The following is a 72,089-nucleotide window of genomic DNA, read 5'->3' on the forward strand; positions in this document are numbered from 1 at the left end:
TAAGCCACAGTCATCCTAGGGTCCCCTCTGCTATATAGCCTCCCTGGTTCTGTGGGTTACAGTCTGATTGTTCTTTGCTTTATATCTAGAATCCACTAATGAGAGAGTATATACCATTTTTGTCCTTCTGGGTTTGGGTTACCTCACTTAGGATGATATTTTCTAGTTCCATCCATTTGCCTGCAAATTTCATGCTGTCATTGTTTTTCTCTGCTGAGTAGTACTCCATTGTGTATATGTACCACATTTTATTTATCCATTCTTCAGTTGATGGGCATCTAGGTTGTTTCCAGGTTCTGGCTATTACAAATAGTGCTGCTATGAACATAGTTGAGCATGTATCTTTGTGGTATGATTGAGCATTCCCTGGGTATATACCCAAGAGTGGTGTGGCTGGGTCTTGAGGTAGATTGATCCCCAATTTTCTGAGAAACCACCATACTGATTTCCATAGTGGCTGTACAAGCTTACATTCCCACCAACAGTGGAGGAGTGTTCCCTTTGCACCACATCCTCTCTAACATTCACTGTCATTAGTGTTTTTGATCATAGCCATTCTGATAGGTGTAAGGTGGTATCTCAGAGTCATTTTGATTTGCATTTCTCTGATGATTAAGGATGTTGTATATTTTTTTCATAGTGTGATGATTGTTTTAGGAAGGCATATGTTAAAATTGTAACAGAACTGGTAGTGGTCTTTTTTTTTTTTTTTTTTTTTTGTCTTAGTCTTTTTGCTAAGTTAAATGGCCAGTTAAAATTGCTTACAAGGAGAAGAATGTGGGGCTCAGATTTTATGTTACTCATTGTAACAAGACTCTTACCCAATAATAAGTTATAAAGGTCTTCATTAAGACAGGACTTGAAGGGCCTGGAGTGATGGCTCAGCAGTTCAGAGCACTGGCTGCTCAGGCCGAGGACCTGGGTTTGGGTTTCAGCATCCACATGGTTGCTCACAACCATCTGTAACTCCAGGTGCAGGCAGCCAACTCCTCTTTTGACCTTCACATTTCTCAGACTGTTCAAACGACAGGTGATCAAGATAGAAGGGGACAGCTTGGACTGGAGAGACCAGACATGGGGACCAAGCTGGAAGAAAGAACCACAAGCCCTTTTGTAGGCCCTGACTTCCAACTCGTTGACATTTCTCTTCTCTCTGAATGGGCCTGATTTCACAAAGACTAGCCCAAACCTGTTTTGTCACATTCAGGCAAAAGATGAATTTTAAGTGTTTTTTCAAAACGAAAAAGATCTATGTCATCGATGCTATTGTGTGCTGGTTTATTGGTTGATGCATAGAGTACATTTCTGAGCTCCATTTCTCATAATTTGCTGTCTATGGATACATATAAAGAAATTACTATGTCTTGAAGACATAAATAAAAAATGATCAAGAAAGGTAAGATTGTCCCATAGATGAAGAATGTCCCATGGGAGGCACATGGCATTGAGGAAGATTTATATTCTCCCCTGCCTTGCTAAAAACAAAGAGACCTATAAAATAAGATCTAAGAAATAGCATTACAGAGTAAATTCTTGATCATCTGATGTACAGATACATAGCTTTGCTTTTCTCCCTAAAACTTCTCACTTTGGTTCTGTCTCCTTTTTAGTGTTTATTTGTTGTATGTGCATGTATAGGTGTGTGAGTTTATGTGTGGGCACCACATGTGTACAGGAGCCAGTGGAGGTCAAAAGAGGAGCTGGACCTGAGCTTAGGTCCTTAGCAGCACCGTGCTGAAAGTTTCACGGCTTTGGTGCTGCCTGAGGCTTTGGAAGGGAGCATTGCTCTGTGATAAATGGTCATCCTAAAGAGTCAGGGCCCCATCTGCCACAGCCAGCCAGAAATCACCTCACCGATCCATTTGCAACGATCAAGGTCTTCCTCTCTTAATGGCAGTCAACGGGGTTGAGTGCTTTGTGCACACAATGCTAGAGAATGCACCACTGACTAAGATGAGAATAATCATGGAACAGGCGTTGTGACATGCATATTCTTAACAGCACTGTTGTGTAGATATTTACCCTGAATTGGAACATTCCCTCTCAGAGGGAGGCTCCTTAGGACTCAGGACGTAATTTTCAAGACTCAGGAAGTTAAAAACAACAACAAAAAAGAAAAACTAAAACAACCCCCTCCCCACCTTTCAAGTCTTAGCAAGTTCTTAAAATTTACAAGATTTACAAGGCCCCTCCTCCAGGTTGCATATGCAGCAACACTTGCCTGGGAGAGAAGACTCTGACCAGCTAATCTGTCTGCAAGTTATGCAGGAAGCTAAAGAGATAGAGCTTTGTGAGCCTTGAGTTGTCACTCATGCTGGGGCAGGCTTCTCAATGACAATGCTGACTCATTCATTCTCCTAGAAGCAACCTCTCATAGCCCGTACTTCAGTGCAGTAAGGTCACTGGCTCACCAAGCTGCACTTTGGTGGCATTGTTTCTCTGGTTTGTTATTGGCCCTCTATCGGTGATGAATAGACATTTGTTCACATCTTTCCAGAAAAGTCCCATAATAACAGGTACCGCGACAAATGCGTTCTTCATGCTCGCTGTTGCAGGCTGTCTGAGCAAACTGTGTAAAGATGTGTTGCTGTTTACCTTGCAGGCCTAAGGTGCCTGATTGGTGTAATAAAGAGCTGAGGGGCCAATAGCTAGGCAGAAGAGAAAAGGCAGGACTTCTGGGGACAGAGGATCTCAGGGGTTAGAATCTGCCATGGCAAGAGATGCCAGAGAGACACAAAGGATGCCGGACATACAGAATGGAGGACAGGTAAAAAGCCACTCGACAGAATGTAGATGAACAGAAACAGGTTAATTTAAGGTATAAGAACTAGTTGGGAACGAGCCTAAGTTAAAGGCTAATCTTTCATAATTAATAATGAATCTCCATGTCATTATTTTGGGGCTGGTGGTCCTAAAAGAAAGAAAGAAAGTCCAGCTACAGGTTACAGTCATACACACCATGTCCAGAAGCTCACAGAGGACACAGAATATGGCCCTGCAGCACAAACTCTGCCACTGACTTCTGATGGTGTCTGTTACTAGCCGGGTGATTTTCAGCAAGTCCCTGAGATATTCTGCTTTTTCATTCTTTAGTTCATTCATTCATTCATTCATTCACTAAATATTTGCGGAATGTTTGCAATGTGCATGATATTGGACTTAGAAACTGTGTATAACAAAAAAATATTACTACTTTAATAAAGAGAGTTATAATTAAGGTATTGTACAAGCATATACCATGTTTTAAAAGTCATGAAGATGATGATGGTAGTGATGGTGTCGTTATACTTATAAACACAAATTCTTACTGTTTCAGACAGCTGTGACACCCACGCTCTGACTATCCCTCTAAGCGTGGCAAATACACAGCATCAGCAATTTCCTTCCCTTGGAGCAGAAATCTCAGTTTCTCTGTCATTCTAGACAAGCCCAGTGCAGTTTTAGTATTCATAATTGTCTCTACACAGGTTCCCAGTCTCCAGGGCCAAGCATACCAAGGTCATTAAGATGCACCTCCCCCCACTCTCTGTCATGGGCAAATATATCACTGATGTATAATTAATGGCGAGGGAGTCAGGGGCCCGGCATTAACACACACCAGTCAAGGCCTTGGCAGCTTCGGAGGTGTCGATGGATTTCTGCGGTTTAAACAATATTTATTGTTACAAAATGCTGTGTAAGTAGTGGGGAAGGGAAGTGCTTCTGTGGCACTGGCCATGTGCCTGTTTACAGCCGGCCACAGGGGCAGCCACTGTTCGATCCCCTGACTAATTCAGAGCTCTGCAGGCTGAAGTAGATGAGGGAGCTGGAGGGAAGCTGCTCTGATTGACGTGTGTGTGGCATGCAGATGCTTTCTGGTTGTGAGTTAGTTAGCCCCAGTCCCGGCCAATCCAGAAGATTTAGAAGTTTTTGTTCACTTCAGTAGTACGATTTCATTGAGCATTTCCTGGGCATCTAGCACCAGGCTGAACCCGTAGGCAATCGAACATGATGTGACTTTTGAGTTCAGCAATTTCACCTTTAGTGGATGGAAAACACGAGATCTCACTGCAAGAATCTTTTCCATGGCATGCCTTCTAAGTGCTCATCTTTATTTTCCCACCCGTGGTTAGATCGATACAACAGAGGGTCACAGCATGTAATTCCAGCTCCTGACATTTGGAAGAAGACAGTGAAGAATGTGTAGAAGGCTCCCCGTCACTGCCTATCAACTTATCTTTGTCTAGGGAGACAGAACGCTCTCACATCCAAGTTAGCTCAAGTGGACTTGTTACTTACAGATAGGCAGCGAGGGGCCACCGAAGCCTGGAATGCACTGAGTCCATCTCCCAAGGCCCTGGAAGCCTAGCTTAGGGTGGTGGACTTGCCTCCAAGGCACTTGCATTGCAGCCAGAGGGGTGCAAAAAGCACCCTGCTCTGGGTGTTTCTCCTGGAGAACGACAGGACTCACTGGTTTCAAATCCTGTCAAGGCCAGCACACAGCCTTGTCAGGCATCAAAAGTCTGTTCAATGGTGACCTCCAGGCAGCGGGACACTGTCAGACAAGATGTATGGAGGTGGTATTTTTGACCTGCTTTTCCAGGGGTTATTTTAATCACTGTCATCTTTGTTGTTCTCTTCCACATCGTTATCTTCATCCTTCCAACAGCAAACAGAGAGATGAGCTCAGGAAGGAAGAAATGTAAGACGAAGCTGTAGTTTGTAAGTACATCACACGTACAAACAACACAGAAGGAAGGAAGAAGGGTTGAAAGGCATGACTTTAAAGTGCAAGAGCCAGGTTCCTCGTGGGGAATTATAGCGTCAATCAAAAACTTTTGACCTACACCCAAATAATTATAACCTAACACAACAAACCTAGAGTCCCTGGATAAATATTGTAGTGTGGAGAGAGGAAGCATGATAGGTCAGGGCCGGTTAGATCTCTACCCAGAGTTTCAGAGAGTTAGCTAGCTGGTGCAAAGGCTGACCCTCCAGAGAAACAGGTGGCAGTAGGCTGGGTTCAGCAGAGAAGTTATGACCTTCCCCGCCCCGCCCCCGACGTAGCCCTGACCCACAGACTGAAAGGACTCTGTGTTCCAACATTCTTTGTCTTTCATGGCACAGCCCTGAAGCGTGAGCTCGGCCATGGGGCCACAGAGAATTAAGCTACTATTACTTTCTGAGGAAGCCTGTTTGACACTACAGCTATCATTACGTTCCCGCCCTATCCACTTCTTATGAATAGTCCAGGGAATGGCCTCCCCCGACTCTTGAGTAATCTACACACAGTATAATCCTTTCTTCTTCTGAAATACTGTGGAAATGCCTTTTAAAAAGATACCTTGTGACCTGAGTCAATCCTTAACAGTTGGGAGAGAAATAATGGGTAAAGTGTGTGCCTAAGAGGCTCATTTGCTCTGTGGTAATCAGTATAACTGAGGTCCTCTCTGAGGAAACAATGTGAAGAGTGGGCAGAGTCAGAGCCGTGTAAGAACAGATGAGAAGACAAACTGGATGGAACCTCATAAGAGGACCTCAGAGCAGCGCGGAGAAGGAAGCTAAAGTTGGAAACCGCACCTGCGCAGTCGGTGTGTGTCTCCTCCCCTCAGCACACAGCCATCTGGGAGCAGGAGCTGAGAAGCACATGGCCCAATGGATCCCAAAAAGGGAGTGTGTAGAAAACTCAGCAGAAGGCCTAAGGGATGAAAACCCGGGCGTGATCATGACAAAAGAACGGCCAAGTGATACTCCGTAGCTCAGGAGACACAGAAAATCTATGACCGCAGTAATAGGGAAGGGAACAGGAGGTATGTTTTGTGATAGAAAACAAACAAACAAAAACAAGAAGGCTGGCGGGACAGCAGTTTTTGTTGGGCAATGGGTGAGGTTATGCATAGCATTTAAGATATGGGTCAGTTCTAGCCTGGAGATGTGACTTGGTTGGATCATGGCTTACTAACATTCACAGAGCCCCATTTGATCCTCCACACCTCATAAACTGGATAAAGGGGCACACGCCTATAATTCCAGCATTCAGGAGGATCGACTCAAGGTCATTATCAGCTATGTAGCAAGTCTGAGAATAGCCTGGGATACATAAACACCAGTATAAAACTTAAAAGACAAGTTTAAAGGCGGCAGATCAACTCCTATGGAGTTTACAGGGACCAAGACATAGCTATGACGGGGAACATTATCAATGTTCAGAAACTAATAACCTAACACACATGGTCGTGTTAAACTATACTGAAGTCGATTACAGATGGAGCATAGAGTTGCTTTGGTTTCTTGATTACTATCACACTTCAGATGCTCGTGGAGACTTCAGAGAAGTGGGGCGGGGGTAGCATTTATTCTTTTCCATCTTTGTGTCTGTCCCTGCAGAACCGTTCTCTGGGTGGCCTCGAGCCAACCCAATTCTTTCTTGTCCATCACTTGTAGGTCTCAAAACCAACTGTGGAATGTGTGGGGACTAGAACATCCTAGGATATGGAGGGATTGGCCATCAAAGCTTGGGTTTTGTTGTAGCCTCATTAGAAATGATGCTTAGAATTGAGGTCACTAAATTTTTATTTGTATTCATATGTATGGGTGTTTATCTGCATATATGTATATGTACATGTGTATACCTAGTATTGTAGGAGGCCAGAAGAGGGTGTCAGATCCTCTGGAAATGGAGTTACTGATAGTTGAGGGGGTGGGAGCAGAACCTGGTTCCTCTGTGAGAGTAGCAAGTGCTCTTGGTCAGTGAGTCATCTCTCCTTCCCCCAGAACTTAGGACATTATGTGCAGCTATGTCCTTTACCATGGAGCCCAAAGCTTCTCTTAGCCTTAGTTCTCTGACTCCCATATGACTGTATTAAAGAACAGTATTTTACTTTTCAGGGACAATTTTAAAAAAATAAGCATAGGACAGCAGTACTCAATCTGTGGGTTGTGACTCCTTTGAGGGGTTGAACGACCTTTTCACAGGGGTCTTCTAACACTATTGGAAAACACAGATACTTACATTACAATTCATAATGATAGCAAAATTTCAGTTATGAAGTAGCAATGAAATAGTTTCATGGTTGGGGGTCCCCTGTGTTAAAGGGTCACAGTGTTGGGAAGGTTGAGAACCACTGGCATAGTAAATACCATGTTTCTCTATGGCCTTTTCATATCTCATTTTGCCAGACCTGCCTCTGATGCTTCCTGAAAGAAGAAATCACAAATAGCCAATAAATACTTCAAAAAGTGTTTAGTGTCTTTAGTTATTAGAGAAATACAAATTAAGACTGCTTTTAAGATTTCAGCTCACATTGGTCAGAAAGATTACCATGAAGCATACAAATCGCAATGAATGCTGGGCAAGCACATAGGGAGAGGCACCATTTTTGGCTTCTGGTGTATGTGTAAAGGGTCACAGTCATTATGGAAATCATTGTGGACTTCCCAAAAAGACTAAGATTAGAACTGCCACATGAATCAGTTGTCTCACTCTTGGGCACATATACTGCAGAATTATGTGTACATCCATCTCATTCTTGCTCTGGTCACAATAGCGTGGGACTTCCATCAGCAGCTGATTGGATGTGGAAAATGTGGTACAGATAAACGATAGAATTTATTCATGTGTGAACAAAATTGAAATGCTAAAATTTGAAAAAAAATGGATGGATCTCTAGATTATTGTTTTAAGGGCTATAACCCAGACTTAGAATGACAAATACTACAAGTTCTTTCTCACATGCAGACCCTGGCTTCTAATCCTTGTATATGTTCATCAGTGCAGGTATGAGTGAGGGTGTTTGTAGGTCATAAAGATGCTTTACTTTTGTTCCTACTTTGTGTTTTCAGATTTTCCTCCCCTAAGAATTGAACATAAGTCCTTGTGCTCCACACGGGATCCAACTCAAGTGATACATGATGCATGGTGTGCTTCACACAAATGCCTTTCTTCCCGCTAGCCTCTTTTTACTGTCCAGGAGTTGTTCTGGAGGATGGATGGGTCTGCATCCAAGGGATGCCAGCATTTCCAGGCTTTCCCACTGCTCCCTCAGTGTGGGTCCTCGCATGTCTGACTCCTTACAGCCCCAGCTCTCCTACACACATAAAGCACTTCTCACTTCTCTAGGCTCTCAGCCTTCTCTCTCTCTCCTCCACTCCTCGAGACATTTCTCTGTCAAGTTTCTCCTCTCCTAGCTCTATTTTCAACTTCTCTGCTTACACACTGGGCATTTTCTTATGGTCAATAATCAGTCTCAGAAGTCCCATCTTAAAAAGCAATCCCCCTGTATCGTACTGTCACTTTTGATTTCCCCTCTTCCTTCATAGCCCATTCCTTGAAGGCACAATCTACACAGGCTGTCTCTACTTCCATAGCGTTTATTCACTCTTCATCCCTCGGCAACCTGGCTTCTGTCCTTCCACTCAGATGAAGCTGCTCTAACAGGATCATCCGTAACCTCCTCAAGTCAAACCTAATGGACTCTCCCCAGCCTTTAGCACGGCTGACCTCCCTGTCATTCACGACTGTCAGTCACATGGTTATTTGTGAAAGCCCTCTTCCGTCTTGATTTCCAGTATTTCCTTGGTCTTTCGTTGCTTGTCATCTTTCTGACCACCCCTTCAGGTCACCTTTGGTGACCTCTGCTCGTACTCTACAAAGTATTCATGGCTTTGTCCTTCAGGGCTTTGCTTGTCTCTTCTCATTCTGTGCAATTTTCCTGGACAGGTCTCATTTTCAACCAGGTTCTCCTCTGTCTCTCTCTCTCTCTCTCTCTCTCTCTCTCTCTCTCTCTCTCTCTCTCTCACCTTTAGCCTCATCATGTCCATTGAGGAACTTAGCTCGGTACTGATCGTCCAGTCTCCACTTGTGTAACCTACTGTGAAGATTATCTGCAGCCATAGATGGTGTTGGTATGCACATTTCCTGGTTCCTATAGCACAGGAATAGTGCCTTACCCAACCTGTGTCACCAGGACTCAATATTATATTGAATAGATGAAAAAAAATGAAGCCAACTGCTGCTACAAGCCAGCATTTACCTAGAGTGTTTTTTAGATCAAAATCACGCCACTATTTCGCTTAATGTTTAAACTTACTTTATACAGAACTAGACATTTTTAGAGTCAGGAAACTGGTGTAATGGTAATTATATGGCATTAGACATCTGTCAAAAACCACAGAACTGTACAATACTAAGAGTGACTGAGGAAAGTGAATTCCACTGTGAGCCGTGGGCTGCAGGTAACAGGATTGTGACCATGCTGGTTCATCAGTTGTAACTTATGAACCACACCAATGCAAGTTGGAAATCAGAGGAGAAGATGAGAGAGTGGACAGAGGGAGAGGGCAAATGGGAATTATTTGTTAATTCCATTTTTCCACTATAAATTCAAACTTGTTGTAGAAAATAAGCTCAATTAAGACAGACATGGCATGAAGGTGTTAGGAGTGTGTGTGCTGTTGTCTGTCAAGGGAAGATACAGTGGAGGTGGGAGGATGGCTGAACAGGTAAGAGCACATACTGCTCTTGGAGAGGAACTGAGTTCATCACCCAGTACCCACATCAGGTGGCTCACAACCTGCTGGACCAGGAGATCTAACACCCTTTCCTGAATTCACTAGCACTGGGACTCACGTGTACACATGCCTGCACATGGACACATACATATGCACATAATTAAAAATAAGTCTTTAAAGAGATGCAGTTTGGTTTGGCCCAAGGTTATACAATGAACACAAGGAATGATTATTTAAAAATTAAAAAAATATATATCATTAAAAATTTGTTTTTATGTATATGCGTATTTGGCCTGCAAGTACATCTGCGTACCACAATGCAGTGCTGGCAGAGGCCAGAAGGAGGCATCGGATATCCTGGAGCTGGAGCTGCAGGTTGTAAATGACCCGCTGTGGGTACTGGGAACTGAACTCAACGTGTCCTGATGGTCAGCCACTGAAGGCAGAATTCTGGTCTCTACTCTGTGTGTGTCCTGCATTTCAAAAGCCTCAAACTTTGTAAGGAATGACTTCTTAATCTCCATTCAACTTTTTGTGAGAGAGTCAACAATCTCATCATTGACATTCTCCTTTCGGCACTTTCGGAGAGGAAGTCTGAGGCAGAGTGGAGTTTATTAGGGACTGTATGTGGATACCCTTCACAAGACTAATTTAGAGTCTTTATGACTCAGTGGAGGCTGTCAATCCTAAGTTATTTGACGTTTAATTCCTGCTGATGTAAATTTTATATGACAAATAGTTTCATTTAATTGTGTCACCTCTGGCTTATGTACACTATAAAAGGTTTCAGTTTTAACAGCCAGCAACAAAAGAGCCCTGGCTGAGAAGGATAATGTCAAGGCTCTTTGCAAGGGCACAGCTGGGGAAGGGTGGGTGGCTCTGAGAGCCAAGAGCCCTGGAAGGAGGCTGGACGGACAGCCACACCCCACGCCTCTGCTGAGAGCAGCTGTACTCCCAAAGGCATTGGTTCTCCGGACCTCGACTGATGGTCTCATTCCCGGTGATGAGCACACCCCCACTCCCCACCCACACCCCACTCCACCCCCCTCCCACCGTGCCCCATGGCTCCTGTGTTCTTTCTTGAAGGATTTCCACAAAGAATAACATCATTTCATGGAAATTCCCTGACTCTATATCCAGGTTTCTTTACACGAAACATCCATGGTCAAGATGGATCCCTTTAAATACTGGGAAAACCCTCTCCTATCTGGGTCTTCTCCTTGTTCCTTCAAGCCCTAGAGACATCAACAGCTCTTTATAAAAAGACATGGAGCTAACTATGGGAAAGACTTGTCTGTAAGGAACCTCTTTCTTAAATTCTTATGACATTATTGTAATCCACAGGGACACCCTTTGTAACTCTGCTTCTGTAAGTCTAGGTGCTATGGTGTCCCTCTGCACTATCCATCCCCTGCTCAACCCTTGCTACTAACAGATGTTTCAAAGTGAAAATAAACAGAGTGCCCTAAGTAAGACAGTGGAGACTGACAAAAAAGTATGGGATATGAAAGATGGGGAGGGAGTGGCGGTGGGCGGAGCTGGAGGTAACAGGTAAGGTAGCCCTCTGAGAAGTACTCTTGTTTCTTGTCCTTGCCTGACTTACAGCAAATTGAGGCATTTTGAAATGCACATAAAGAATTGGCCCTGGGAGAAGGACTGTTTTTAAATACATATTTTAGGGAAATTGGTCAGTGCAGTGGGCAGAGACTGAGAATGCATTGGTGGCCTGCTCACCAGATGCATGTGCTGGCTTCTCAGTTTTAGTAGCTTCATCGATAAATTCCAGATAATATTATTACCACAGGCCCTGAACAAACGATAAGAACTTCTACTCTTATTTGATTTAATGGCTGTCTAGAAGTATATCTTTTTATAGAGGCACATAAAATAGGCATTCCTAGAAAGGTATTTTCCCTAGAAAATATTTGCCCCCAGTGAAGAAACTTCACTTTCATGTTAGATATAGGAGGAACTGCAGATTACTAATGTTCATCTTGAAATTAATTTTATCTTCAATTGTCTATCAGTTGAAGTTTACTATCCAAGGTTGGGATAATCTTAGTCGGTGCTAGCCTGTCGTGAGGTGACCTGAGGATCAGGGGTGTGGAGACTGCTGGCATGGTATTGTACCCCTGACTGGATGCCTCAGTGAAGTGTCTGTGAAGCAGTTTCATGTCCGATAAAATCTTGCAAGGTCCTGTATTCAAGCCTTCTCTTATAAAACCGAGCCTTGGCCAGTACCACCAGGAGTCCCTGGACCAGAGAGGGGGAAGGGTGGAATACATCAAGAGCGCAGCGGGGTCTACACTATTAACTATTGTTTCACACTATTAACATCGTCTCAGCCTGGTGTGTGTATAGTTTGATAGATTTTTGCCAGTCAACTGCCTGTAACACCAGGAACGAAATGCAAAGAGAGAGAAATTCTGGGATGGGGATGGGGGTGGCATAGGGGTCGCCTAATCTCAGCATTTGAGACACCAAGGCAGGAGAATGTAAGTTTTGATCAGCTTGGGCTCTATAGTAAAGAAAAAAAAAAAGAAGAAAGAAAGAAAAAAAAACAAGAAAAAGAAAAGAAAAAAAGGAAGGAAGAAACTCAGAAGAGAAAGTGTTATTTGTTATATGTGCGTTTTTAAAATTCATGGTGCTGGAGGTTGAAATGGGCCTTGATCAAAACATAACTGCAGGCATCTCTAGAGGGCAGCAAACACATTTCGGAAGATTAGTTATTTGCATAGCATTGACTCATTGAAAAGTATCCGGTAAAAAGCTATGAATCTTAATAGAAAATGACTTGCCAACATACAGGCTTGATTTTTAGGATTCAATTTACATGGCTGGTACAGAAAGTTGTATCATTTGTTTTTAAGGTCCCACTAGTGGTACGATACACGAGACGTGCCATTCCCCATACCGCCATAGTATCTTTTGAACAGGATGAATACCGTCCATCGTAAATAAGAGAGGTGACACCATATTTCAACTTAAGGAGAAACCTTTACAGTGATGATCGAAGATAGGGTTAGAAAGAAACGGACCGATTGAAGGGCAAAGTGTTGCGAAGGAGTGCAGGCTGGTCACGACAGGGGCAGGCTGTCTAGGGATGGATGTCTGTGGCGTTGACAGCCAGGCTTAGCTATATGGTGGGAAGCGAGAAGAGTCCGGTTTTCAGGAATCCCGATGAGAACGACATGTTCAGCAGATGCACAGGGGTTGCCAATGGAAACACGGTGTACCAGGCTGTTTACCGGTGGAGGAAAAGGAACGGCCTGTGGCTTGAAGCTGCCAGTAGGGGGCACTGCAGGCAAGGAGATCAGGGACTAGGCGCCCGTTCTCAGATGCAGTGACACTTTTCTGTTGTATCTGAAAGTGACAAGATATTCAGATGTCAATAAGGGTCAGTAAATGGTTGGGATGTTTTAGGACCTGTCCTGGAATATTGGGAGAATTGGGGTGTTTTAGGACCTTTCTTGGAATATCGGGAGACAAGCAAGGTTCTGGAGAAGAGGCGGCCTTGGAATCAGCTTGTGTATGCAGAAGGGAGCCAGGAGAGTTTGGGGGGTCCCAATAGGGCTTGTTCCTCTATGAGTGAGTCATTTGATTTTGGGTTAATTCTCCATGCCTCAGCTTTCTCAGTGAAGGGTTAGGACTGTAAAATTTTTAACGAGGTGTTGTTTTCAGGGAAACCAAACGGCTCCTGGTTTGCTGTGAGTCGGGACTGCTTTGTTCTTGGTCGTGTTGTGAGTTACTGTTTGACGAACTGTTTTTCGGTCTTTCCTCCTATGTTGTTGTTGGAAATGGTGCTCACATGCTGTTGCTGTCGTATCATGAGAGAGGGGGCTGGGGAGACGGCTCACGGGTCAAGAGCGCTTGCTTCTCCAGACGATCTGAGTTCAGTTTCCAGCACCCATGCCGGCTGGCTCACAACCACCGGAAACTCCAGATCCAGGGCATCTGACACCCTCTCTGGCCTCTGAGGCACCTCACGTACACGCAGCCCCCAGCAGGAATAAAAGATGCCACGAATCTTTAAAACATAAGAAAGACAGAGAGGAAGGGAGCAGAGGCGCGCAGAACCATTCTCTATTCCCTCCCCAAATCTTTCGGCAGCTCCAGGAGCTGCCAGGAGGATGCTTCAGTGACCTTTCCAGCAGGGCAGTGTTGTTTGAATAGCATCCTCCTAAACCTCTTAAGCCACTGGACACCGGGGCTGTGCTGTGACCAAGTCACTTTCCGACAAGAAAGGGTGCCAGGATCTGGGTGAGCCTTTAATGTCTGCTGCAGCCTGCCTTCCTGGGATGGAGAGAAAAGTCGGGTTGACTTTTTGAACTTAAAGCCAGCATATGACTCTTTCTGGAAGGCAGCTGGGACTGCCAGCCCCTCTTGTGCTTGTTCATGAGACCCAGGGGTCCCTGCTTGCCCATTTTCAGTCCTGCCTTAATCTTGGCTTTCCGCTCTTTATGTGGGGGTTTATGTGAGTGTCATCTGTGCTGATAGGCTTTGCTCCATACGGGGAGCTTTGCTCTTTGCAGAAGCCAAGCCTCAGCTTTTAGTGCCCGTTGCTTCCTCGGTTGGTCACTTATTGTTTATCTGTTTTAGTCATGTGGGGTTGCCTTCCTCGGCATGACTGGCTAAAAGTAAGTTCACATTTGCCGGCAAGTCTGAGCCCAGACTTTACAGCTCCTAATAGTTTGGGCAATAATTAAGGCATGGGGTGGGTGGGAAGCATTTCCTGTCTGCATATGCTGATGGAAAAAGCTGGAGCATTTGAGTCCAGGCCTGTGCTTTTGAAGGGTCATGGGATGGGGCTTCCTAGATTTGGGGTATTGGGAAATAACCCTTCCAATGTAGATAAAACTAAGTATCAGAGTCCATAGGGCCCCGTCTAGCTGTGGCCCTCTGATTTATTTATAGGTTACTTTCTAACACCATTTCCTTTGTAAGCTTCCTATTAGGACAGGCCTCTTCCAGTAAAGGGACAGAGCCGGGAAAGATCTCAGATCTGCTTAGGAAGAATGTTGTGCCACTACCAGGAGTCATGGAGAGCCAACAAGTGTGCAACCCACTGTGTGTGGGCTTCAGCGGGCGGTGGTCATTGGAGCGGGGAACACAAAAGAAAAGCAGGGGTTGGAAAAATCACTGTGTACTAACTGGCGAACTTGACCTTTCCGAGGGTCCTTTGTGTTAGTCTTAGTGTACCCAAACCCTTTCAGGCAGTTATGCCCTTGATCAGGAAGGAGCCCACTGAGGGAAGGATGTCTGGGATTGCCAGTGGGTCATTGTTTTCATTGCCAGTTCCTCTGAGGGCAGGGCTTCCACCTTACAGAACAACTGAAGAGGAGTTGCAAGATACAGTGAATATCCTTTTCACGGGAAAACGATTTCCTCCCTATGTCTTTCTCTGTGTGGTGTATGCTTGTGTATGTGTTCATGTATGTGGGTGTGTGCACCTGGAGGTCCGTGTTGGTGTCTTCCTCAACCACTTTCTTCCCTTCTTTCTTTTCTTTCCTTCTTTCTTTTCTTTCCTTCTTTCTTTTCTTCCCTTCTTTCTTTTCTTTCCTTCTTCCTTCCTTTCTTTCTTTCTTTTTTCCCCTCTCTCTCCTTCCTTCCTTCCTTCCTTCCTTCCTTCCTTCCTTCCTTCCTTCCTTCCTTCCTTCCTTCCTCCCTCCCTCCCTTCTTTCTTTCTTTCTTTCTTTCTTTCTTTCTTTCTTTCTTTCTTTCTTTCTTTCTTTCTTTCTTTCTTTTATTTTTTGGACAGGGTTTCTCTCTGTAGCCCTGGCTGTCCTGGAACTTGCTCTGTAGACAAGGCTGGCCTCCATCTCAGAGATCCACCTGCCTCTGTCCCCTGAGGGTTGGGAATAAAGGTGTGTGCCACGACTGCCCAGCTCCACCTTATTTTCTTGAGACAGGGTCTTTCATTAAACGAGCTGGTTGAGCTAAACTGACTGGGTCATGGTCAGGCTCTGTCCTCTTAGAGGGTCACTACTGCTTAAAGGCTGGTTTCTGGCTTTAATTTTTGAGGTACAAATTAGCCAGTACCATTGTTTTTTTTCCTTTTATTTTATTTTACAATACCATTTAGTTCTACATATCAGCCACAGATTCCCTTGTTCTCCCCCTTCCTGCCCCCAGCCCACCCCCTATTCCCACCTCCTCCAGGGCAAAGCCTCCCCTGAGGACTGAGATCAACCTGGTAGACTCAGTCCAGGCAGGTCCAGTCCCCTCCTCCCAGACTGAGCCAAGTGTCCCTGCATAAGCCCCAGTTCCATTGTTACTGGGATGTAAGCTGTAGGAAAAAAGGCTCAGGAGAGCACTGAAGGAAGGAAAGAAGAAAGGAAGGAAGGAAGGAAGGAAGGAAGGAACCAAGACAGGTAGCCTGCTAGGGGCTAGGCTCTCCTTTGGAACGTTTCTTTTTGGCTGGTGCTCAGCCATATTCTTATCACAGTCAACTATAAGCGGTCAATGCCAGTGGCCTCCTGTGAGTTCCAGCTCACCACTCTACTCTGTTTAGATACATTTAAAACTGAATCATAAAAAGACTCTTTCATTTTCAGTCTAATACCATCTGAATATTTGATGAGCATTATTCAGAACTTGTACAGTTTTTGCCAACATGTAACAGAAGAGCGGAGTGTGGTGAAGCATGCAGGCAATCTCAAATTTATAGGTTGAGGTGGACCCTGGCTTTGAGGTCAACCTGGATAGTGAGGTCCTGTCTCAAAACGGCAGCAACAATAGAAACATAATTAAATGGATAGTCCAGATCAGGGGGCCGTGCTGGTGCAGGGTACTTGAGTCCAGAGTCAGTCCATGCCCACAGCAGCCCAAGCAGCACTGAGCTCCAGTTTGCTCCAGATTACAGTTAGTGCACTCCCTATGAGACTCAGCCCAGCTCTTGTTCCCACCCTCCTCTGTCCCATGGGAGTCTCTGCCTGGCCATGTCTCCCACCCTCCTCTGTCCCATGGGAGTCTCTGCCTGGCCATCTTTCCCACCCTCCTCTGTACCATGGGAGTCTCTGTCTGGCCATGTCTCCCACCCTCCTCTGTACCATGGGAGTCTCTGCCTGGCCATGTCTCCCATCCTCCTCTGTACCATGGGAGTCTCTGCCTGGCCATGTCCCCCACCCTCCTCTGTATTATGTAAGCCTTGGCCTGGCATCTCTCCCAGTCTCCTCTGTTCCTGTAAAGGATGGGAATGACTTCTTTCTAAGATGTACTTTTCTCTTGTGAATGACCATGTGACTCAAACCTCACACTAATATCACACACCCCTGAGCTACTCCTTTCGGCTCTTTCCTTATTCTCAGGACTGAAACAGTGATTATATTGACAGCCTTTAATATTGTCTAGCCCTTTAATACATACATGGAGTGCAACAAATATATTAAACATGTAATTTCCCTTATCCCCATGGGAATTCTATGCATGACTGACTATATCTGCTCAGTTTTTATGAGAAATCCAAGACTTAAGCAGGGTGAAGTCACTGTCGGGCTGTGTGAGTGGGTCACATCTGGATGAAACCCGTGCTCTTCCCAAGTTTTGCCCTTTGGGGTGTGAAGCCAATGGCTAATTGATTGTGCAACTCAGAAGCTGGGCATAATGACTGAATTTGTTTCTCTCCTTAGTGGAGAGAAGACTGACCATGAGTGTACAGACGGCCTCGTTGAACTCGATGGGTCTGCCTGAATATTTGCAGCGAAGAGAGGAGGTAGCCATGGTAGTGGGGAGAAGTCAGCCTTCTGTTTGCGTGTATTTTTCTCATCAGATTGATGTTGTCTTTTCAATGAAGTAAAAGGAAATATTTCATATACTTACAGGTGTTTGTGCCTTTCCCTAAAAGTAAATCAATGAAACCGATAGGATGATTAGGGAGTCTATTTGGTGAAAAGGTTCTCGACCTGCCCTATTTTGGTTTTCTGTGCCTATTTTAAAGTGAATGTTTGACAGACTTGGTATCCACCCCATCGAAGAGTTATGTTGAGACAGGACACACTCAGATCTTTATTGTTCCTCCATTATTAGCCGCCCAGTTGTGCTTTTTCAGCTCCGTTACTTGCATGGAGACAAAGTTATCGTCAATTCCACTTACATATTCAGGGCTTGCCATTATTTCTGGCACCCAAGGGTTCCTGGGGAAATGATGGTTTCTCCTTTGCTCTTTGGTCCCAACTCCTTGGCTGAGTTTTGATCTCAATTAAAGCACAAGTTCTCTGGGAGGGGCACACTAAATGATGTGCATCTTAACTTTATTAAAAGCTCAGATATGGGGTTGGGGATTTAGCTCAGTGGTAGAGCGCTTGCCTAGCAAGCACAAGGCCCTGGGTTCGGTCCTCAGCTCTGAAAAAAAAAAAAAAAGAAAAAAGGAAAAAAAAAAAAAAAAGCTCTGACAATGGAAACAAACAAGGCAGTGTGCTTATCACCTAAACTGGGTGAGGGACTGAGAACTGGGACTGTTGGGGGCACAGAGGACACACTCTCCCCATCTGGAGTATTGACCAGGGTGACGTTTTGTTTTTTGTTTTTTGTTTTTAAGGCAAGGCCTTTCTATGTAGCCCTGGCTGTCCTGGAACTAGCTCTGTAGACCGGGCTGGTCTTGATCTAAGATATCCACTTATCTCTGCCTCCTGAATGCTGGGATTAAAGGTGTGCTCCACCACGCCCAGCTAATCTTTTAATAATAGCTGTGAAGGATGTTGAAGTAAGGTTTGTGGACCTGTACACCATGCTTCTCTTCCATGAGAACAACACCTCCTCAAATTACGTTCCTTAGTTTACTGCAAATCCAGCGGCTTAAAACTCTGATTATTTTGAAGTTCTGAGGTCAGAAGTCTTGATGGTTGTTTAAAGAGGATCTTATCATCTCAGGGTGCTGACATTAACTTGTTGGCTGGTTGTCATGTGCAAGCATTGGAAGAAATCTTCCAAGCTCTGTCAGTTCCTTTCAGCTGAAGTTCTATTTGTAAGGTCTGGTTTCCTTGTTGGCATTTATGTCTTGCAGCAGCTCTTGAGATGAAGCTAGTCCTCATTACTTCTTATGTGGCTTTTTTTTTTATCTTTAAACTTTTTTAAAAAATTCAGAATACTTGTTTTTTATACATCACAGTCTAATCACAGTTTCCCTTCCCTTGTTTCTTTCCAGAGGCCCCAACCACACACCCACCCATCCAACTCCACAGACCTTTTTTTCTCTCTTTCTGGGAAGTGAACATGAGTCCCCATCCCTAATCCGAAAGCTATTTCCAATTGACAACTTCCCTCAAAGAAGACATTAGTTTTCTCTGATGGAGTCTCACTGGGTACACAAAACACACTTAAGGGAGGTCCCCCATGCCCAGCACCAGCTGGCTAACACAGATAACCTTATTGCAGTTAGAGTCAATGACATGCCTGTCAGATATTTTCACAGCGCTGTTGGTACATGGAATCTTTCTCACATTTCTATCTCTCTTTCATCTCTCTGCCTTTCCTTCTGCCTTTCTGTCCTCTTAAAATATGGAGAAAGATTTATACTTTCATTTTTATTTTATATTTGCCTTTATTTGTCTGTATGTGCAGCACATACATGCAGTACCCATGGAGACAAAACAGGGCATTGGATCCTTGAAACTGGAGTTACAGATAGTTGTGAGAAACCAGGTGGGAACTGAATCCACCCCCTACAAGAGCATCAAGAGCTCTTAACTGCTGAGTCATCTCTCTATCCCCATAGCTGAGATTTTAAAGGTGAATGTGATCAGTTTGGATCCATCCAGAAAATTTCTAAATTTTAAGGTCAACTGTCTTGAGAATTTAATGACAACTGTAAAATGACTTTCCATTAGCTCCAGATTTTGCTTGCTCAATCACTAGGCAGGGATTTTACTCTGGAAGGGGCATCTTACCATTGTTAGTCACTTCTTGGCCCAGCAAATAGTATCCTAAACTCTATCTCTTGCCTGCATTCACCACACAAGGGAGGAATTAACCTTATGGCTGTATATGCTCAGTTATGTTTTTCTTGATTTCTTCACAGCTCATTTTGTGAACAATCAGCTGAGAGAACACTTAATTTTCTCCCTTAAGACAACAGTAAAACACTTGGATTCATCCTCTGTGACTGAGTGCCTTGGGATTCCTGTGGCAAGGACCAGATTCCTGCATGGATGTAGCTGGAGATGCTCTGTGGTGTGTTCAAGAGACTTGGGAGCTACAGACGTCTCTGATTTGTTTCTAGTATCCCGAAACCCTCCCTGGAGGATGTCTGACAAACGGCAATTCAGACTCCTCTTGATCTTCTGCTTCCCGAAACTTTATAAAAGAAGTGTTTTCGATGTTGTCGGCTGCAGCTTTTACAGCCAGCTTACTCTGACTGAGCCAAATGGGCTTTTTGTGGGTTCTAGTTCTGGCATTACAAGAATAAATCATCCTGTTAAAGTCTTTCCTCTTTTTTCCCCTTCCCTCTCTTCTTCCCCTTTCCTCCTCCTACCCATCTTTTCTTCCTTCTCCTACCCTTCTTCCTGTCTCTTATCTCTTCCTCCTCATCTTTTTTCTGTTTGTTCCCTTCCTCCTCTTCCATTTCCTGTCTTTCTTTTCTTTTCTTTTTTGCTGGAAAGGAGCATTTTTTCAGCTGAGTTAAATGATGAACTCTCTCTTGAACAAAAATACACGCCGGCCTGCTCTGACTTTTACCTCCTCCACATGTGTCCTTGAATTTCTTCTTAATGTGAGTTTCAGAAGGGAAACTGTGCAGCGCAGATGTAGTGGAAATAGTGGCCGATACAGGCTGTGCACACTCAGGGACCTGCTTGGCATGCTGGGAAAAATCCTCTCTGATGGGATGAATGAGTTGTCTACTTACCTGCTTCACAAGCGGAGCCCTGCGGATGGAGAGGAGAAATAAATGCATGTTATACCCCAGGTGGGCTAGAGGCAGAGCAGACATTAACCTTAGGGATGTGGAAAACCAGGGGTGTTTGTAACAGGCATTTACAGAATGGGGTGGGTGGTTAACTGAAAGCTTAACCAGAATACAAAGTGATGGGGAAAATTATGGCTGCCCATTTGCTTCACAAATAGGCCTTAAGGTGTATGTGCCTTCCCATGAACTTCCTACAGCTGTGATTACCCCCGTAAAATCTGCACAAGTTCAGTGCAACAAGACCAGTCATCATTTTAGCACGGAGCAGTAGTTGGATTCAGGGGGGTTACAAAAATGTGTTGGGGGTATGGGAAGTGGGGAGGGCGACATTTTGGGAGCTATCTAGGGAAAGTGGGAGGGTACAGTTGGGGGGTGGGTATGATCAGCATATATTGTATGTATGTATAAAATCGTCAAAGAATAAAAAGGAACTAGAAATATGTATATCTATTTATACGCCTATGGTGTTTGGTATACTCCAGATTTATTGTTGTTACAGTGAAAGGTGTATGTGTCAGAAAGTTTCGATATTACTTGAACATATTCTATGCTCAAAACGACCCTGATATTTGAGATGGGAATAAATCGCCCCCACCCATTGGACATCTCCTGAGAAACTCAGTACCCTAACAGGATATCTCCGAACCCATGGGGTTCTGATTCAGCGCCTGTCCCTGCATCCTTTCTATTCTCCAACTCATGTTTTAGGATCATTCTTTTCTCCTTCCACTCTGCTCCCTAGTTTCAGAACCCAGCACCCTGCCTTAAAAGGCTCCCTCCCAACACCATCCACACAGCGTTGAAAAATGCCACAGTTCAAGTGCAGCAAAGGGGGCGGAGAGCCGATGATCTATAGTCACGTGAATAATTTTAATTGGGATATTAGCCATTCTTGTTCTTAAATGTCCCCTGGAGACTTCTTATAGGCCACTTACCTTTGCAGCCACTTCATGTCACCCATTTTTGCCCTCTCCACACTTCTTGTCTCTTCCCTCTAGTTCCCAACTTCTCCAATTCTTGTTTATATGTTAGGTAGGACAGTGGAGTTGACAGACTGACCCCCCCCCCATCATCTTGTCAGTCATGGCCTCAATGGCTGTACTGGAAGAGGCTGTCCCAAGTCTAGTGGTGGCATCCTCTAGATAAACCTAAACACAGACATTTCCTTTTCCTGCTCCGCATTAAGTACCCAGAAGGAGTTTAAGCCAAATAACTTGTGGCTCTTGCGGCCGAAGCTGCGGACAGATTGCTCTTGCCCTAGGCTGTGGGCTCTTTTTTGTGTGAGCAGCTCCTTACAGAGCCAGTGCAGAAGAGATCTTTCACATGTGTTAGAATGATGTGGCCAGTGTTTCTTGGCTAACATGGTGGTTCTTTGTGTGTGTTCAGACTGTGGTAAGCAAGCTGTACACTAGATTTGTGTGCTCTCCTATGGCCTTCAACGTCACAGTTGACAGAAACAGTAAATGCATGGGACTAAGACTGAGCACTCCTGGGGAGCACCACTCTCTTTAACCATGACTTCTAATACTGGAGTAATGGGGGGCGGGCCTTAAGCTATGGGTTTCCTGTGACAGAATCAGAGGTTTTCTTTTCTTTTCTTTTTTTTTTTTTGTTTTTAAGTTTTATTTTTTAACCTTAAAAAAAAATAAATGGAAGGGTCTTATGTAGGGCAGTCTGCTTCAAAGTTGCTGTAGTGTACCCATATGATTAAAATTGTATACATTGTATATGTATATATATTCTCAAAGGATAAATTAGAATAATCTTGTTATAATGCTGTTGGTGATCTTGATTTATAATCCTCCTGCCACTATCTTCTGGGCACTGAGAGTCCAAGTATGAAGTATGCTTGGTTCATGCAGTATTAGGGATCAAGTCCAGAGTCCCCTGCAGGCTGGCAAGTGTGTGAGGCACTAAACTCAAGCTTTAGCCCTAGAGCCAGAGTTTGTACATCCCCCCCCCCCCACACCCACATACACACACATCTGTGTCTGGAGCAGAACCTTCCCTCACACACACATATACACACAAACACACACACATATCTGTGTCTGCTCTTCAGAGCCCCCCCCCATACATCTGTGTCTGCTCTTCAGAGCCCCCCTACACACACATCTGTGTCTGCTCTTCAGAGCCCCCCCCCACATCTGTGTCTGCTCTTCAGAGCCTCCCCCTGCCCTACATCTGTGTCTGCTCTTCAGAGTTCTCCCTCACACACACACCTATGTCTGCTCTTCAGAACCTTCCCTCACACACACATATCTGTGTCTGCTCTTCAGAGCACACACACACACACACACACACACACACACACACACACACACACACAATCTGTGTCTGCTTTTCAGAGCCCCCCATCTGTGTCTGCTCTTCAGAGCCCCCCCACTTGTACACACACATCTGTGTCTGCTCTTTGGAGCCCAGAACCTACCACATAGCTTTTGCCACAGCTCCAAGTCTCCCATAAGGACTGGTGTTCACTTGGTTTTGCTTTTTCTCAAAGGTGTTATTTTATATTATTGTTATCATAGCTGACACCATTAGTTGAGCAACCTCTAAGTGGGGAAGAAGAGTGCAGATGAAGCCCAGATTTGAACAGTGCTCAGGGCTGACACAGTTAACTCTTTGTTTCCACAAACAAACAAACCAAAGAAAAACCCTCATTATCCAGGACTGGGGAGATGGCTCAGTAAGGTGCCAGTCATATGAGCACAAGGGTCTGGGTCTGGATCCTCAGCACCCATGGGGGAAAAAATCTGAGCATGGTGGCACATGTCTGGAATCCCAGTGCTAGGGAGGCTGAGACAGGACAGTCACTGGGACTTGCTGGATAGCCAGCCTAATGGAATCAGCAAGGTCCAGGGCTAGTGAAAGGCTGTGTCTCAAAACAGAAGGTGAAGAGTAACTGAGGAAGACGCAGGACATTGCCCACTTACCTTCACACATACACGCACATACACCTGCATACACACATCTCTCTCTCTCTCTCTCTCTCTCTCTCTCTCTCTCTCTCTCTCTCTCTCTCTCTCTTTCTCTCTCTCTCTCCCTCCCCCCCCCCTCTCTCTCTCTCTCACACACACACACACACACACACACACACACACACACACACACACACATACACACATCACACAGTTAGCTAGCTAGAACTCATCTTGAAGTAAAGGTAAAGAAGACCAATAATCAGATATTTATTTATGGATTTATCTAATGATTCACTGAAAGCACTGCTCCTGCTGTCCACTTGCCAAGTGTGACTTGACTCGCTACCTGGAACAGAATGACCTGGAGACACAGCTGAAACATTGGGCTGTTGCCTTCAGCAGTCTGCTGACGGCCACGAAAGCTTCTGTGGCCTCTTGCTCACTTCCCTGCCCCACCTTGTGGTTTTAGAGTCTAAAATAAAATACAAACTGGAACTAGGATCGAAGCCTTCCAGGAGCAAGTGGCTTTCCTGTCACTTGACTTGGAGTTGGGACCCTTTTGTTAGCCATGCCCACCTCAGGTGTTAGAAACGCAATCCTCTGCTCACCACACACAAGGCAGATACCAACACTCACCAGTTACCGTCACTCCAGGGCGAACACTGAAAATCCACTGGGGAAGTCTGAGGTGTTTCTGAGTTTAGGGGTGAAGTGTTTAGGCTTATCCCTGACCTGCCTCCTGAAGCCTTCACTCAGCCCTGTCACCCATTCTGTTAACCCCATGGAACAAGAGTCAAGACCGTTACTCAAATTCTTTTGGTCGAATCAAGCATGCTTTACTGTTATGTGTACAATAGTTGGCCGCCTCTCCCTGAATGTGGGATCTGAGAGGGTAGCATTGAACACAGGAGAAAGTGGAGTTTATATAGTTCCTCCCCCCAAACTACAAGGCTTGGGGGTTCTCAAGGGTTTTTGGTTATGTAGGAACTTAGCAGAACATCTCAAAGTTCTGTGGCAGAATATCTTATTTTATCAGGGTGGAGGTCAGGGTATGGTCAGAGCAGGTGGTGTGGAATGTATCAAATTCCTGAAAATGGGGCAAGACATGGTCAAACTTAAGTTTTACAGAAAACAGGAATGAACTTATTTTGACCTTGTAATAAAATGGCTTCTACTCTGAGGATGGAGGCAGGCTGGTCCACCAATGCCTGAATGGAGACTGGAGGCCCATCCAGGCCTCTCTTCTTTCTCTTTTTCTACCCTCATGTTCCAGTCTGCATTCCTACCTAAGAGGAACCATTTCCTTCCAAGATGGATTTGTTCACACCTTTCCGAGAAGCATTCCATTTTCTCTCAGTAGGAATTCCTCTATTTGTGCTCATCCCAGCTCATACTGATTGTAACTTCATTGTATGTGGATTAAAAGCTGCCCTAAGGCCCACATTTAATAAGCATTGGTGATATTCCTTATGTAACTATTAGTATAATTAGCATTGCAGTGTAGCTTTTGTTAGTTACATTGTGCTAGGCTAGTCACATTTTTTTTTTTTCATTTCACTCAACAATTCTACCAAATGGATATTGTGATTAGCTCTATTTCGTACATGAGGAAAGTATGTTTTAGGGATTAAGGAGGTGCAAGCATGCTACATCAACCCTCTTTACTTGCTTCATTGGCCTGGGGGACACAGAGTACAGGAACATGCTTTTTATGTTTCATGAGCACCTTTGGACCCCACTTGAGTGCCGTGCATTGCTGTTCTTAAGCTGCGCTATGACCCCTTTTCTGAATATGCATGTCTATTGGATTGTCTTCATTGACTTCTGCTAACAGGAGTCATGCAGGCTTAGGAGAGTGCAGCAACAACGGCTGTAGTGATTTTCCCGTTCAAATGTGAAAGTACAGTTTTGATGAGTGCATGATTTATGTAGACCATACATTTTAGAGCTGCCTCTAGGGGGTGTGAAAGTGAGGGGGGAAATCATTGTACTTGTGGCACATTCCCCTCTTTCAGCAGTTTGAGTTCCTCTAGTCAGCATGTCAGCTCCAGCTGGCAGTCCAATCTCCTGCAATCCCAGCGAAGGAAAATCACCCCAGATAGTAAAAATGATTTGTTCTGGGCAAGAACAGGTACCTGCATGGTCAGGTTCAGGCTCCCCCAGCTTGTTGCCTTTATCATTTGCTTCTCACAGCAGGGGACTTAGAAAGTACACAGGATGATGTTTCAAAGCGTGGAAGTCCCCTGCAGCAAGAGCCAAGGCAGGATCCTCCTTGCTAGAGTCTAAAACGTGGCAAGGGCTGGAAATAGGCAGGTAAAATAAAATAACAGCAAAGACAGTTGCGGTATGTTTATAGGCACATATGAACCTATACTCAGTAGGTTTTGATAAACATCAAGATGTTTTAAGTAACATAAAAGTGATCTCTAAGTTTATAATCAGTTCTTTGCTTTCTCAAAGATCTCTGTCGAATAAGCAACATGTTTTCCCCATTCATACATTCCTCATTCTCTGCCAGTGTCACATGCAAAAAAGTACCATTAGTCCAGAATTGCATTTGTTGAATTCATAAGTTGTGACAGGCTCTGTCCCAAACGCATTATATGAATGATCTCATTGATATCTCATGATAACCCATGGAAATGGGCTCTCTTATTCTTTTACAGATGAGAACAAATTAGGCAGTCAGAGGCACTTGGATTTGTGAGTACAAAGCCAGGGTCATCATGCTGAGCTCCCTGGCTCAGCTCTTTTCAGCCTGGCTGCATAGTAGAATTACCAGAGAAGATTTTAAAGTTCCTAGTGGCCCGGCTTCACTCTTGAGAAATTCTGGTTTAATTGGCCAGAAGTGAAGCATAGCCATCGATCCTTTCTGCTGTTCCCCAGCTGATTCTCATGGCAGCCAAACTGAGTACTAATAGAGAGCAGGCATCCAGCAAACTTGGGTTGAATCTCAATCAGGGTGACCCAGCCTTGACAGCTGCAAATCAGTGCAGTGCTGAATGCATGCAGGACATAATTTGACCACTGGGTATTTGTTGAGCTGGCATGTATGCAGAATTCTCTCTGTTCACGTTGTTGGCCAGGGTAACAGATCTGTGCTGAGAGGGCATCTTTAGGGAAGGGAGAGGAGTTGGAGGGGTACGAAGAGATGATGGCAAAGTGCAAATGGTATGCTAAAGAGAAGAGAAGTAGTTTGTTGTTAAAGATGTTTAGAATTGCCAGGGCATGCCGGTGATACAACACAGTCTGATTCCCAGTTGGTTTTACTGTTGTGATTTTCTGTGCACATTTACACTCTGTTGCTATTGGCAGCCATGGAGGACCACTCTCATGCAACCCCATTGGTAGCTAACACTTGGTATACTGCTGCTGCTCCTCTTAAATACATTGTCAGAATGATCGATTGCACATATACCCACAAATGTAAAAATGAGACTGCTCATTCAAAATTATACATAAAAATACATACCATGTTGTTAAGTCATATTTACGTATAAATTATTTGTATATTTATAACTTTATTGTGCAGTTATAGTAAATAAATATATGAAGGAATTCTAGAAGCAAAAATATGACTCACAGCAGTCTCTTGAGAAAAGTGCCCATATGGTTTGAATGTGAACTCTTTCCCAGAGGCCCATGCATTGAACGCTGGGACTCTATCTAGTTTCTAGTTGTCTAGAAACTTTAGGAGGTGGCACCTACCTTGAGGAAGTGAATCACTTTGGAAGTTGCACTTGGTCCCTGCTCCCTTTTTTCCTGTCTCTTTCCTGTCCAATAAGATGGGAACAGCCTCTTCCTGATCCATACCATGAGACTCCACCTTACCAGAGAATCAAAGACATCATGGGTGAAATTGTGAGCCCAAATGGCCTTCTCTCCTTTAAGTTCACTCTGTTAGATATTTGGTAACGACAGTGAAAACGTCTCTTTAATATGGTACAGTGAGCTCCATTTTCTGTTTTCCAGGTAAGAACCAAAAGGAGAATTGAGCTTACTTCCTTAGTGCTAGAGGTTAGTAGCACAGAAAATATTTATGGCATGTTTTACCTTCATTATTTCTTTAGTCTTCTCAGTGATGCTATGAATAGCTTTCTTTTTAGTCTTTCTTTTCAAAGGCAAAGTCAAGGAACAAAGATAAAAGGGCTATTTTTCCCAGCCTCACCCTATTAGGAAATATTTGAGTTAGAAGATAATCCATTAATACAAAATCTCAAGAGGAAGCCAGGCATGGTGACACATACTGGAAGGGCAGGCAGGTAGATCTCTGTGAGTTCCAGGCCAGCCTGGGCTACCTAGTCAGCTCAAGGGCAACCAGAGTTTTTATATCTATATCTATAGTGAGAGAAGAAAGCCAAAAATTGATTTTCCTCTAGTCTTTATTCTCTTCTGTTGTTGTTTGTTTTTGCTCTTTTGGGGGTCTCACCACCCAGCTCCCAAATAAATCACACACACGGAGGCTTATTCTTAATTATAAATGCCCGGCCTTAGCTTGGCTTGTTTCTAGCCAGCTTTTCTTAACTTTAAATTATCCCTTCTACCTTTTGCCTCTGGACTTTTTCCTTTCCTTACTTCTATAATCTTACATTCACTCTCACTTTGTGGTTAGCTGTGTAGCTGGGTGGCTGGTTCCCTTTCCTCCTTCTCTGGCTACTTCTTCCTCTCTCATTCCTTCTACCTTCTTCTCACATATTTCTCCTTCTATATGTTCTCTCTGCCTGCCAGCCCCACCTATCCTTTCTTCCGCCTTGCTATTGACCATTCAGCTCTTTATTAGACTATCCAGTGTTTTAGGCAGGTACAGTAACACAGCTTCACAGAATTAAACAAATGCAACATAAACAAAAGTGACACGCCTTAAAATAATATTCCACAGTACTCTCCACTCTTCTAGTTCTCCTTACCCTGTCTTTACCTTCAGTTGTACATAGCTCCATAGACCTTTGCTTAAAACCAACTTCAACCTAAATACAACGTCCTGGTTCAACCCTGGGTGCTCCACTCAACATGTCAGACTCTTCTCTCCTTCCATCAGCAGGCCCTGTGTTTGAAGCTGGTGAGCTATGCTAGCAACCTAAACCCTCCCACACTGAGCTCTAACTTACCAATTAGGAGGTGTGTGTGTGTGTGTGTGTGTGTGTGTGTGTGTGTGTGTGTGTCTAGAAAGCAACCCCAGGAGTCATTCCTCAGCAGCATCACCCTCTTTGGTTTGGGAGACATGGGTTCTAACTGGCCTGGAAATCACTGAGAAGCCTATACTTGCTGGATAGTGAGCCCCAGGGAGCTGCTGTTTCTGTTTCTCCAGCAGTGGGGCAGCATATCACCCACCACAGCTGCCTTTTTTACATGGGTTCTGGTGGTCAAATTCAGGTCCTCATGCTTGTAAGGCAAGTACTTGTTACACTGCCTCCTCAGACAAGGATATGAATAGGGGGCCCACAGACCTAGCATCCAAAGTCATTCTCCTAATCCCCTCCCATCTTCAGAACAAGTCTTTGCTCATCACCATTTTAAGTCTGGGTCAAAAGACATAATAGCAGGAAGACGTTGGATCTAAAATTAGTGCCAATCCCTCCCTTAGAGCCTTTGGTCTGTGGAATGAGGCCACCTTAAAACTCCCAAATAGGGAACCGGTAGGAAAGTACAGTAGGAAAGCAGTGACTTCAGTAGGGAGTTGGGACAAGGCTTTTCTGTCTTTATTTCGAGGTTCTGGGTGAGACAGGAGCCTAGAGTTTGGAAATCTGTTTCATTTCCTCACAGGACTGACAGTGAAAAGGGGGGCTGGGTGATGACTCCTGATGGAAGTGCTTGCTGCACAGCCTGAGGGCCTGAGTTTAGATCCCCAGCCCCCATATAGAGCTGGGCATGGTGGCACACTCCTGGAACTCCAGTGCGAGGGCCTGGGGGAAGAGACAGGAGGATCCCAGAGACTTGGCCAGATGGAATCGCTGAATTTAGTGAGGCAGCCTGGCTCAAAAAAGGAAGGTGACAGAGGAAGACAAAGGAGACCCCCCCACACACACAGCAGGGTTGGGCTCTCCCATGGACTCTGGATTAGGCCCAAACCACACCCAAACACCTGTTTTCACAGAGATCCTTTATTAAGGGGGGAAGAAAAGTTAAAGGGGCTGCTTTCTGACTGAGTCAGGAAAACAGCAGCAAATGACCTTGCAGGTAGGTATAATTTTTAAGAAGAGAAAAAGGGGAGGTCTGTGTTTGAACGGGCTAGGATGCCGTGGTAATGGAGATAAGACAACAAGGGAGAAGTAGACGAGGTCAAGGGAAAGGAAGCAGGGGTATTTCGTCCAGGGGTGTGTGGCACAAAGAACTGCCTCTGGATAGAGAGGAGACAGACACAGCACCTAAGAAAATGGAGGTTTATAAAGGTAATGTTAGGATGAGTAAGGTGTTTAATTTTAATTGGGCATGTTACTTAGGTGAGCCAAAGGGGGCTTCTGATTGCTGGATTTCAATACTTTGATAGCTGAACCTTAGTAGTCAGCCTTGGGAAGAGGAAATGGCCAAATAAAGAGAATGAACCTTGGTGGCTTAGCTATAAGAATGTAATCTAATGGTATTTTAGTAAGGCAGAGGGTATTGGGGAGAAGGACAAGGCCTGCCACAGCCATGCTTGCCAAGCTTGAGCTGGCCAGAGTCCCTTAATAAGATACCTGGTGTCCACCTTTGGCCTCCTCATGCTTGTAGATACACATGCACACACACCTCATGCACATGTGTACACACAAAGAGACAGACAAACACACAAATAAATAAAAGCAAAATGATTCCCATTGAAGACTGAATTTCTCCCTTCCTTGATTTGTATGAAGTTCTACTTTTCTGTGTAATGGACCATATTAGAAGCAGGGCTACCAAAGAGATAATTGAAGATAGATGAGGTGACAACTGTGGGACCTTATCTATTCTGATCAGTGTCCATATGAGAAGGGAACAAGGAATGGAGATAAGACAACAAGGGAGGATGCTGGGCTTAGAGAAGGCCACAATGAGACAGCTGTCTGCAGGGAAAGGAGAGAGGTCTCAGGAGAAAAGAAACCTGCTGGCTATACCGCCTCAGATCCTAGTCACCAGAACTGTGAGAGAGTCACTTCCTGTTGTTCCAGCCTTCGGTCGGTTTCTTGAGGGCAGAAACAATCATCCCAGGTCTACAAATCCTCTTCAAAGCAGCTATCTTCCTGTTTGCTTGCTTCATCTTGGCTGGGGCAACAGTAGATGCTTTAGAAGACATCAAGGCTGTGCACATGGCTTCATGTCAGCTCATTTCATTGTTTAAAAAAATCACTTTAATATGCATGAAAACTTTTTCTCTAATGACCCAAAATATATCAATGCTTTCTGGACTTTCTCTTTGTACTGCACCTCTTTTTACTACACCCTTGTCTTCTGTATCTTTTAAGTGGTCTAACCTTTAACAGAGAAACCACTTTGATGTCTGCCCCAATTTTATTTTCGTTACAAAATCTCTGCCAGGCAGGGGGCCAAGATGGAAGTTTCTGCCATCTTCCGCCTGGTAATTGGACCCAGCATTGAGTGACAGATCAAATGGTCCTAAATTAATAACAATGACAAATTGCCTTCGGATGGCACTTGCACACAAAATGAAACACTTCCATTAAACAAATGTTATGTCATCAAGAAACCCATTAATAGTTCTGCTGTGATCATAGCAGTATAATTTTTCTCATCACTGTTAATAACCAGCAAAGTTATAATTGCATACGGGGCTTAATTAAAACTTTCTATCCTATTAATGAATGCCCATGCTTCAGATCTCCCATTAAATGGTTTTCAAAATTGAGATCATATTTTTTGAGGTGTCAGTTCCTGGAACACATGAGAAGATGTGGACGGAGACAAGGTTGGATTATAAAAATCTCAATATGCCACAATTATTAATCAATGGATAGTAAAGGCAGATAGAAATGATAAGAGAAAAGGTAGATTTTTTGGATCTACTAAAAAGAGTATCGATATGATAAGATAGAAAGGGAGATTATTGAATCTACTAATAAAAAAGGAACTACTTGTTTTAAATAGGATAAGTAATGAAACTTTTCTGTCTGAATTTGTCAAATGTTAATGGACTAGATATTGTTAATGTAATTCTTGACTGTAGATTTTGTATATACTTATTGGATATAGTTTTTCTTGTATTAGTTATAAGCTTTTTAAAATTTTAGACAAAAAGAGGAAATGTGGTGATATTGTGTCCCCCAATATATTGTGCACCTTAATAAACTTATCTGGGGTCAGAGAACAGAACAGCCACTAGATATAGAGGCCAGAAAATGGTGTCACACAGGCCTTTAATCCTAGCATTCTGGAGGTAGAGATCCATCCAGATCTCTGTGAGTTCAAGTCCACACTGGAAAGAGCCAAGCATGGTGACACACGCCTTTAATCCCAGGAAGTGAGGCAGGAAGCAGAAAGGTATATAAGGTGTGGGGACCAAGAATTAGAGCCTGGTTAAGCTTTTAGGCTTTTAGCAGCAGTTCAGCTGAGATCCATTTGGATGAGGACTCAGAGGCTTCCAGTTTGGGGAAACGAGATCAGCTGAGGAATTGGCGAGGTGAGGTTAGCTGTGGCTGGTTCTGTTTCTCTGATCTTTCAGTGTTCACCCCAATACCTGGCTCCGGGTTTGTTTTTATTAATAAGACCATTTAAGATTCCTGCTACAGGCAGAATTGGTCTTACACATTACTTAAACAAAGTATTCTAGGCTGGTTTTTAAAAATATTTTTGTATGTCTTATTTATAATCTGACATTAATAACAGAATAAAACTTTACATAGCAGGTAAACCTGCCTCCTAAGTAAATTTAATCCTTCCAAGTTGACAACTTCTTCCTGTCCATGCCTTTACACGTTGTGGCACAGACCAGCCCATGCTGACCACGGATATTCTTCCTTGACACTCACTCATATTGTACCTCCAGTATGCTTATCCAAATGGAACTGGAAGAGACATTACTGATATTTGTCCATGTCCCCAGGTAGAAGCTTTGGTTGTCATTCAAGTGACGGTATTCCTTTTCATTCTCCCAGAGGATGAGACACTGGAAAATGGCAGAAGAACTTCTTGATGGAATGGCCCCGAGTCCCTGTGATGACTGCATGGAGCAGAGACAGCCTAGCACTCTCTGATTACTCTAATCAGATTCAGATATAAGTGAGACATCAGCTTTGAGATCAGCCACTTACACTTCAGGATTATTTTATAACACAACAAACCCTGATAAACAAGTTTTACCCAATTACATAGGTAACTATATATATATATAAAATTTGTTAGACTATTTTATAAAGGACAGGCAAGAATATAAGTGAAAATTTGGGTGTTCCCATTATTCCAATGTATGATTCTCCTTATTATATAATTTATAAAATTGAATATTAAGCATATTATAAGTTTTAAAAATAACTTTAAAATTTAAATACTTCTAAATACATTTAAGTATATCATTTTTCTATAAAATGATAGATTTTACATATTTTTCCATTGTGGGTTAAGCATTCAAAATCTATCAATTGTCTTACTTTTAGAAATCATATTCTCTTCAGTCAAGAAAATATACTAGTCAGAGTTATTCTCTTTATTTTAAATTTCTTCATAAAATATATTTTGATTAAATTCTTTACTGTCCCCCAACTCCTTCCAGACCCTCCCTCCCTCCTTAACTATGCAATTCCATGTTTCCCTCTGTCTTAATAATACAAAATCAAACAAAACAAAAAAGTACAAAATATCCATGCTTTGTATTGGCCAACTATTTTGATATACAGCATGTAAAATACTGATCACTGAATAAAAATAAAAACTTATTTTGAGACTTTATCAGGTTAACCAAAATCATATTTTTATTGACATTCATAAGTAATGAATTTCATATTGATGACAGAATTATAGTGGAATAAGAATTGAATAAAAAGTGTGTTATGATCTATTTAAACCTAAGTAAAATATACTCATTTTAATATCCTCTGAACTGGAATACACCCATGTTTTATACATATATAATGTCATTACACTAGCTAAATGTATTTTTTAAATTTATATTATAATATTTTAATTACTTGAAATTGGTCACTATTTAATTTTAGTCAATTAAAATTGAGTTATAGTTGGATATGGTGGATCCCAGTGTGCTGGAAGGTTTGCATGAGTAAGGTTATATAGGGAGAGCTAGGCCATCGTGGGAAATGCAATCTCAAGTTCTTATTCCACTTGATCACATTTGACATTATGAGTATTTTTACATGTATTGTATAGTATGCATGTGCCGTGGTTATGCTAAATACAAGTGATGTGTTAAATTGTCAGAACTGCTTTGAACATATTAAATAAATTGCTTTTGTGTTTTCTTCTTAAGGAATATATACATGCATATATTTCCTTTGAATTATACTACTTTTTTTTTTTTAACTTTCATGTGCCTAAAAGTGTAGAAGAGTTATAAGTGACTTTTCTGAAGTTGAAAATGTGTCCTTTGAAAATTCACATGGCATCAAAGGACATTCTATTCATAAACTCTATGGGCACATACTCTTTATGCTTCATTAATGACTGGTGAGACTTGCATTTTTACTATAGACTTATGATTAATAGATGCTTTCACACAGGACTTTAGTCTTGCTCATTGACAAGCCCACAGCTCATCAACTTAACAGCTGAGAGCTGGGATCAGTAAGAGGAAGTGTGTGAGGAGAATGAATGGATTAACAGCTGGGAGCTGAGGTCAGTAAGGGGAAGAGTGTGAAGAGGATGAATGGATTAGACAGAGCACAGATCTTTAGATTTAAATGCACAAACTTTCCTAGTATACTCTGTATTTATGATGTATAGTATGCCATTCTGGCCATTACAACTATCATTCTGGAAAGAATGTTTATGATAATAAATAAAACATGCATTTTATAGGAGATCATTAGTTGTCACTTAGCAGACAAGATGCATTTCACAAAGGCCCCCAGGCACCCCTGGAAGCACAGATGCCATCAAACTCATTCTAGTTATGGATGGAGGTAACCACACTGAGATATTATGGATTCTAAACTCCTGCATTTTTTCTATTTGATCTAGGGGGAAATTAACTTTAGATAAATAATAAAGTATTAGTTATTGAGTAGCCAAGTGATATAAATGACAGGAAGAGGGTTAAACAGAGAGGCTACTTAGAAGGAAAGTGGCAGATATGCTGGAAAAGACAAATTGCAGCTGGTAAAACTTAATTCAGTAACTATTGAGTTTCTACTATCTATCATGTTCTGCTCTAGTTACTGGATTGATGAGAAACAAATCAGATAATGTCTTGTTTTGATCTTCTATATCCATAAGCATAGGAACTAGAGAATGCCCTGAGTGAGTCAAGTCCAGAGTGAATGTGTGTTGTTGATATGAGTTGGCCATGTCAAAGACCCTAGAACCTCAGAACCGTAGAGAAATGGCAAGACCTTTCTCCTGGGGTGAGGTTCAGAGGCATGGCAAAACATTCCTCTGTCCAATTGTGTATATTGATAGTGTATGTAGAAAATGTCAGTCATAGTACCCCAACACCCCTTTCCCCATGTTATGGCCTGAAGACTGCTTCTTTATAGAGATTGTGCCTATTGAGATGAGCTGCCTCCTTAATCCAGCTGCATATCATACGGTCTATCTCATTGTTTATCTGCATGCAATAACTCTGTCTCCTTGTTCAGCCAGATGCAACAATCTCCTCTCTTAATTAAACTCTATATAATAAGTATGGAGAGCTTCCAGGGTGCTGTGTTTTCTTCAACAGAGACTCCAGACCACACCTTTTAGTTACTGTTATATTTCTGTGAAAGACACCATGACCAAGGCAGCTGATAGAAGAAAGCATTTAATTGGTGGCCTGCTTATTGTTTCAGAGGGTGAGTCTATTATCATCATGATGGGGAGTATAACAGCAGGCAGATAGACATGGTACTAGAGCAGTAGCTGAGAACGTACAACCTGATTCTCAGGCAGGAGGGGGAGAGAGAGAGAGAGAGAGAGAGAGAGAGAGAGAGAGAGAGAGAGAGAGAGAGAGAGAGAGAGAGAGAGACCCGACCTGGTGTGGGTGTTTAAAACCTCAAAGCCCACTCCCCACTCTCAGTGACATACCTCCTCCAACAAGGTCATACCTCCTAGTCCTTCTTAAGTAATTCCACCAATTGGGAACCAGACATTAAATATATGAGCCTATGGGGGCTATTTTTATTCAGTTATGTCTAAATCCCTAGAGCTGTGGTAGCCATGGCACATAAGGGAGACTATGGTTCATTGAGAGACAAAAGCCTTTGGGTGGTTATGTTGGTGAGACTTTACAAGTATAGTGCTGTGGGATGGTCTGTATGTCAAATGTGTTGCTCTGATTGGTTAATAAATAAAACACTGATTGGCCAGTAGCCAGGCAGGAATTATAGGTGAGACTAACAGAGTAGAATTGAGAGAACAGGAAGGCAGAGGGAGACACTGCCAGCTGCCGCCATGACAAGCAGCATGTGAAGATGCCGGTAAGCCACAAGTCATGTGGCAAGGTATAGATTTATAGAAATGGATTAATTTAAGATGTAAGAACTAGATAGCTAGAAGGCTGAGCCATTAGGCCAAACAGTTTAAATAATATAAGCATCTGTGTGTTTATTTTATAAGTGGGCTGTCATTGGACTGCCAGGGCTTGGTGAGACCCAGAGGGAAAACTCTCCAGCTACAGTATAGCTTCTGCTGTTACTAGGAGACATGGGAAAAAGTCCATGAAGCCTCAACCTACACGAAAAACTATAGGCAACTGAGTAAAGCTGGGATTGGGAAGATGTGAGTGGTTCTAACCAGGAAGAGCATACCAATTGGTTGCCCAGTGCCAAATAGTCAGCCCTGAAAACGCACATACAAGTAACATTGTGTGATCTGAGCTGCTTATATTTCGGAATATATATGTATATAGAAAAACATACATGCGGGGGAGAATGGGTACAGCCGGGCCCGTCTCGCTCGCCCCGGCAGCGGGGGGTCCCTAGAAGTCAGAGCCGGGGCTTGCGTGGGTGCCTGTGCACCCTGCGCGGCGCTGACGGCTGGAGGGAGCCTGGGGTTGGGCTCCGGATGCCCCACTTGGCGGCTCTGCCCCGCATCTGCCCCACGTTTCCGAGTCGTTGGCTGTCAGTCATTCTCAGAAGTCCGATCGTGGAGTTGCCAATCCTTGGAATGTTGACCGAATTCATCCAGCGCGCGTGGGGGGACGGGGACGTGCTGCTGCGTGGCTTTTAATCCGCGATCTCGTTTGTTTTCAGGCCTGCTGGGAACGGGACTTCTAAAAGACAGTCATGTCTGGGAGGCTTTGGTGCAAGGCCATTTTTGCTGGCTATAAGCGAGGTCTCCGGAACCAAAGAGAGCACACGGCTCTTCTTAAAATTGAAGGTGTTTATGCTCGAGATGAAACTGAATTCTACTTGGGCAAGAGATGTGCTTACGTGTATAAAGCAAAAAATAACACAGTGACACCTGGAGGCAAACCAAACAAAACCAGAGTGATCTGGGGAAAAGTAACCCGGGCCCATGGAAACAGTGGCATGGTTCCTGCCAAATTCCGAAGCAACCTTCCTGCAAAGGCCATTGGACACAGAATCCGTGTGATGCTGTACCCTTCCCGGATTTAAACTAATGAAAGTAAATAAATAAAAGTGGATTTGTAAAAAAAAAAAAAAAAAAAAAAAAAAAGAAAAACATACATGCATGCAATAACAATTAATGAAAAAAGAGACCATGAATTTGAAGGAGAGTAGGAGGAGGGTACGTGAGAGGGTTTGGTGGGAAGAAAGACAGAGGAGAAATGTTGTAATTAAATCACAATTTCAAAAGTAACCTAACAAAAAATAACTACAATAAACTGAAACAAACAAACATACAAACAAAAGACTTTGGGATTTGCCTCAGGGTTGAGACTTTACTCTGAGGCTTGTGGTCTTAGCAATCCTATGTAATATTTCTCTGTAGCTTTCTTCCTTGAGAATTCAGGAAAATTATTAATACATATTTTTTGTCGAGAAGCTCTGTTGGGATTTTATCCATAAAGATTTTAATGTGCCACTTGGTGCTTAGTGTATTCACTGAATTGTATTATTATTATTTAAAATATTTTTATGTATTCTTTGAGTTTCATAAATGTGTCCAATGTATTTTGATCATACCCACCTCCACTCTCCCTTTCCAGCTCTTCACAGAGCCCCCCTCTTCACAAAACTTTCCCCTCCCGTCATACCTTCTTCTGTTCTTTTAAAATCCACTGCGTTTAATTCATGCTGCTCACATATGCATGAGTGTAGAACCATCCACTGGAATATGAATAACCTGCCAGGGGCTGCTTTCCTGAGACAACCTGACTCTCCCTCCCTGAGCAGCCATCCACGGCCAATAGCTGTTTAATTATGCCTCATAAGTCCCTCCCTTATCCATGCTGGAATGTTTGACTTGATCATGTACAGGTTTTGTCTGGGCAGCCACGGCTTCTGTGAACACAGGAGTACAATGGTCCTGCCATTAACTGCAGATTGTCAGACTCCTTCTCTTTCATCACATCTGCATGCCATATAGAAACCCAGACATGATTCAGAGTTAGTGGAGATGAGATCGGGAACATAGTTAATCTCAAAGTATATTGAATAATAGATAAATGTCCTTGACCCCTTCTGTGTCCATGGTCTTTGCTTTGTGACTTTAATACAGATCATTCCATTTCCATAGGAAAAGTTGTATTTCCTATCCCTTACTTTAGTGTACCATCTGTCTGCTTTCCCCCCATAGATCTTAGCAAGTATGAGGTAATGGGAGGCTGTAATGGCACTTATGGAATTGTGTATATGGCTATCCAACTTCTAATCCATGTGACCAGTGGTACTTGCTAACACTATTGTCATTGGAGGAATATGAGAGACATAGAACTGACCCAGACTCAGAAAACTTTTGATTGAAACACAGTCATCTCTAAACCCAACTTAGATCAGCAACTTTCAAACTCATGACCAAGACATAAATACTCATTGCTGTCTGCCAATTAGATGCTGTTTCACAGCAGTGTTTGCCTGGTATGGAAATAAACGTTTTAGGATGATCTTTTAAAGAAATAAGAGTTAATTGAAAATTAGACTTTAAAGGAAAGTCAGGATTTTCATTTTAGAAAAAAAGGTGTTAAGAGTATTACAGAAGAAGTAATGTCAAGCGCTAACATTCCAAGTTGTGTGGAGCTTAGAGGTATGCTCTGAGGGATGAAGTAATGGAGCGTTGCTTACCATTTTGGTATTTGGGTTTTATCAGGGGCAAATTATCTAAGGTTAGTGAAGAAAACATGGAAAAGAGAGATAATGAACACAAAAAATGAAGCAAGGACCTCAGGATGATGTTTTGTGTATTTAACAGTAAGTGGAATTATTTGCTATTTTTTATGGGTTAATAGAGAGGCACAGCTTTTCTAGGCATTAATTATTTATTTCTAGAGGGTTTAGTACAAATAAAGTCCATGGCCCCTTCAAGCTGTAACAGGGTAACAGGCCTTGTTTTTAATGGTATTCGTTTGTGCTATAGGCTTACCAATGGCAACTCAATATACCCTGCAGATCCTAAGAGAGGATATTATTTTTCTTTTTCTTGGGGCTGTGATTAGATTCCTAATGAAAGCAAGTTAAAGAAGGCAGTGCTTATTTTGGCTCATGGTGGGAAAGGTATGGCAGCAAGAGATGAGGCAGATGGTCCCACTGCTCTCCCAACTGCACCTGTAGCTAGAAAGCAGAGAGAGATGGATTCTGGGACCCAGATCACATTCTTCTTTTCACTCAGTCCAGGATCTCTGTCCAGGGAATGGCGTCACCCACATTAAGGATGGGCCTGCCCCACTCTGTCAACCCATCAAGAAATTCTCTCACAGACATGCCACTAGGCTTATTTCTATGGTTAATTTAAACCTCATCAAGCTGATGCTCCAGATTAACCAGCACTTAGCATCTTGTCACCAGAGAGCTGATTCTCAGCCTGCACATATATACAGCTCTGGGGATGTTTGAGTCGAAAGCAGGTTTTTACCGCAAGCATTCTTTTTTTTTTTTTTGAATTGGTGGCATAGAACCAAAATTTGCAAGTTTGTATAGGAAAAAATTGGGAAGCTGTCTGATATTTTTTTCCAGGGCTTTACATGATTGCCTGATCATGCTTTAGGAGTAGAGTTCTTTGAGTTCTTGTCCATAGATTACTTGTTTTCATTTGGGTTCTCAGGGGAGGATTCTGTAGATCACTGGTTTGATAACTGCTCCATCAGCTGCATCATCATCAGGAGGCTATGCCATATCATCTCTTGAACTGATGAACAGAACTGGTTAATTTTCTGTCTATTTCCATGTATAAAAGGTGCCTTGTCAGCTAGCAGCTCTCAAACTCTTATTTCAGCTTTCACTTACCTGAGAAAAAGTTTAATCAAGATTTTATTTGATAAATTTCAAAAGGAGGAAAATATTCCTTGTTGAATTTTGAGGGGATGTCATTGTAGGAGCAAATGTCTTGGTGAGATAAATAGCTTACCAGTCTTACAACAATGTCCGCAGGCAGTAGTGATCAATTATCTTTTCATGTTTTTCTTACAAGCTATATATCACTCAAAGTCTAGTTTTTGAAAATAATAATCAAAATAGCCAGAGAACATATTTACCAACAGACATGGTAGATGAAATAATATTCTGGGGGCTGGAGAGGATGGCCCAGTGGTTGAGGACACTGGCTGCTCTTCCAAAGAACTTAGATTTGATTCCCAGTGCTCACCTGACAGGTGACAACCTTTTGTAGCTCCAGTTGCAGGGGCTCTGATGCCCTCTTCTGGTCTCCACAGGCAATGCATGCATGTGGTACATAGACATACATGCAGGCAAAATACCTATGAACATAAAACAAAAATAAATAAGTCTTTAAAATATTCTATTAAAAGTCTAGAAGTTTAAATTTTTCTTCTTTATTCAATTTGCTCCACCCATGAACTCATATCACTTATAGCTGTCTTCCCATAATCAAGCCAGTCAATATTCTAGCATGGAATGTGTCTTCGTGGGGTTACTATTGCTGTGATGAAACACTAAGACCAAAGCAACTTGGAGAGGGAAGGGTTCATTTTGCTTACACTTCCACTTTGTTGTTTATTATCAAAGGAAGTCAGGACAGGAACTCAAACGGCAGAAGCTGATGTAGAAGCCATGGAGGGGTGCTGCTTGTGGACTTATTCCTCCTGGCTTGCTTAACTTGCTTTCTTTTACAACCCAGCACCACCAGCCCAGGGATGGAACCACCCACAGTGGGCTGGACCCTTTCTCATCAATAACTAATTAAGAAAATGCCTTACAGGCTTGCCTGCAGCCCAGTCTTATGGAGGTTTTCGTAATTGAGGCTTTCTCCTTTCTGATGAGTATAGCTTGTTTCAAGTTGACATGAAACTATCCAGCACAGAATACAAATGAGTTCATGAGTGCCCTACTCTAACTGAGAAGCTATGCACATTTGATGGATTCTGGAGTGGAGAAGGGAGAGTCAGTATTCTTAAGAGTGTGGCTCCTGGAAGGTCCACCATCATGCTCCAGTGGATGGGCTAGGCTCAGAAGTGCTGGGAAGCCCTGCTAGTTGGAGGTTGCAGTCTACCACGGCCTGGCAGCTCTCTCCAAACTTGGCAACATGGAGGACCCCCTCCTCCTTGTAGAAGACACCCTGTTCTCTACCTGACCTTGTTTGGAGTCTATCTCTAGGCTGGGATGCCTGCTTATCTCTAGTACAACCCTTGACCCAGTTCCCTGCACAAGCTTTCCTCCTGTGTCCCATATGGTAATTAGACATTGTTCTAGGAGCTTTGCTATAGGACTGTGTATCCACAAATGATAACTAAGACTTGTACTAGGAGCCTTATGATAGGCGCGTGTTGTGTGCTCTTTAATGCAAATTAGATGATTCCCCAGCTATGGTCCCCAATCCTATATATTCCCTATACTCTGGAATAAAGCTGAGCTGACTCACTGAAGCAGTCTCCTGGAAGGCTATTTGTGTTGTGTTCACAGGCTGTGTACACACAGCTCTCTATTGCTGCTTCTGCCCCTTTGTCCTCATGGACTGGTGGCCAATAGGACTTTGAAGAAAAAGGGAACCCCACATAGAAGAATATGTATAGCACAAATGGAGTCAATATACTATTAAATTAACAATTGAAGGGTAACACTAAGTTGTGGGGTAGGGAAGTGGTGATGTATCTGGGAGGAGTTAAGGGGAGGTGTTGAGGGTGAATATGATCAAATACATTGTGTAGCATCATCAAAGAATTAATAAAATACTCTATGGTGAACATAATTAGTAATGGTAAAATAATGTCATGGAGTGTAACAATTTTTGTGGGCTTTTGCTTTGTTTTGTTATTTTTTTCAGAGAGAGAGAGAGAGAGAGAGAGAGAGAGAGAGAGAGAGAGAGAGAGAGAGAGAGAGAGGTGAAGTTGGGTGGGTAAGGAGGTGGGGGAGAATACGAGAGGGCTTGGGGGAGGGAAGGAATATGATCCGAAATGTATTATATGAAAAATTTAAATAAAAAGAAAAGTAAGAATGGTGTCCAGTGAAAGCTATGACTGACTCAAGCTAGTGTTAGGAAGCATGGACAGTCTTGTTTTACTGTTTTCTGAGGAGCGCCATGAGCACTGAGTAAGGACTTCTGCATAGGATTGCCTACAACTGCAGAACACAGGATTACAGAATCTAGTCAAGTCTTGGAGGTTCTCACTTGGATTTTTATTAACCTTAATAAGTAATTTAGGTCAGAGATCCAAAGTCACCTTCATCCTTACAGATGGAAGTCTACCATTGGTCTGTCTATTGTCATTCACCTTTAACCAGGGGGCCATTTGTAACTAAGACGTTCATGATCCTTCATTGCCTTAAGGGTCCAAGAACTTCATTTTTATGTATGCAGGTAGGCATGGGCTCTCCTGTATGACTTGTAGAGGTGCCAATACTCTAGAAGTAGAATTGAAAAAATGAAGAGATGTGGGTTGACTGGGAAGGAGACAAGAGGGCAGGTGTCTGTGGTCAGGCCCTAGGGTCTGATCCTGCACCTCAATAAACAACTTTGGTATAAATGGGTCTTATTTTCTCAGCATATTATTTAAAGTCAGGTATTGGAAATATGGGGGCCCAGAAAAATGGTTACCCAAACTAAAAATACTTTCTATTAAAACAGCTTTTTTATGGTATTACAAATACCATAATAATACAAATTGCATATTTAATTTTTTTTAGTATGGACATGAAAGTACCTTACTACTAGATCCAGAATCAAGGTAATGTATTTATCTACTGCCTCCCAAAGACTTAGTATATGTTAAGACCTATTTTTTCTTACATTCATTTATTTATTATGTGTTGTGTGCATGTGTATGTCTGTGTGTAGGCAAAAATCAACTTGTTAAATATCAGGTCTTTTCTCCCATCATGTGGGTCTTGTCCTTGGGATTGAACTCAGGTCATCAGGTTTTGTGGCATCTTGATGAGTCACCTTGCCTGCTACTAAGAATTCTTAACATGAGACTTATCCTATAACAAATTTTAGGGTGTAAAATACTGTATATCTAAGCATAGAATCATATTAAATAAATTTCCTACAATTTATTCATTTAAAATAATTGAATCTTTGTACAAATGCCAATAACTGAATAACTGTCCATTAATACAGTTGTCCCCGAGACAGAGAGAGGAAGAGACTATCATCAAACAGTAGAATTTTTGCTACACATTGGTATAAACTATTGTGTTTGGCTATCTAACTAGCTATGAGACATTAATTAATTAATTAATATGTTAGAAAGCTGGAGTCTGAGAAAGCTAATGAATTTGATTGAGTTTACACAACAGTGAAACTTAGATTTGAACTAGCGTCTTGTCATCTCAAAGCCTGTTCATTTCATGTTGTCTCTTACAAAGGTTGCAGACATCCCTCCCCAGTTCTTAGGACACACCTTCTGAGCATTCTTACCACAGGCTGATAGACTTTGTCCTCACTGGGCCCTTTTTCTGGGTCTATGGTAGGCATAGCTGCCATGTCAACAGGAGTGGTTTGCACCAAGACTTAGCATGTGACAAGGATATCTTGAGAGCTTTCTAGAAATACAACTTACTGGCATTTACTAATTCCAGATTCTTGACATGATAATGCATGGAAAAGTGATTTCCCTCACCTTCTTTCATTTTTTAAAGTTAAATAACGGACAATTTAGGATTATCAACTAATCCTTTGGAAAGAGGACCAACAATTGGAATATGCAGCTTCCTGGAATGTGATGCAGTTTCAAAGTCAGCAATACCATGTTTCATTTCACCTAATCTCACAGGGCTATCCACTCAGGAATACCACTGGAGGGTCTCAGCATTTTTGAGAATAGACTGTTCAACCACAGACAAGAGAGAGCTCATAACAGGAGTTGAGTTTGCCTGTGGAACCTGAAGCTGTGAGGAAAGCACAGAGAAGACAGGTGGAAACCAACATCTTGCTCTTATGAACTTAGCACCAGGATGCCTGCAGGGTGATTTATATGTAAGTCACTATAATTACACGTGTTCATACATATTCATTCACATGGCTCCAATTTCAGAGAAGAAGGAACTGAATAAGACGATTAATAATTTGATGGTATTTCATTTACCTGGCTCTCCAAGCTTCTCATAGAGGTCTTGTGTCAATTTTCACTCCTATGGTCCAGCCAATCACCTCGCAGAAGCATAGATTTCCTGCTGTTGGGGTGATTTAACCATTCATTTACTCATTTAAAAACTGTTCCATAGTATCTCTATGCACTCTGCTAGGTAGAGCAGGCACCAGGATGATCAGTAATTGGATTGTCAGCCTGGGAATAATCTGTTTATGGAGGCACCACTCCCAGGACAGAGTGGCCAAGCACTAAAAGCATTCATCACAGGCTGGAGTTTCTGCACTCATTTCTCCGAGACGGAGAAACCTGAGCTGCTTTTTGGAAGTGAGGCTGAGAGTTATCTGGATGACACATGGAATCCAGCGCAGCTGAAGTATGGTGATGAGTGGAGCTCTGGTCTCAGAAATTCTGTGAGTATAAGAAAGTCATTAACTAATCACAGGCATACATGAACCAAAGGGTCCCCAGCTGCCAGCAATCAGAGGCAGTCTGACTGCACACGTACTATAGTCTCTTTAATCACATTGCATGGGAAACCTGTAAGAGGTGACCCCACACTGCCCTATGGGCTCCAACTCTGCCAAGAGCCTCTGCCATGATGCCTCTCTATTTTGTTATTAACTCCTCTAATAAATGTCTTACCCTAACAGAAAATCTGCCTCAGTGTCCCCCTGGAGTCCTTAATTTCAGATTTTATAATAGAGAATAGGTAGAGTGGTTGAGGAATAGGCTCCACTCCTTAGTGTGTGTGTGTGTGTATGTGTGTGTGTATGTGTGTGTGTGTGTGTCTTAGATAGCAAATTGTCTTTTGTGATATATTAAGGAATTATAGTTTATCTCTCTTAAAAACTAGTGTTGAGGTATGGGAAGATTTTATAACCAAGTGACATATAGATTTTCATCTTGTAAAGAATACTCAGGCATCTCTGTAGAAAGCAGAATGCATTTAGCACAGACTCTGGGCATGTTATAGAGGCACAGAGATATCAGAGCAATAACCACAAGATGCAGCCCAGAGTTGCCTTCTTAAGATTAAAGCAAAATGGAAGGTAAGGTTAGGCAGACGTGAGGCAGATATGTGGGGGTCTCTGAACCTAAATCCCTGTTCAGGGCACCATCCGTGGGAGGCCAGCTCCCACCTTTTAAAGGGTTCCTATGAGGAGGGAAGAGGAATAAGAAATTTTTAGATAGAAAGATAGTGGAGAGGAGACAGACAGAAACACAGGATAGTGTTGGGAGGACCTGAATCAAAATCCGCCAGCCCCTTAAATCTCTTCAAAAGAGCTTTTTATAACAATGCCAAGGGGCAGGGCAAAAGACCTCCCCCTTGCTAGATCAAAGCACACTGCACAGCCAAGTGCAGACCCTTCCAAACACCTGACGACCATGCCTGTGGTCGAATCATCCCCTATGCAGCCCTGCTGGGTAAAGCATGCTCAGATCTCACTAGGAAACCTCTGTGGGTCTCCACACAGACAGAAGTACTACACCTTCTCGGTACGGCAACATATAAGAAGGATGCAAGGTAAAGAAAGTTATGTTTAGGCAACTGGAGGATTGCCATGATATTTAAAAAAAATCTTCAAATTCATGTTGAATTGAAATGAAGCTCTATCAAACTACCATCACGTAGAACCCAAGAGACAATCCATTCTTCTGTCTGTGATGGCACTGTCTCCTGCCTCTGAACTCTGGCCATGCCTTTGCTTCTGCTTGGGGTGCTACATCTTCCCATACTTTGCTCCTCAGCAGACATGCTTTCACTTCTCTTTCGAGGGCCATTTCCATAGGGGTTTCTTCATGAAATCTCCTGTCTTCTCATTCTCTTCTATGGCAGACATCTTTAGACTCATCCTCATTCCCAGAAAGAGCTAAGTCTTAACTCTCCCTTCATTCTTGTCACATCAAACTGTCATGGTATATGCACATGTTTGTCTTTTATGATGTCTTGAGACTTTCCTGAGGATAGGGATGACCCTTATATTATTCACCTTCCTAACTTTAGATCATTAAGGGCACACAGATATATTTATACTCTCTATCAAACAGCTCTTCTTTGTCCTCGAATCTCTTTCTTACTTGGCTTTTCTATTCTTGCATGATGTGGAAACAGCATTGTCCAAGGAGGCAGGATCCACAACCGGACTTTGGTCATCTGCCTGGTGGCTCTACACTTTGAAAGTGGTGTGGAAAGGTGGTTCAATCCCATTTCTTACAGAGGATCGGCAGAATCTTAAGAGAAACACTGTGTTAGAAGATTTATTTTTCTAGTTTTCTGCTTGGCAAGGACATTCAGTGACAGAATATGCAGGAGCAGAGGGACTGAGGGAACTCGTGCAATATATCTCTGAGCCTAACCAGACTCACAGGCTGGCATCCCTTTGAGAAATTTTGACTTAGAACCCTAGAGAATTATGAGTTGGCCATTTAGTCTTTCTCAGTTCTACCTTGGTACCCACAAGCATCTCATTAAGATAAGCTCACAAAAGCTTATCTAAGCAAAACCATCTGAGTTCCATTGTCAGACTCAACTTAGTTGGCTATAGCAATTTGTGTCTGCAACAAAAGCTAGTCTTGGGTACTCTGTGCCTAATGATTAAGGACTCAGTTATCTTGTTGGTACTGTGACAAATAACATGAGAAAAACAACTTAACAAGGACAGGTTCATTTTGGCTCATGGTTACGGAGGTTTCAGCTCATGGTTGGCTGGATCCATTATGGATGGGCCCATGATCAGGCAGAGTATCATGGTGGAAAGGGATGGTAGAGCAGAGCTGTCCACCCCATGACAGCCAGGAAAGGAGACAGAGAATAGGAATGTGAACACATGCCTGTGGTAGTGGGCTTCTTCTGTCTTTTCCATTTGCATCATGCAGGCTCTCTGCCTACATTAAGGCTGAGTCATCCCTCCCTTTGTTAATACTCTCTGGAAATAGCTTTACTTACACCTTTACTTACTTACTTACTTACTTACTTACACACACACACACACACACACACACACACACACACACACACACACACCCCTCCTAGCTGCTTCTCAATACAGTCAAGTTGATAATCAAGCTTGTCCATTACAGACTTTGCAAAGAGGAACACTTGGTTAGATGGCAGGAAGCTCTAAATTTGCCCATGATCACCTTGTCCTGCACAGGCAAGGAGTTTGCCCTGTCAACCATTCTCACAGTGGAATTTAGATTTGGGGGAGTATTAGGACCTGTGACCTTGGGGCTTTAGTCGTTATTCAATCTGTGTTCTTGTTTGCTTCAAATTATATCCATTTCTTGTACCTTGGTCTCACAGTTAAGTTTTGCTTCTCAATCTGTCGTATCAGTCTCTACTCTATTCATGACCCTATTTCCTCTTTTTGAGATGAATATGTTCCTGTGGTTTCTACTGTCATGCTTTTGTCTGGATGTCCCTCAGACTGCCACTTTCCATCATTGCTTCAAAAAGTTAACAGTGCTTGGTCTCAAAGCTCTAATCTTGGCTTCAGGCTTGTCTCCTCCTGTCTTCCTGTTCCTAAGCTCTCAATTTCTCCTAACCAGCTCTGCACAGGGCTGTTAGGGGGGCTGTGTCAGCTTACATTGGATGTTATTTGTCCTTGGATGTAATCTCTGCTTGTTTTCTCTACCCTGCTGCAGGAGCCACTAGCAGTCAGAGCAGCCAGCGTCAACACTGGCTTCTCTTTCCGTACACAATGGTCACCGTTTGTTGCCGATTCATTTATTACCCTAGAGTTTAGAAAGAGAGAGGAGAGGGATTTGTTCTGGAATAGAGCCAGGGAAGCTGAGCTTGTCACTTGCTCATTCCTGAGCCATGCTGTGCAGAAGCAAGGCCAGTTGGCTTAGGGAAGAGAGAGAGAGCATCCAAATGATAGGCAGAGGCTCTGGGATTGCAGTAAAGGAGGTATGCAGGAACAATAGGAAGTATGTCAGCAGATTTTTCTCTATCTTTCTCCCAAATCATGGCATGGAGACTTATTATTAATTATGAAAACTTGGCCGATAGCTTAGGCTTGTTTTTAGCTAGCTCTTATAACTTAAATTAACCCATTGCTATTAATCTATGTGCTTCCTTGAGGCTCATTTACCTCATCTGTGAACTGTTCATCCTGCTTTCCTGCTTCCTCTTTGTCTCCACATGACTCTACCCTTCTTCTTCCCAGCATCCTCTCTGCTCTGAATAACCTGCCTAGCTATTGGCCATTCAGCTTTTTATTAAACTAAGCTCAATGACACATCTTCACAGTGTACTAAAAGATTATTTCACAACGTAAGTAGAGGTGACTTAACACAGACAGAGTGACAGACATGTGAATGAGCTGTGCTTGAGATGTATTTGTTGAGATCACACCAAGAATCAGTATCACAGACTCCTAGAAGCTCATAATTGGCAGGGAGGACTGTGCTATCATGTTAGATGAGCTCACTGGGGAAAGGTGGGCAACTCGAGTAAATGAGAAGGTGGGAGGCAAAGTCAGACAATGGGTTACACTTTCCCACACAGGCAACTAGTATTGTGCAGCATTCTGGCCCAGGTTGGCAGGACTTTCAAAATTTCTAAATGCAGTCAAATAATTATAATTGTTATACAACAAAAATAAATCTCAAAACATATCTAAGGGCTGGTGATAGCCTCTCATCTAAGGATGCACTTTGTATTTTGAAATACATAATAGCTGAATAAGTGGAACAAGTGGTCCTGATTCATAGAAGGGAAAGAGCTTGATGGCTCAGTGTTCTCTCTCTCTCTCTCTCTCTCTCTCTCTCTCTCTCTCTCTCTCTCTCTCTTTCTTCTTACCTTCCTACTTTCCTTCCTTCCCTCTCCTATCTATCTATGTATCTATGTATCTATGTATGTATCTATGTATGTATCTATGTATGTATCTATGTATCTATGTATCTATCTATCTATGTATCTATCTATCTATGTATCTATCTATCTATGTATCTATCTATCTATCTATCTATCTATCTATCTATCTATCTATCTATCTATCTAATCTATCTAATCTATCTATCTCCTTCACTATGACCCTGTAGAAATGTGGTCATGAAGTGCCCTCTCCTTTATCAACCAAAGGGGATATAAAAATGCTAAAGGTATTGTTCTCTGACTTCTTGGTTTGTTCCTTTCTTATAAGTTCAGTGTAATGGGAGTAGGAAGAGTCCAGGGTTGCACTTCAGTCCTGGCTTAGCCACTAATTTAACCCATAGTAGCAGAAGATTCCTGTATCTTTGTCTTATACATACAACGAGCCTGTCAACCTAAGGAACTTTCAAGTTCCTTACAAGTCTAACCTGCAAGAACTCTGAACCCAGGCTTGCTTTAAAAACCTTTGGGAGGCCCCAGTTCATGTGCATTTTAGCCCTGATTACCTTCTCCTGTTCTGTCCTCCTTCCCATTCATTCTCTAAGAATCTGTACTCACATCCTGAGTCCCTACATGTGTAAGCTGTTTATTATTCATACAGTGCTGGGGTCTATTATTCATACACAGTGCTGCCTTCTAGTCCCTATTTTGAGATCACTTCTAAATCTCTTTTACTGTGAAAACTCAACTCCCCAGGTAGAGAGCTAAGCCCAGTAAATATTGAAACTGGGTAAATACTCTTCTATATACGAAGAAGCTTAAATTGAAAGACTTTATGAAAAACAGGAGAATCATAGAACAAAATGAAGCGGCCAGCTACAAAACAAATACACACAAGCCAATATTTTCCTTTAGATCACCCACAACCAATATATAGAAACACACACACACACACACACACACACACACACACACACACACACACACACAGCAGAATACCTTTTCTAAATAATCAAAAAATTGCTGCAGCCCACCGCATTTATATAGTGTTGACAGATTTACAATGGTATTTGGGCTTTATCACAACCTTTTGGGGAAGGAAAAGAAACCAGTCAGATATTATATTAGATCCCCCAGGAAAGACTACGTCTGTTGAAGGATGTCTCTTACTCAAGGTAATTATCCTTGTTTTATTAATGCACCGTAAACATTTTTTTTTCACTATGAAAAGAGATCCCAAACCAAAGTCAAGTTAGTGGGAGACACAGAGGAGAGCTGGCCCCTGAAGGGAGTTGTCATTGCTGCTCTTTCATCCACCCACCTTCCATTCATCTCCTATTCTTTTAGCTGAGAGCAGAAGTATAAATAAGTAGCAGTTATGAGTGAGAGGACTGTGGGCCAGGGTGAAGAGCAGTCCATGCAGGGGTGCAATGTGCTAAAATTTGAAACAGATATTAGCCTATTTGAGTTAAGGACTCAAAGCAGCCAAGTGAGGCTGAAGTGTCTGAGGGGAGATGAACTCACGGACTTGGAATTCCTCAGGGTCTGCTCTTCCTGGAGCCCCCTCTGCTCTGCCTGGAGACCACAACCTACTGCTGGCGAGAAGAAAAGAAGATTCCACAGACTTTACACAGGGTGGTTGTTGAGTGGTGGTGGGAGCGTTGTTCACATCCTTAATCAGAGAACATTAGTTTTGATTATAGAGTTGACCCTTGAGGCATTTAGAAATAAGATCAAAGGGATGCTCTGAAAATGTTGGAAAATTAGTTATGGATGACTACTCTTTTCATAACTAATTTTTAATAAACAGAGTAGAAATATCACTCTAGATGAAAAGATTGCTCTATGGGGCCAAGAATCACTTGTTCTGTGAAGAGAATTTTATGACACACATAATGCAGTACAGTGGGACTTATGTGACTCAGGGCAACAGAAAGGTTAATAGTGCAATATAGGGTCTGTTGGGGAAGAGATGGTCACTCAAAAGGCTAATTGGAGAGCTTAATGAAAGGATTACTTATCTATTTATTTGAGAAAGGATACTTGATAGCCTGGGCTATCCGTGAGCCAGATATGCAGGGGAGGCTGGCTTTGAATCCCCACCTTTCTGCCTTTCCCTTCCAAGTGCAGGGGAACAGGCAGGTGCTGTCACATTTGGTAAAGGGTCTACTTAGAAGGTGTCTACTGGGTTAAAGGAATCTACAGGAAGAGGGGAGATGATGGCATGGATAGTGATACGTAAGAAATAGGTGCTATCTATAGGTCTTAAGGGTCTTTGTATATTAGCAAAATTTTCTCATTTCCTGTCTTTCTGCTTCTTAGCCTCTCCCAGGGCTATCTCATTTTTAAAGGTAGCAAATGACTTCTTTGCCAGTGTGTCTTTTTTATTAATATAAACCAGTCAGTTTTGAGCTCACATCCAGTCATCTCCTTTGATCAAACTTGTATACCAGGCCAATTGTCCTCTTGCTCTAAACCATTCCAGTACTCCAAAGATGGCTAATATTAATTGTTTGCTGGACTAGATCTAGACAAACCTCCCAGAATGTTTGTGAAGGAATTTATAGATGGATTTAATTGTGGTAGGAAGACCCACCTTAAATGTGGGCTCCATGGGCTCAGGGGAAAGAGAATATATCAAAAGAAATATAATGGTCAAGATCTGTCTCTAAATCTCAAGTTGAGCACAGTACTACAACGTTAGAATCCAGCATTCTAAATATGCTAATTCTTCATATTATTAGAGAATTGCATTAGATTTAAAAATTTCAAAAATTCAAGAAATTCTAACATATTCATTTTTATATTCAAATTTACGTTAATTGTCTCTTCTATGCATTACAGCTTTTATCAAGATAAATTTGGTATTACACATTTTTGCAAAAGGGAGAATGCAAGCTGAACAGGAGCACTCATCTCTCCCAGCTTCCTGGCTATGGAGGCAATGTGACCAGCTGCCTCACGCTCCTGCTGCCCAATTTCTTGCTATGGTGAATTGTATACTCAAACATCAAGCTAATAATAAGCTCTGCCTTCTTTCAGTTGCTTTAGTGAGATATTTTGTCACAGCGATGAGAAAAGCAACAAACTCATATACCATTTATAGCCCAGAGCCTATCTGACTTTCTAAGACTACCCCTTTCCTTATATTTCATTGCAGGGTCCCAAATACATGTCCCAGACTGTGTTCCCCTTCTCTATCTCTGGACCAATTGCAGTTCTTCCTCTGTAGTCATTGTGTGGGGACATGCCTGTTTCCAGGGATTGGGAGCACAGACTTATCCCTATGTGGCAATCATTTATGTGCATGCCTGCTTAAAACAAATCCTGACTGTAGGGGCCCACTCAGGGTCAGAGGATCTGGACTTGCTATACCCAGCAGGGCTGCATAATGGGATGATTTGATCATGGGGTGTGGTTACCAGGTGTTTTGAAGGGTATGCACTTGGCTGTATGTTGTGCTTTGATCTTGAAAGGGAGAGATCCTTTTCCTCACCCCTTGACATTTTATAAAAAGCCCTTTGGAATAAACCTCTAGGCAGCTGGATATTGACCCATGCCCCTCCCGAAGCTATCCTATGTCTCTGTCTTACTTATCATCTCTTTCTACCTTTCTGTCTAATACATCCTCATTCCTCTCTCCTCCCCCAAAGAACCCTTTGACAGGCTGGAGCTGGACTCTAACAGACTTCCACACCTGGCACAACTTTAGAACAGGTGGTGAGGATCCACTAGGGTTTAGAATGCAGGAGCAATAGCCACAGAGAGGCTACAGATGGAGGGGGGGCCAGGGTACTGCTGCTGCTAAACAATGTGCACTCTCGAGTGGGAGTTGGACTCTCTGATTTCCTGGATGGGTCTTTGAGACAAGTTGACTAGAAGGAAGAGGGAGAATTGGAGAAGGACCTGGTGATTCAGACAGAACAGTATGGTATGGCATCAGAGGTAGGAGATGAGCCAATAAGCTGCTGTCTTGAGTTTCAGTCACATTGTAGCCTGTCCCTGCTATCATAGCCTTCAAAGGATTCTGACCATGGCTCAGGTTTGCACATAGAAGTGCAAAATAAACAAGCCCATTGTCTGGCAAGTGTGGTTTTTGACTTTTGACATTGTGACATGATGTCATCTGAGCCACATTCATAGCTATACTGGGACACATGGGACCCTCAGGCCACAGGTTAGTCATGCCTTGTACACCAGCCCTAGTGGCCTGTAGGCTTCCACTGAGGAGCTGAATGTCTTCTGAAAATATTACAGAATGAGGCTGGAGGAGGTGGGTGAGGATAGTTCTGGGGTAAAGTGCTCTTGCTTTGCAAACACCAGGTCCTGAATATGAGTCTCAGAACCCATGAAAAAACCTGAGCATAGTAGAACCTACATGTAATCCCACCTCAGGAGGTAGAGACAGGCATAATCCCTGGAGCTCACTGGTCATCCAGTTTAGTATACTTGGAAATTGTATACTTGGAAAACCAAGATGGTGGAACCTGAGGAAGAACCCCTGAAGATGTCCTCTGGCTTCACATATGTGAACACAGATATATATGCAACATCCAACATGTATTCATATGTACACACACACACACACACACACACACACACACACACACACACACTCACGAGAAGCTCTGAAATGCCCAGCACTATAACTCGTGTTCCCATCTCTAGGCTTCCACACTCCCATTCCACATTTAATCCTTCAGCTGGTTACCTTTCTAAAACACAGGCTGGATGGTGCTTCCCCTTCATCCAAAACCTGCTGGGGCTCCCTGCCACTTTCAGGAGAAAGGTCCCTGGAGTTCTCTAAGTGGTCTGGACCTTATTTAAACATTAGATTCAGCTTGTCTGGCCTCCCTTCCTCCCTCCTTCACTCTCTCCCTCTCTCTTTTCCTTTTCCTCCCTCGGTGTTTACCTCATCTATTCCTGCTGAGCTTCTTTGTGCTCCTGATGCACACTAAACCATTTTACAAGTTTATTTCTGAACTTTTGTACATGCTGCGCTTGCCTGTCACCCTATGTTCCCAACCTTGGCCTAACAAACTCTCCTGCAATACCCCTTTCCTCTCTCTGCAACAGACACACCGGTGCCTTCCTGTGCCTTCCCTCTGTAACATTTCGCTCAAGCACCTTGTAGGCTGTACAGCTTAGCATTATTTAATTAATTATTTAACTCTATAATGAGCATATGCTCTATATGTTACTTTTAGCTTGACTTTTCATCCAATTCTCCCACAGTGGTTTTATTTTTCTATAAACTGTTGTAATTTCATACTTTTTACAGAAGTCATTGGATCAGGGTAATATCTCATTCAAACTTGTGCCTCTGAAATCTATTTTCTCTCTATATGCTTGTATATGTACAGATATGCTTACCATAAATTCTGTATACTACTCTATGTGAGAACATACTATGCTCTGTAAATATTGGAGGCTTACCCTCCAATTCTTCATTTCCATGCATGGCACACAGTGTGAGTCTAGAGTGTTCCTGTTTTGTTCTCTCTCTTTTTTTGTTGCCAAGGTTAATAGCATGCTTTATTTCATGTATAGCAATATAGTTTACATATTATATAGCATTAAATGATGTACTTTAGGTTTAAACAAAAAAGTAAATATTCCAGGTTACAAAACCCTCCACTTCCCCCAAAAATGTGTTGCTGTGTCCACCAGTATGGTGAATCACTAAATAATATGGTATAAGCCCTTAAATTGATGAGCTGCTTCCAATATCTGTTTCACCCTGGGCTTTCTGCTTGAGGATGTTTAGAGTAGAGGCAGGTGAAGGTGAGAGTCATTGAGGCAGGTGAGTGGCTATGGAGCTTTCCTGTCTCCTTTGTTTCATGGTGAGCATCTCCTTCCCTGGGCTGTGGGTACTTACTTACTGGTCCTGCTGTTGATGATCCAGGGAACTAGACAGTGCTCAGGTTCAGGGCCCCTCTCACATCTTCTTTCTTTTACCTGCCCTGCATCTCCCACCCCTGTTCAACTAACACAAGGTTCCTAGTGTGCTTCACTTGGTCACAATAGAGTGAGCTTCTCAGGTTAAAATCCCCAGCTCTGAGACCACCCATGTCTGCTGCACTAGGAATCTGCTACCAATCTGGCATCCACTTTGGCTTGTAGCCACGAGAGTCCACGGCCTTCTGCAAGACTCTCAGGCAGCAGAGCACCCATACCTATTAGTATCTTAAAATATCTCTTCACTGTTAATGTCAGGAAGTACATCCAGTACGCACAGGCAGGATTGTCCCCCCACAACCCCCCACCCCCGGCTGCTCAACCTGCCTTCACACATTGGTCATGCTTCTGGTTTCTGGCTCTTTGCAGCTAAATTGGTGATTCTCAGTCTTACCTACACTGTGAAATCACCTTTGGGCATTTAAAAAAATGTTAGTGTTTGAGTCCCATTGCCAGAGATTGCAATTTGATTGGTTTGAGTTAAGCTCCTGGATACTGGGAGGCTGAAAACTTCCCGAGGGATCTAAATCAATAGTATCATGGGCCACTTATCTAGATCTCGTTGCTGCTTTTCTTTCCTGAACTGATCCCCGCACCTCTGTGTCTCCATTTTCCATACATTTGATTTACTTTATTTCTTATAATAAGTCTCAGCATTCCACCGTAAACTCCACTTTCTCAATAAAAAGGCAGCGTACACATCTCTGAACTCTCTTTAGAGCCCATCCAAGTTCTCTGCATGCAGGAGGTACTTAGCAACTACTCAGTGTATCCTTGTCTGAGAATAAATACAATGTCTGTTCATAGATGGTTGCAGGGGAGTCCCTTTGTTCTCTTGTTGGATTGGGATTCCCATTCCAGAGGTGGCAGTGAGCCAGAAAGCCAAGGAGACAAATTGGTTTTGGAAATGTCAACATGAAAAACGAGGAAAGTACCTTTAACAGTTGGAAAGCTACTCACACTCCCAGTCCTCTTACTAAGCCAGTGTGAAGGCAGCCTGGAGACACTGTGGGTAAGAAGCTCCCATTTACCATCCAGATGCAGAATAAATAATGGAATTTCAGAGGCCTGCAGGAGCAGCAGAGTCCCGACACCCAACAAGAGCCTTTTATTCATTTTTCCCCTGTGAAAACTAATTACAGCAAACCATTTCATCAAACTGTCCTGGAGAGTGGTTGCATTTGGTAGTGCCACTCTTGGAGAGAGGAAGTTTATTTAATAAAAGAAGATGACTTCAATTATACTGTATTAAGGGGACAGAAATCAATTGTTTGCATGATTTGTCATAAGGGCTGTTGTTGTAAGTGAGTTTTAAGGAGAAAGTAAATGTTAGTGTTTTGGAACCAGTGTCTTAATAGTCCAAGGCAACATGTTCACAGTTGTTAGTGATACCTCTTTATCATTTACGTATTTAACACTAGGCTGGCATGATATTACATATGACATATCTTTAAATTTCACAATATTTCAGCAAAGTAGGAAATAGTATCTTTGATATTCAGGGAAGTTACTTGTTCAAAGTTGCACAGATGTGCAGTGTTAGAACTGATAAGAATTCAGGGATAATTTACTTCTGTTGTCCCAAACTGCCTTCCTTTATAACCACCCCCAAATACATCACAACACACACACAAACACATAATACAATGAACACACTATACCATACAAGAAACAAATCACAACACATACAAAGATACATCATAAGACACACAAACATGCATACAGCACGCACACTATATCACACAAGAAATAAATCTCTCTCTCTCTCTCTCTCTCTCTCTCTCTCTCTCTCTCTCTCTCTCTCTCTCTCTCACACACACACACACACACACACACACACACACCAACCTGACCTTAGACTTTCTTGGGATTGAAGTACCCAGGCAAAATTTGTTCTTTTAAGACATGTGAAATTAGAGATTGGATAAGAATTGCAGAGTAAGGTGATGAGTCAAATGAAGACCAGCCCCAGGGAAAAGTGAGAGAAAGGCTCTCACTGCCGGCATTTTCTTCCTGAAACAATGGTAGAGAGAGACCCCGGTCTACTGGTGCTAACCAGGTCTTACACTTGATGCTGCCCTTGGCATTCAGACTGACTGTAATGAAACTCCAGCCTGCTGTGGACATGACCACTTCACACTTTGTCACCATCACCAGTTTGGCTTGCTCTCTGTCATGTCACATCTGGATTATGGTGTTAGCCTTCATATCAGGCCTCTTGATTTCATTTCTCTCTCATCTTCCATCCTCCTCACAGGAATGCCTTCCTTCAATACCGAGCTATCTTTCTGGGTCACTCACTTGCTTACAAGTGGTCACACCTCTTATGTTCTTCCACACAGTGTCCTACTGGTCTCCACCTTTCCCCTGGACTGACCTGTCTCCCATCTCAGAGGCACTCTCTTTCTTTACCCTTATTTCTTCCTTATCTCCTCTCTCTTCTGATTCCCCCCCTCTCCTTTTTTCTTTGCCCAGAAACCCACAGCAGTCTCAAATTCCTTTCCTGTACCATGTTTCCCCTGCTAGTCCATCCTTCCCCAAGCTTCATCATTTTAGAGATGTGTTCCTGATGGTCATGACTTCTGTCCTTCAACACTTGGCCTCATTTCTGTTCTGCTACCAATGGCATCTACCAGAAGATATTTAATAAGACTCTGGTGCTCAGACACTCAGACAGAAAGTGAGGCAGACTGCACAGGACACTGAAATTCTACCTCTTCTTTTCTTCTTTCATCTCAGAAAGGAAATGACACAAGAACACCACAGTAACTACATGTTTAATAACTTTATTCTGCCAGCTGCTGTCTCAGAAAATGCTCTACTTCAAGGGTAGCCAACCAGTACAAAGAAAGGCTGTAGAATATGGTAATGTATTTATTCATTTGGTCAGTCATCCATGCTCCTTTGAATTTCAGATCATGAAGCCAATTGCCCTAGTACTGTTTCCTGAATAATTCATAATTTCCCCACTGATCTGAAATAACTTTTTATCATATCCTAACATCTGTTTTGTCCCGGAGTGATATTTTCTGGGTTAGCTCTTCAATAGCATTCCGAATTGTTTTAATATTTGTTAGAGAAACATTTCTTTAATTTTTTTTATTAAAAAAATTCTTGCCTACATCCACCCATCATTTTTCCCCAAGGGAAAAAACCCAAAAATATACTCTGGAAAGTGTGGTGCAGCTATTATCTTAGAAAGAATGTCTTGAAACATTCTTTCTAAGAGGGAGGCTTCTGAGACTTCAGGGAATTAATGAAACTAAATGGACTCAGAAGTTAGAAATGTCATGAAAACCACCTCCAAGGTTATGCACATAGTTCCAATTGCAAGGAGAAGAGGCCTCTCTGGTGGAAAGATCTGCAGTGCAGGAGAGAGGGGATTTCTCTAGTGTAAAGATCTGCAATGCAGGGAGAAGAGGTCTCTCTGGTGTAAAGATCTGCAATGCAGGGAGAAGAGGTCTCTCTGGTGGAAAGATCTGCAGTGCAGGAGAGAGGGGGCCTCTCTGGTGGAAAGATCTGCAGTTCAGGGGGAAGAGGTCTCTCTGGTGGAAAGATCTGCAGTGCAGGAGAGAGGGGGCCTCTCTGGTGGAAAGATCTGCAATGCAGAGAACTCCAGAGCTGCAGCATTCATGAGTTGTCACCACACTGGGAGGGACATCTCAGTGATGCAGCCGCCTTCAGCCATCCATGTTCCTGTAAGCAACCCAACCCTTCGCCTAAGCTCCTACACAGAACTGCAGTGAACTCACTGGGCCATCCTGGTAGACTTGGGTGCAATCATTTCTTTGACTTGTAATCAGATCCCCATCTGGAATGAAGAAGCCTCTATTTAGTTTCCTCAGGAAATTTCACACTGCAGTAAAGTTTTAAGATTCCATTGGAATTTGATTAATATTGCACATTAATTTGAGGGAGAATCGACACATCACAATTTATAAGCATAGTGTTCAAAGCCAGTTTGATTTGGTGTTTATTCAAAATTTCTTTTTGTATTTTCTGGCATAAAACAAAATATAGATAACAGGATCTGTAGTACAGGGATTTTTTGAGGATTCTATAAGATACTCCTGCAGAGCCCTTAATGTGCTCTGCACACATTAAGCAATTAGCAGGGATCTGCAAGTGTGGACATCTCTATTGATAAGGATAAAAATCATGGTCATCCTTACTGGGGCTGCTAGGTGGCTCACAAATCATGAAAATTTATTTTTCCAGGTATGAAGACTGGAAATCCAAGGCCAGATTGCTAGCGTTTTCAGTTAGCCAACTGAGTGTAGGTTTCCACTATAATGCAGACTGCTGACTCATTTTTCTCCTCACGTGGTGGAAAAAGAGCAAGCAAGTTTTGTAAGAACATTGTTGCTTGCATCTTAAATTAGTCTTATAATGAACAATCCAGTACCAGATATTGGGGCAAATGCTGAAAGATCAGAGAGACAAAGGAACAAACCACTGTCACATCTCACCTCACCAATTCCAGGAATCCTCTGACTCCTCATGCGAAATGCTCCAGCTGAAAACGCCTCTAGCTGAAAGGGATGCTTTTGCCAAAAAGCCTTTTAGTTCCTGTTTCCTCATCCCTTTTTCCACCCAGTCATCACTTCCTGGAATTAAAGGCATGCGTGCTTCCCAGTACTGGGATTAAAGATATATGCCACCACTGTCTGGCTCTGTTTTCTCTCCTAGACTGGATAAATCTCACATAGTCCAGGGTGGCTTTGAACTCACAGAGATCTAGACAGATCTCTGCCTCCCGAGTGCTAGGATTAAAGGCGTGTGTCACCACTGACTGGCCTCTATGTTTAATCTAGTGGCTTGTTCTGTTCTCTGATCTTCAGGCAAATTTTATTAGGGTACACAATATATCACCACAGAACACTGTAGTGGTTAGTTCTAATTATCCACTCGTAATGACTTAGAATCTCCTGGGAAGAGAGCCTCTAATAAGTATTAGCTGTATCAAGTTCTCAGCGAACCCGCTTGGCCTGTAGTCACATCTGTGGTGATTGTCTTGATGGCCTTAACTGATGCAGGAAGACCTATTCTAAACGTGCAGGGCCTTCTGGTGGCAGCTCAGATAAAAGGACATGGAAAAAAGGAACGCGTTTGCTTTGGGCCTGCTTGTTTCCACTCTGCTGACAAGTTTATCTACTCTTTCACTGGCAGTGCTGATTTCTTCACTGATGTTAGGGCCAGCTGAAGACTAGGGTGGGCTGAAGACCAGCAGCTCTATAGGAATCCTCTGGTTCTCTGACACCAGATTGGGACTGCTGAGGCACCCAGCCTCCTGGACTGAGCAACTTTTGGGATTTTGGTCTCTATAGTGTGAGACAGCCATTGTAGGGCTACTCTGACAACCATATCCTGTAAGCCAGTCTAGTACCCACCCCCCTATAGTATCTACTCACTCTATCTCTTCTATTCCTCCAGAGAACCCGAATGCAGATACTAATTCTGTTATTGGTTCCTCCCCTAAGAGCCAACTTCCTCTCAAAGGCTCCACCTCTTACTAACCATGGAGTCAGGGCTTTCGGTTTAAATAGGCATCTGGGAGTCCATAATGCACTCCATTTCTGTGAAACACCCCCTTCTATGAGACAAGGATTGGGGGAGTGAATGATAAGTTTTTTTCTGAAATTTCTGCAAGTATTATGTTTATTTTCTTTGCAAGTCTGAGGCCTCTTTGCATGAAATCGGAAATCCCTAGTATGGGTCACCTGGTAGGAAATTAAGTGATCCACACACCATTCTCAATGACTATGTTTCTCATCAAGGTGGGAGACTTCACATTTCTGTTTATTTTATCTATCTATCTATCTATCTATCTATCTATCTATCTATCTATTTATTTATTTATTTTTGGAGATAGGGTCTTCCATAGCCCAGGCTTGTCTCGAACTCACTACGTAGCTAAGATGAGCTTGAATTCCTGATCCTCTTGCTTCCATCTCTCAAACTCTGGGATTACAGGTGTGCACTGACACCCTTGGCTGAGATTTAGCAATTCTTAATGAAATTTGAATAATTATATTTTCTCTTTATTGTGTTTAATTTGATATTATATAGTTTTGTTTAGTTTGAGAGATTCTGCTATCAAAGGACCAGTCACTTCACTTCTTTCTGCAGGACAACATTCCCCACTCTGGGCCTTATATTACTTTTACTTGTATTCTTGCTAGTTTTTCTCTGTTCCCTTGTGTAGGATTTTATTTTTGTACTTCATCTAATTTGAACTTAAAGCACAATTTAATTTATTTCCCTTGCTTTTGGCTTACTAATGAAGTCATTTATGTTTATGATATTGTCTCCAAACATGACTTTTACTGTGTGCTTTATTGTAATTGATACATACTATTTCTCATCTAATAATGTATAATTTCAGTGTGGACTTCTTCATTGGCTCAAGAGTTATTATTTAAGACAGTAAAAGTCCTTGTTTTATTATGGCTTTTTACTTTTTAATATCCATGTGGTCATTTATTTTTGCTTTTATTTTATTGAAAGATAGAGACAACAGCATATGCATTTCTGAGTGGGATAGTTTATTGACTAAATATCAGATACATGTTTTGTAAATGCTCCACAAAGTTTTCAATAAAACATTTATTCCTCTCAAAGGCATTTGCAATTGTTCCCTTTCCTATACTACTCAAATCCAGTTTATTACCCAATTCTGTCAAATGTCAGGGAAAAAGATCCTATCAACATCTGTTTCAAAAGCAATGACTCCTACCACCCCTAAGCAGCCACATTTTTTTTTCTTTTGGTCCAGTAGTATTGCTTTCTCAGGTCCTCTCAGACTCTTGCTCTTTGTGATCAATTGGTAACTGTCATCTAGGTGATTTAAGGAAGCTAGGCAGCTTGAGTTTCTTCTCCAAACCGCAGGATGCTCTCTATTCATTTCTACTCCGAGGACAGAAACAATGCCTGGATGTACTGTAGGGTGTGTGTGGGGGTCCATCTTCCTCCCCCATGTGACCACAGCCCCCTTTCTCTCTTTTTAAGGGGAGTTTTTTCCAGACCACCTGTTCCAAAGGGGATCTGTGCTTCCCACACTACAGTCCCAGTCTCTTCCTTGTACTTTCCCAATATAAACCTTAATGCATTTCATAAGTGCATTGCACTTCTAAATGCAAGTTCAAAGACTTTTGTTACACCAAGCCAAAGTCTTAGCAAATGTAGAATCTTCATTTATGACCTATAGAAAACTATTGCTTAGCATGCTTTCAAAGGACCATAATTTCACAAAAATCTGTTAAAAAGAAGAAAGACTTTGGCAGAGCACAGAGTATGAAATGTTCCCCAATATTAAACCTTATTAGTTTTAGTATTTATCACACACATCCTTGTGTGTTTGTTCTTTTTCATTGGTCAAGTGCGAGGCAACAAGTATTAGAGTTTCTACCACAATTATGTTTCTGTCAGTTTCTCTTCAGATTCCTGTCGTATTTTGCTTTATGGATGCCAATGCAATGTTGTTCATAGCATAAATGGGTCTTTTTGACTGTTGTAATTTGGTGTGACTTAGGACTCTTTTCCTTGTAACTAATGGAATCCAATGTGAGCTTGCAGCAGTGGACCATGAAGGAAGGAGCATAAAGGATTGCAGGGACATTTATAGAACTCATGAACAGGAGAACAGGAAGTCCTTGTGTGGTGTGTGTGTGTGTGTGTGTGTGTGTGTGTGTGTGTGTGTGTGTGGTGTTCACATTTGATTTAAGTCTATGCAAGTTCAGGGCTTGTTCATAAACACTGTATGTAGATTCTCCATCACGTGCTCATTGGTTATGTGGGCTAGATTCTTTCCACATTATAAACTGAAGCCTGATGAATATGACCATCCCAAGGTGGATTTGATGTCCCTACTGTGTATTACCTGAGCCTGGTGAAACAGCATCGTTGTGGATTAACCCTCTGTACCCTAGACTTACATCTGAGTTCTAGAAGCCACTGAGCCAAGGACAAAGTGAGCCAGTGATGGTGTTCTTCTTCTGCTCCTGGATGCTACGATGGGCTTTGGGCAAGATTCTGGCACTGTCAGTGTTGTGGAACCAAGACAGAAAGCAGAGCACTGGACTCTGGTTGATAACCAACCTAACTGTGGTGTATGATGGTGTACAAGGAGGAAAATCAGCCCAAAGAAACACAGGAATGTGTCAGGCTGAGTGGCAGACAGCAGCAGACTCAGCACTGCACAGTTTGACCACTTAAAAAAAGTAATGGAAACATAATTAACCATTAAAACCATGATGTTTAAAATCTCTGGGCTCAGTATGCTAACACACTTTCACAAAGCCACAGCCTGACTTTCAGCTAGATCTTCAGTGGGATCAAAGTGTCAAGATGTCACTGCTTGGTGAGGTCAAGAGGGCTGGTTACCTCCAAGCACTATGTAGTAAAACCACCAGTTCAAGCTTTCTCCAAGCTATTGATGGAGATTATGTGACATCAGAGTTTGGCCAGAATATGGAGGGAAGGATTATCCTGCACCTAACTGGGCTTGGTGGTACCAACAACCAACCAATTACTGTATTTCCCTGATATATGTTGGGCCTATAACTAGAGAAGCTTGCCTTCAGTTGATTCCAGATAAAATCAATTGACAATGAAGAATAACCATCATATCTCTCTTGTAACTATTACTGTTGCTTCTAGTTAATTCTGTAATCTTTCATCACCCAACATTGTCAGCTGACCATACTGTAGACAGAGCTATAAACTTTTAAGAAATCTTCCATTCAATTGGATGGACTAGAAAAGAGTCACCCCAAGTGAAGTAACCCAGACCCCAACAGACAAATATTGTATGTATACTCTTGTACGTGAATGTTAGCTTTTAAGCCTTTGATAGACATGCTGAAATCCATAGAGCCACAGAGGTTAGGTATAGAGTGAGGGACTAGGGAGAAGAGGAGGATACAGAAAGGAAAAGGAGATAGAATATTATGGAGAGCCAGTGGTGACTTTTAGTTGGAAGATAGCATTTCTTTAGACTTTGATTGTATTTCTTTAAACTTTGGCTTTATTAATATTTTAGTCTATGTAATTCTTTGTTGTAGGGGACTGTCCAGAGTACTGAAATATATTTATCACCTGTCCTAGCCTCTATTTATTATGTTCTAGAAGCATCTCTAGTTCCTTTTCAATAGAATTGCTTGCTTGCCTTTCAAAACTTTTTCATTTGTCAAAAGTCTCTTCAGCATGTGCCAGACATGCCAACTCATTCATAGATCCTTTCTAAAGTTTCTTGGCCCCTTGATGCCAATTTCTCAGCATAATAAACCATTCCTGTCCATCTCCTTCTACAATTTATCTGAACACAAACTATTGAATCTATATGGTTGCCTTCATACCAATTAATTATATAGTCATTTGTATCTGCTGCATGTTCAACCAACCCAAGATAAAAAATATTTGAAAAAAAATGCATCAGTACTGGTGCATTTGTACAGATGTTTTTCTTTGCTGTTATTCTCTAAACAATTCAATATAAGATCCATATTGTATTAGGCATTATAAGTTATCTAGAGAATATAGGAGTATGTGCAGGTATTAGGTAACTACTCTGCCATAGTATATATAGGACCTGAGCATGGATTGGTCTTGTTATCTATAGGGGGTCTTTGCTGTGGATGATTGATTGATAAATAAGCTGATTGGCCAGTAGCCAGGCAGGAAGTATAGGCAGGACAGGGAGAGAGGAGAATTCTGGGAAGTGGAAGGCTGAGTGAGGCAGGGAGATGCTGCCAGCCACCATGATGAGATGCAGATGTTAAGATACTGGTAAGCCATGAGCTACATGGCAACTTACAGATTCATAGAAATGGGTTAACATATAAGAACAGTTAGCAAAAAGCCTGCCATGGCCATACAGTTTATAAGTAATATAAGTCTCTGTGTGTTTACTTGGTTGAGTCTGAGTGGCTGCAGGACTGGCAGGTGAGAGAGATTGGTCCTGACTGTGGGCCAGGCAGGACTAGAAAAATTAGCTACAGATCCTGGAACCAATGGGTATCAAGAAAGAATGGCACATTTGTATCCGGATATAACACTCAGTGTAATATCTAAAGCTTTTGATCATAGTGACTGTATTTAACTGAATTATGAAATCATGCTTTTCCCATACAAACTTTGCTGTTAGCTTTCCTCAAAAGTGGAGATGAGCAGGTACTGTGTTCCATTTACAGCCAAGGTTTTTTCCTAATGGAATTTTTTTTTATTATGCTCCCTTTAGCCTACTATCTAACACACTTGCACACACATACACACACACACACACACACACACACACACACACACACACACACACACACACACACCAGCTTCCAGTTCTTCCTGCCTCTAGTGCCATTTGTCACTGGCTACTTTTCAATGTGTTCTGCAAAGTGGAAAGTGTAGCAGAACACGGAGTAGCTCAAGGTCACTTGGCTGGTGTGAGGGAGAGCCAGTGCTCATCTGTGGCCAGCAAACCTGCACTTCCCACTCTGTCTTTCTAACAGATGGTCTATTGGAGAGGACAACGGAGACAAAAAATAGACCTGCAATGGCTTATTAAGAGGCATTTAGGGAAAGACAACACATTCCACAATGTCATAGAATGATGTGAATTTGGTACCTTGCAGTTACGGAAAACTTTTGGAAAACATTTGTCTGCATGGTTGTCAGATGAATGGTTCTTTACGGCCAGCTCCTCCTTCTGATGCAGTGGTGACGAACCTCCAACTGTGACATTATTTCTGTGATGTTTTCCCAAATTCCTCTCTCACCGATATGCAGCCATCTGATGTATCACTGGGTGGGTGCTGTTCTGTGGACAGAGGCATTTGTTCTCGCTTAAATGCAAAAGGAACTCAGAGGAGCCGAGGCAAAACAAGCAAAGTGGTGCAGGGGAGGGTCACGGCTCCACCCAGCCTTGCCTGCCTGCCCTCCACTCTTCTTCTCTAGCTTCTCTCTGCCCTTGTCTTTTCATCCACCAAACCCTCAGTGTAGCCAAGAAAAGGAAGTGAGCAGGCCCCTTACCTCCACACTCTGAAAAAATAAGATAAGACATCCTTTGAGACAGGGTCTCACTATGTAGCCTTGGCTGTCTTGGATTGGAATTCTCTATGTAGACTAAGCTGACTTGGAACTCATAGAAATCTGCCTGCCTCTGTTTCCCTAGTGCTAGGATTAAGGGGGTACAACACCAAAATAAAACTTGAGGACAAAAATGAACCAAAAACTATTTTTTTAGCATGTAAGCTTGCTTGGCATTATGCACAGTTTAAAGAAATTAATAGATACATTTGATGCATTTTCTCTTTCTCTCCCCCCCTCTCTCTGACTATGCATATGTACATTGTACATATATGAAGGGCATAGAATATCCTGTTTGTCCTCAGGTACCTTCTGCTTTTTGTCTCAGAGAGAATCTCTCGTTGGCCTAGAGCATCACTGGTCAGGCCAAGGGCTTCCAGGGATCTCTTTGGTCTGCCTCATATCTCTGTGTTGCTGAGACCATAGGTGAGTCCCACCACAGTGACTTTTAATGTTCATTCTTGGGATTCAAACCCAGGTCCTCATGCTAGTTGGGTAAACACTTTATAGCCTGAGTCATCTTCCCAACTCTGAACTCTCTTTTGAATGAGGTTCATAATCTATCAAGAACATGTTTGGGATAGGGAGTTAGAAATATTACAAGTGTCTCAAGCCATAATTTAGGTAATGGTACATGGAAAAAGATTACGTGAAGCCCTAGGGGTCTCATTTACCCAGCTGAGGGGACCTTGGTCTTCTGAGGGATAGCACATAAGTCCTTTGCAGCTGTGGATGGTAAGCATGGAAAAAAAATCACACCACCATTCTTGGTTCTAGTTTAAAATTCCACCTGCACATATAGACTCAACTTGACACCCATCCCAGACCTTCCATAAACTGTTTCTATGGTGTTTGCACACAAGTGTATTTTTTTTGTGTGTGTGTGGTAGTTTAAATGTAATTGGCTCCCATAAGCTCATAGGGAGTGACACTATTAGGAGGCGTAGCTTTGTTGGAGTAGATATGGCCTTTTTGGTGGAAGTGTGTCACTGTTGAGGCAGGCTTTGGGGTCTCATATATGCTCCATGTCTCAGATCATTTCCTGTTGCCTTTGGATCTAGATGTAGCATTTTTAGATCCTTCTCCAGCACCATGTCTGCCTGCGTGCTGCCATATCTCACCGTGATGATAATGGCCTAATTGTAAGCCACCCCCATTAAATGTTTTCCTTTATAAGAGTTGCCATGGTCATGGTTTCTCTTCACAGCAATAGAAACCCTAACTAAGACCGTGTATATCTGGGATCTAGGAGCCAGAATTTTATGTTTGCTAAATCATCACATGGAAATAAGAAATGAGAATTAGAAACCACTCCATTATTCTGATACACTATCTGTGTGCACTTAGCTTTCTCTTTATTTATCATAATTTGAAAAGAAATATTATTACTTGCCAGTGGATAGAGTCCACAATATTTTATTGCCTGTGCTGTTATTCTCAGCATCTGCATGTGTAATTAAAGAGATGAAGCACATTGGTTATAGTTCTTCATATATGAGATGGATGGAAGGAGAAGAATTATCTTTGGAGTCTGTGAGATGATGTTTGCTAATGGCTTATAAAATAAAATAGGATTAGAAATGAAAATAAGCTATAAACTTTATTCTAGTCTTTGGCTTATTAAATTATCACAAGAAAATATGTGCCAAACAAGTAATTTTATGACTTTCTGAACTCACAGAAAGTTAAAATTGAACTTACAAACAGGCTAAAACACTTCATGATGTTCACATACCTGGACAGCGGTACATTTTCAAGAAACATTGCTCATTGCCTTAGTTAGGGGTTTATAGATCAATGCAAAAGAATATACAGAGAAATAAAAACACTTTTCCAAGGTCACGTAGAAACTCTGCTGACCTTGAATCTTGTCATCCCTCATACTACTATGTTGTTTATTCCATTAGATTGTGACACCTGAACAAATAATAAGAAGAAAGTAAGGAAGGAGGAGGAGGAAGAAAAAAGGGAGGAGGAGGGAAGGGAACAGAAGAGAAGAGAGGAGAGGAGACCCTGAGATGTCCTGGGATGGAGATCAGAAGAGTAGAAAGCTGACATCCTTTCAAAGATCCAGTTGTGTTCAACTGGGATCTTCCAGTAAAATGGGCTGTGAGGTCAAATGAAGCCCAGAATTTTTCCGGGTCTGGGTCTGAGTTTAGAAGTAGATGCAGTGAGTATAGTTTAGAGGATTGGACTCTGATTGACACTGATAGACCATAGGTCATCCCTGCCTCCTGTTCCAAGGAAGATGCTGAGGACCAACAGAGCTACCATGTGGAGAGAGCCAGAAATATGGCTCAGGGATTAACACCACATACTGCTTTTGCAGAGAATCCTAGTTCAGTTTCCAGGACCTATGTCAGACAGCTCACAACGTCTTGTAATAACAACTTCATGGGTTGTGACAACCTCTTCTGGACACTGTGGACACATGCATTCATGTGCACACACCTTGCCATACACACATACATATAACTAAAAATAAAACGAATCTTTTAGAAGTTAGGAAGAGTAGTATAATGTTTTAAAAGTATTTTTTTTTGTGAACTTCATCCATGAGCACTACGTCTATATCATTCTCACTCCTTCCTCCCCTCCAACTCCTCCTGTTCCACCTGCATCCTAAATCCACAGCTTACTTTTTATTATTATATGTACATACACAACTCATGAAATTCATTATGCATTTCTCATATGTTCATCTGTCTAGAGCTGACTGCTTGGGATTGGACAAGCATTATAGGATCTTATCCCTGGAGTAAACTGATTCTTTTTCTTTCAGAAGCCAGTGACCTGTAGCTCTCCATCTAGGGATGAGGCCATCTCGAATTTCTCCTCTCCACACTGTCAGGTCAACTGGTGGTGTTATGCTCATCTTGTTCTTTAAGCAAACATATTGTTGGGATTTTACATGGGACATTACTTAGCAGCAGGCATTTTTGTCCTTTGGATCTTACAATTTTCAACCCCCTCCTGTATGATTTTCCTTTGGACTTAGGTGTTGGGGTTGCATTGCGGATGTATCAGTTGGGGTTAGGCATCCCAAAGTCACTTATTATCTGCATTTTGACCAGTTGTGCATCTTTGCGGTAGTCTTCCTGTGTTATAAAAAGGTGCTTATTTGATGGGAAATAATAGTTATGCCTATCTGTGGGTAGAAGAGGGAAGGAGGGGAGCAAATAACACTAAGGATGTTTCTAAAAAGCCATTGGGAAACATATTATTTTATAAGATTATTTAAAGTGTATGTAATTTGTACATTTATTTGCACATACGTATATGCATATGTGTATAGAAACAACTGGTCAAAGTACAGAGAATAAGTGTGGAATACTCATTGGAAGAGAGGACAGAAAGATGATAAGAGACAGAGGTATGGGATGACGGGAGTAAAGCAGTATTCTCTGGACATGGCAGGATTGCTGCACTCATGAATTCAGAACAAGTTTGGTAGCCTACTCAAAACTGGTACAAGATCAAGTCAGCCAACACTCTTAGAATGAGCTCCCACTTCTAGTTGAGGAGCTATGGACAACTGATGACTCCTAGGTCAGGGAGAGTCAATTTTATTTAAGGGTTTTGCCACTGATAGTTTGAACATACTCCATGGGATATCCTCATCCTCATGAGTACAAGGGCAGTGCTGTGGGATGGTCTGTATGTCAAATGCTCTGATTGGTCAATAAATAAAACACTGATTGGCCAGTGGCCAGGCAGGAAGTATAGGCGGGACTAACAGAGAGGAGAATTGAGAGAACAGGAAGGTGGGAGGAGACACTGCAAGCCGCCGCCATGACAAGCAGCATGTGAAGACGCCGGTAAGCCACGAGCCATGTGGCAAGGTATAGATTTATAGAAATGGATTAATTTAAGCTATAAGAACAGTTAGCAAGAAGCCTGCCATGGTCATACAGTTTGTAAGCAATATAAGTCTCTGTGTTTACTTGGTTGGGTCTGAGTGGCTGTGGGACTAGCAGGTGACAGAGATTTGTACTGACTGTGGGCAAGGCAGGAAAACTCTAGCTACAGGGCAGTGTGAATTGGAATAGATGGACTGATTAATATTGAAGAAGAGATTGAGAATCTGGTAGAAAGTGAGGAGGTTGGGGGTGGATCTAGGAGTAAAGAGGAAGAGTTGGGGGTGAATATAATCAATATATATTGCATACATATATGAAGTTTTCAAAGAATTAATAACATATAAAAGTATACTGATTAAAATATGTCAAACTTTTATAAGAGAGAAACAATAAATATCAACACTGAGTATCATTTAAAAATATTTTTTTTTATCAGAAAAATCTAGCTATGTGAATCTGTGCAAAACTAAGCGTCCAGGTTTTTGCACATACCTAACGGATAGCATCCAATTCTAACTCCAGTTTCTTGCAGAAGAAAGAGTGGAAAGCAAAGACAGAGACTGTAGCTATGGATCTCCAGTGCAGATACAGCAAAAGAACCTGAGCCACTCCAAGGAGAAGACTTTCCTTACAAGGGCAGCCAGTGAGCAGCATCTTCCAAGGAACACAGTGAACTCTGATCTGCTTCTTTGCCAGAGTTGCGTGAGGTGATACAACCTGCATGGGGAAGAGGGACACTCTGTCCTGAGTGTGGCTGTCATGCCACAGCTGTTCCTGCCATCTGCTCTGCCTTTGATTCATATTGTTTGCCATTTCCCGTGTGCCTTTTTTGGTAGGCTGCTGTCCGGTGCTCATTTTTAAGTGACTTCTCTGAGACCAGGGGATTGATAGTCATAACAGTGTGTTTTCAATTCTATTTTACCTGGAGGGTTTCAGTTTCAGAAAAAGAAACCCAAGTAATACATCAACAGCCCTTGTGGGCCCCGGAAAATTCAATCTAAGAAGTTAATCAAGATTTTTGTGATCTTTTGGTTTTGATGTCCTACTTAAGTTATGTGAAGATGCTAGAGGGCATGTATTTGGCTTAAGTATAGACTGAAGGATAGAGATGTGGTTTATGTGGCACATAGACTTCAAGTCACAGCTAGCAATTGGCTATTTTCTGTCAAATCAGTCAATTCTACCTCTCGTGCCTCTGTGGGTTTCAGTCTAATGATTTAATTGAAGATTTCTGTCTTTCTATAGACCTTGCTTTTTTCAGATCAAAAGGAGATTTTACAACTAGACACATTTATTCATTCACTTGTTCAAAAGCCCTTGTTCCTACTCCAGGCTAGCACTATCTTGGCCTGGAGCCATCGTGAAGAACAAAGGACATCCTTCTTTCAGAGACCGGACAGCATCCCATAGGATTTTTCTTACTTCCTAGAATAAACAAACACTGAAAGGGTCTTCATGAATTGTCTGATAGACACGGGAAGTGCAAAGACTCACTGGAACAAAACAATGAAGAAGCAGAGGAAATGAAAATGAAAAGACAACTCGGAGGAGCCATGGATCTTAGAACAGACAATTCCAACAGTAGAACAGACAGCATTTGCAACAGAGGAAAGTGTTTGGAGATTTCATAGGAGGGTGTTTTGAAACATTCCCACCACAGCCCATTTTTGTTGCTTCATTTCTTCCTATGAAAAACATTATTGTGTGTCCTACACAACTTCCACTATAGGAGATTACCCTGGTGTCTGCTATGCAAGCAGGAACTCGTGACAAGCAAGACCACTTCCCCCTCATGCTAACAGCAACATTTGCAAATGATGTCTGCTAACATTCACTGTGCTTTGTGTGCACCGTGCTTTCTTTAAACCTTAACTGTTGCAAAAAGCCAGGATAACTAAAGTTTTGTTGCTCTCATTTAATAGGTGAGGCTATTCAAATTCAGATCATTGAGAAAAATGTGAAAAAATACTTAGAAAAGCAGCCAGGGGCATTTTTGTTCTGGGCTGGTCTGACTCAAGAGACATTTACCAAAGAGCATATTACCTTACATATTCTGAAGGACAGTTTTGGTTATCATGGATACCATTTATAGAATATTCTTTCTTTTTCTCTCCATGGTAATCTATTATATATTTCAGGGTTCCCTTGTGGTGCAGTGGAGACACAGCAAACTCAGCCTGACTTTATAGTAGGAAGTGACTATTAACATGCCTTGTGTAACTTTTCCAACCAAATGTCTATTCACCCCATTTAGGACACGGATGACAGAGCAATAAATGATTCCACAAAAAAGCAACTTGCCAAACCAATGAGTTTGGGGAGTTTACGTACAGGAGCA

At 42.4% G+C, this 72,089-nt stretch overlaps 1 pseudogene; it reads left to right on the forward strand.

The window, feature by feature from the left end:
• The first annotated feature begins 36,600 nt into the window (after positions 1 to 36,600).
• Positions 36,601 to 37,021, forward strand: LOC102928218 (large ribosomal subunit protein eL33 pseudogene; annotated as a pseudogene).
• Positions 37,022 to 72,089: the final 35,068 nt, after the last annotated feature.

The sequence above is a fragment of the Peromyscus maniculatus genome, chromosome 3, assembly GCF_049852395.1.
Source record: "Peromyscus maniculatus bairdii isolate BWxNUB_F1_BW_parent chromosome 3, HU_Pman_BW_mat_3.1, whole genome shotgun sequence".
Classification (NCBI taxonomy): domain Eukaryota; kingdom Metazoa; phylum Chordata; class Mammalia; order Rodentia; family Cricetidae; genus Peromyscus; species Peromyscus maniculatus.